General features: G+C 36.6%; 3 protein-coding genes and 1 pseudogene across 3 annotated transcripts; 3 read left to right on the top strand and 1 right to left on the bottom strand.

Annotated features, from left to right (window-relative positions):
* Window positions 1-26,585: 26,585 nt before the first annotated feature.
* LOC133071404 (olfactory receptor 13F1-like) lies at window positions 26,586-30,998 on the top strand. The gene is made up of 2 exons (XM_061163997.1): window positions 26,586-27,496; window positions 30,986-30,998. The coding sequence occupies exons 1-2, from the start codon at window positions 26,586-26,588 to the stop codon at window positions 30,996-30,998; spliced, it is 924 nt and encodes a 307-aa protein (XP_061019980.1).
* Window positions 30,999-31,274: 276 nt separating this feature from the next.
* Window positions 31,275-39,064, top strand: LOC133071334 (bromodomain-containing protein 7-like; annotated as a pseudogene).
* Window positions 39,065-48,870: 9,806 nt separating this feature from the next.
* On the bottom strand, window positions 48,871-49,927 carry LOC133071333 (olfactory receptor 13C4-like). The gene is given in 2 exon segments (XM_061163950.1): window positions 48,871-49,864; window positions 49,866-49,927. Coding segments are annotated over 2 exon segments (1,056 nt in total).
* A 20,949-nt stretch (window positions 49,928-70,876) lies between these two features.
* On the top strand, window positions 70,877-71,830 carry LOC133071332 (olfactory receptor 13C7-like). The gene has a single exon (XM_061163949.1). The coding sequence runs from the start codon at window positions 70,877-70,879 to the stop codon at window positions 71,828-71,830; it is 954 nt and encodes a 317-aa protein (XP_061019932.1).
* The last annotated feature ends 259 nt before the right edge of the window (window positions 71,831-72,089 follow it).

The following is a 72,089-nucleotide window of genomic DNA, read 5'->3' as shown; positions in this document are numbered from 1 at the left end:
GTTGAACTACATAGTCTGGATTCTTTCCCAAAGGAGGCATCCCCTAACCAGCTCCAGCTGTTTATTAATGCATTGTGTGAATGTGATATTTTGTATAAAATATTGCTGTGTCTAAATGAGAAAGTTAATTTAAGCTTTAAGAAATTTACAGTCCAAAACAAACATTTCCAAGAGCAAATTCAGGTTGAATAGCCTTTAACTGTGTAGCCTCTGCTATAATGTAATTAAGAATAATACACACATTGAATTACTCCTAATCCGTGATATACATATTTTTCTAAATCTCGAAGCTAAACTTGTAATTCTGTTATCAATATATTGTCTTGAAGTTTCTTTTCTCTTAAAGTGAAGAAAATATTTGAATTATATGAGAGCAGCAATTAATCAATGTAACTGTATCTTTTCATATTTTATCTATAGAACAAGGGTACCCACATTTACACATGTAACAGAATCAGAATGTTAAAAGTTTAGATTCCTGATATTAACTCAAACCAACAATATCAAAACACCAGGACCCAGGAATCTGCCCTTTCAGCAAACTTTACAGATTTTTGTTAAGATTGTAAGATTTTGTAAAGATTGTAAGATACAATGGTCTCTTAATCACATATTGACAATCTCTTATCTAAAGAATACTCAATGTGTATGAAAAGATCCATCCATTCTTCACTGCCTACACTGAACATGACCTGAAGCAGAGGCTAAGCAAAATCCAGAAAGCTGAGATAATCAGACTTAAAAATTAGAACCTACCTGATGATGGAGGACTGACATCTACCTCATGTGTCTCCTCCTTTAGACCTGTAGTCCCTCACCGAGAGAAAACCTGTAAGCAACAGTCAAATCCTCCCACATACTCTGGCTCTGCCTTACATGCTACCTGTCTTAACCCCTAGCCAATATGCTCATAATTACAAAATCAAACAAAGCTACCACACTGCATTCCTTATCATTCCATGGTCTTATAGAACTTTTTCCCACATTAATGTTTTGCAGAGCCTGGGTTCACTGCCTGCAAAGTAATTTCACCTGTTCAATTCTTCACCTGGCACTCACCTGTCCTTGAAGACTTGAACCAACTGATACTTCCTCACCAAAAAAGCTCTCCTATAAACTTAAGTAATTTACTGGTCTTACCTCTGGTGCCCACCACAATTTAGTTGTAACAACACATTTCACTACAATTATATTTATTTAACTATTTATTTTACTAGAACTTACAGCCTAAAGAGTAAATTTGATAGCCCTTCACAACACCAACTAGTGGACTCAAGTTTAAAGGAATTTGTGAAAAGACTGCCAGTGTGGAGGGCACTTGAGCAATTAAGCCACAGGCAATCAACTCAGTCCAACCATGGCAGAGTATATCAGTAGTTTAAAATCTTTTAGTCAAACAGAGGCCTATTAAAAAATTCTAAATCAGTTCAATTATTAGATATGCCACTGTCTTAATTGGTGAGATCTATTCTACTGTTAAATGTAGATTGTTTGAAATGGAGGAGTTTTCTTCACCAGAAACTTGTTGTACTAGTAAAGGACAGGATCTCTATTAAAATGCACTTAATAAATTAGAGAGACAGCAGGCAATGGCATAAAGATCTTGGAGTCAAATAAGCCTAGGTTCAAGCCATAAATGTACCAATGTGTGACTAACTTATTTTATTACCTTGAGCCTCTATTACTTCACCTGTAAAATGGAAATTGTCTCACAGGGCAAAGAGATAATTAGATAACTAAATATATGATAAAGTACCCAGCATATTGGCTAACTCGTGGTAATCACTCACAAATTTCTTACTGGTGCTGTTGTTGTATCAAACAGTTGTACTAGGGACAAGTCATGATTAGAACATGTTGATGATAACCCTATATGCAAAACAGAAAAAGAGACACAGATGTACAGAACAGACTTTTGGATTCTGTGGGAGAAGGCCAGGGTGGGAGGTTTCGAGAGAACAGCATTGAAACATGTATATTATCTAGGGTGAAACAGATCACCAGCCCAGGCTGGATGCATGAGACAAGTGCTCGGGCCTGATGCACTGGGAAGACCCAGAGGGTTCAGGTGGAGAGGAAGGTGGGAGGGGGGATCGGGATGGGGAATACATGTAAATCCATGGCTGATTCATGTCAATGTATGACAAAACCCACAACAATATGGTAAGGTAATTAGCCTCCAACTAATAAAAATAAATGAAAAAAATAAAAATAAAAAAATGGTAATCACTTGGTAAATTTCCTTCCAAATTGAGGCAAATAAAACAAGGATCATATTAAAAAAAAAAAAAAAGAAAGAAAGAGCACAGATATGAGAGAACAGAATGAGCCTCAGCAACTGCTGAGCTTACAGGGCCCAGAGAATGCAGCTTGATTTTGTTTTGTTTTCTTTTTTTTTTTTTGTTTAAAGCTAAAAATGAACATATTTGTTCATTTTAATATTTATTTGTGTTGGGTCTTAGTTTTGGCATGTGAGATCTTCTAGTTTGGGCATGCAAACTCAGCTGCAGCGTGCAAACTCTTGGTTACAGCATGTGGGATCTTGTTCTCTGACCAAGGATTGACCTGGGCCCCCTGCATTGAGAGCAGAGAGTCTTGGCTACTGGACCACCAGGGAAGACCCACTGAGCATATTTAAAATATACAACTTCATGAGTTCTGACATATATACACATCCATGAAACTATCACCCCTATCCAGGTAATAACTGTACCCATCATCTCCAAAAGCGTCTTCCTTTTTAATCTCCCCAATTTGAATTTGTCAGTGTGCCAAGAGTTAACTGATTTCTTAGGGACTGGTTTACAACAACCACATTCTCAAGAGACAGGTAGTAAAGCAGACACTGGTAGGTTTGTTAATTTAGCATGGAAGAACAAATACCTCCAACAAATTCAGGGCACTCTACCTGGTATTAGATACAAGAGACTTCAATCATTGGAAATGAATATGTCATCAGAAGCTTGCTCAGTAACAAAGAATCAGAGCAAAGGAACTGAATGCTCTTTAGGAAAATTTTAACAAAGCAATCTCTCCTGGTCTCCCAATCCTGATCACTTTTCTCGTGGCTAGACGGTGTCTTTCGGATAGTTGTTCTGTATTGGCCGAAACTGCTTCTTTTCTTCACTTTAGTAGGTAAGACTTCTCTTTTGTTTACAGGAATATGCACACTGCAGATGACTCAGTGATACTTTTCTTTGTTTTAGCCTGGTCACTTTAGTAAGGTGAGGACCCTGCATGCAATACAGTCAGTTATTTTTAAACTGTATGGTTATGTCTGCAGAAAATTAAACTCTTAGATAAAGAGGATGGTTTTATATACCTACAAGCATTGAAGTGACCTTGCCACAGCTCCTTTAGAAATGGCAGCACCAATACTCACTGGTCCCACTTAGACTCATAAAACATTTCCATTTTGCACTGCAGAAAGATTAGTAATTTTGACTCGGTAATGTGTTTTCATAGTGAATGCCGTGGTCATTTCTCAAGGTTACTTGGTGTTAACAGTAGTATTCTCTTCATTTTTAGTAGATGATTTACAGATATATTTTAATGTATTTCAGAAAGTTAAACATGTCAGCACATGTCAAAACACTTAAATTATAATGAAAGTCCATGACCTTAGCACAAACATGATGTCAATATCAAAAGACCTCTTGCTATAATTAATGTCCTCCATGAATTGAATCTCTTTGAAATGACTTTTACCATGCTCTTAAACAAGTTGACTACTTTACATATTCCCTAACTGAAATATTCCTAGCATTAACTTTTATGGAATTAAAGAATTTTAAAGGCTAGAAATTATTTGATCTTTCTCAGAGCGGGAAGACTTTTGTCTCTAATAACAGCTTAATAAAGGAAATTTTGTCTCTATTAATAAAGTATGATATCCAATTTAATTTATATCCACATTAAGAAAAACTATTATTATGAAATAATGAATAAAATCCAGAAAAGGAAGTTGCATAAGTCTGAATATTTGATACATAGTAGGGACTCCAGTAATTTTAAATGGGATCTTTAAGCTTGTCATCATGGTGGAAAGTTTTTATTACAAAAGAATTTACATTGCTTTTGACTTGAGATTACTTTGTATTTTTTAACTTTTTACTTTATATTAGAATACAGCTGATTAACAATGTTGTGATAATTTCAGGTGGACAGTGAGGGAACTCAGCCATATGTATACATTGTATCCATCCTCCTCCAAACTCACTGAAATTAGTTTTTAGACATTTCTCCTTCAATTTTAAATAAATAAATGGTTACTGAGTGCTAGTTAGTCAAGCAAACACCATGCACTAGTCAGGAGCACTAGGTTAGGGGTCATGGTATATTCATAAGAAACCAGGATTGCAAAGAATTTATACTTATTTCATGATATATAATTTTTCTGGTTTATTGATTTATAAATGTGCAAATTTTCTTTACTTTGATTTGATTTTATAGGCCATACTTCAATTATGTTTGTCAATTTCTAAATTATTTATTCTTAAAAATAATAAAATCAATAATAATAACATCTGGGCTTATTGTTTCCTATGACTTGCTTGAAAATCATTTGTCAACTAAATTGTTGGTCCTTTAAGCAATTTTTAATAGAACTTCCAATAAGACTACTGAGTTAACTGTTTCAACCTGTTATACAGTCAGTGAACATGCATTTATGTTGTGCTCAGCGCTGGGAACACAGTGTGAATGAAAACAAATAAGATGCCATCTCTCATCTGTGTGACTCCTTGAAGACTTGAACTTCATCTTATATTAACATGTGGACTTCCATTTTTGGCTAGGTCCTACCACAAGGGCTCCTTTTGCAATTTTTAGGAATATACATTTTGCCTGGCAGTTTTCCACCCCATTCTCTGATTGTATTCTCATGTGACAGAAGGACCCACACTTATTCACTTGGCAGGGCAGCTGAAAAACACAGTGTCTCTGAAAACATATTGCTGATCTGGCATGCAAATGAGGAAGACTTTTTTTCTGCAAAAATAAGGCTCAACTGCATGAATAAATTATATAATTACAATCAGGAATACATTGTTTCACATATTAAAAAGCTGTTGAATAAAACAAAGTTGAAAGCTTTGAAAATAAATTTGAGCCAGTGAAAGAAGAGTTAAGTATTTAAATAACATTATTTGAGAATGTTGATGGATTAAAGAATCAATGAGCACATTAAAGTTAGTAGAGGATATTCAAGAGTCGTCCTTCATTGGGGAAAAGGACACTAATCACGATGACAATCATACTCAGCAAATGTGCTCAGAGTATATCCAGGCGATGTTCTCCAGATGTCTTGCCTACCCTTGCTTGCCTGACCCATAAACGTGGCCAGCAGAACAGTCAAAGAAGTTTGAGCAAAGTCACAATGGCAAGAGCACAAGAATTTCCCACAGGCCGGCAGGGGATCACCATCGACAACATGCACACGCAGTTTCTGACCCTTGTCTGCGATTCTGGCGCTGGGCTCAGCAGATACTCAGGTGTTCTTCATGCTGCCGTTATGCACAAGTGTGTATCTAGGTTGTTGAATGACTCAACTGTGTGGAGTGATTCTCCTGAAAAAGAAGATCATGCCTTATCCAGCTCTGAGATCTCTGTACTGAAGACTGAGCCTTCACACAGAAAGAATTGTTCAGAAGTTTGTTGTATATATAAATGAAGAAAGCAGCATTTTTCTAATCATATATGGGGTGCAGTGCTGCGCTTAGTCGCTGAGTCATGTCTCTTTGCGACCCCATGGACTATAGCCCACCAGGCTTCTCTGTCCACAGGGATTTTCCAGGCAAAAATACTGGAGTGGGTTGCCATGCCCTCCTACAGGGGATCTTTCCAACCCAGGGATCAAACCCAGGTCTCCTGCATTGCAGGCAGATTCTTTACCATCTGAGCCACCAGGGAATGATGTAAATAATGCATCTTGTGAAGACAAATTTAATTCAACACCAAGAGATCAGTTACAGTTCAACAAGGTTGACTCATGCACTCACTAAGTTCACTAACATCCTGCTTTTGAGTGTTCCTCCTTACGGCCAGTTTGGCTGCTAAGGGCCACACCTTTTTCCAGCGTGCTTCATCTTGGATAACAAAGAGGATATAGAAAGATGTTTCAGGCAGCTTGCCTTGCCTATGAGGTAAGCAGCTAGTGTCCTTTGAGACTTAAAGAAAAATGGGATTCACTTGGCTAGGTGGCCTTAGAATACCTGTTGTAGGAAACTTAGTTATTCACAACTTAATAAGCTCTATATTGTTAATTTTTTTTGTTTTGTTTAAAACATGATGTATGACTGCTAATATTTCAATACTTTAAAAACCTCTCCTTTCCTACCTTTGTGCTCTTCCTGTTTTCAACTGCTTCAGCATTTGCTAGTCATGTACCAGATGTAAGTGCAACACCACCGTGTGAGAAAAAAAAAATGAAAAAAAGAGAGGGAGGGAGAGAGGGAGAAAGAAAAAAAAGGAGAAATCACTTATCATTGTTTCTTAGAGTAAGATTCTATGATACATTTTAAACAGGGGCTCTGTCATGAATTTTAAAAGTTACCACCCCTAGAAAAGGAAATCAACCAGAAGATACTTATAATAAATACCCTCCAAGAAAATAGTTTTAAAGACTTGTGTTATGAGTTGAATTGTTATCCTTGAATAACATGGTGAAGTCCTAACTCACCAACTCAGAATGTGACCTTACTTGGAAACAAGGTCACTGCAGATATAATTAGTTAACATGAGGTCACCCTGGGGTAGGATAAGCCCTTTCTTATAAAAAGGGAAATTTGGTGGAATTGGGCTGCAGCAGAACTGGTCTGGGGTATCCAGAGTGGCTTCACCCAAATGCTGGTCTTTCCACATGGTGGCTCCAGCAGAGCAGCGAGACTTGCTTCCATGGTAGCTCAGGGTTCCAAGACTAAGTGTCCCAAGAGCTAAGAAGTGAAAGTTGCCACTTTCTTAAGGCCTGGGCTGAAAAACTGGTAAACATCGTCTGCAATATTTTATTAGAGCAAGCACAGGGTTTGCTCACAGCTCGGGGGAGGGGACACAGACCCATGCCCTGCTCTAGAGTGTGCAGGCCAAGAATGTGCAACCCTGCTTAATTTGCCCATGCCTTTTATCAAAGATCATTTCCATGTGTAATTTGAAAAACCATTACATAAATTACAATTAACAGATCATTTTGATTTTTCCAAATCTTTTTTCAGGCAAGGGTTTATAAATTCAGTGGCTAAACATGTCTTCCAATCAGTCCCTACTTTGTCCCCTTCAGTCAGCATTTATATGTCCCATTGTATCCTATGTGTATTTATTTCTTTATGATTATAAGTGAGTTAATAGCCCTTCCAAAATTATAATATCCTTAAGTACCTTGTCTTCTACATCCTATGTATTTTCTCTCAGAGGATAAAATAGGTGGGAGAAAGGGAAATTTAGATGCAGAAATGATCACAGGACCATGCAAAGATGAAGGCAAAGATTGGGGTGACGCTTCTCTAAGCCAAGTAATGCCAAAGATTTCTAGCAGATCATCAGAAGCTAGGCAAGATACAGAACAGATTCTCACAGTCCTTCAGAAAGAACCAACCCTGCCAAGACTTGACTTTCATCCTGTGGCTTTGAGGACTGCTAGATAATATATTTGTTATTTAAGCTGCCAGATTGTGATCTTCTGTTGTAGCAGCCCTAGCAAATGAATACACTTTCTTTGAGGTCATTGACTAGAGACAATAGTTTCTGTCTTGTCAAGACAGGCTACTATCACACTCCCACTCCCACTAAAACCACACAATGGGACAACTGAATTCTGCCTTGGCTGAAGGGTCAAAAATCACTTAATACTGAAACAAACACTGTCTTATCTGGGGCCTACACTAAGCAGATCAGCATTAGAGCGCTGGTGCTCTTCACAGAGCTTTCCCATTGTTTATCCTGAGCAATGGTGAGGCCAAGGAGCCGCGGACTGATGCATTACATAATGTAAGAGATATGAATAAGTTCAAGGTCAGGGATAAAGCCTTCTCTTTATTGCTATTCCCCGTAGATTTCAGCTCAGTGCTGAGAACAGCACTATTATTTATTATTTAATCTTTGATATAAGACACTATAAGAACTTCCCTGGTGGCTCAGACGGTAAAGCGTCTGCCTACAATCAGGAGACCGGGGTTCAATCCCTGGGTCGGGAAGATCTGGAGAAGGAAATGGTGACCCACTCCAGTATTCTTGCCTGGAAAATCCCATGGACAGAGGAGCCTGGTGGGCTACAGTCCCTGGGGTTGCAACGAGTCGGACACGACTGAGCAACTAACACACACACACACACACACACACACACACAAGACACTACAAGTCTCTTCGATAGTTCATTTTTGTTTTAAAATATTTTTAATAAAAATATAAGTAAAGTAACTTTTTCACTGCTTGTAACTATCAATAACAATAGGTAGAAAACAAACCAGTGAATTTGTTTTCTTTTTTCTGACAAAGCTAGTCAAGAAGGTGGTCTCAAAGAAAGAAAAATTAGTCTCTGCTGCCATCTAATGGACATAGCGGGTTATAACAGTAGAGAGCTAAATTGAAATTCAATCCTTTCAAGAACAGTTAAAACTACTTAGAAAAACGCACGATGTAGAGTTCACATATAGAGCTGCTTCCTATTTCAACACCAGGTAGACCAGGGTAGCCTTTCTTTGCTTTTGGCTTCTGCTGGCTTACAGGAGCATGACCTCTGTGATGAGCCATTTATTCAATTATCTAATTTCTATTCAGCCACTTCTATTTCCCAGGCACTCTAATGATAATCAAAAGTGTTATAAGACACTTTATCCACAAAATAGGCAATCATGTGATATAAGGGAGTCATATCTAAATGATCTTCAATAAATTTATTCTGCATTTCCTACACTACCAGAAATATTAAAAATCTTACCCATTTCAGTTACTCTTTCCACTACAGCCCTCCCTCTGCCCATTTGGATCCGTTCTTGCTTGCTTTCATCTCCCTGTACTTTCTAAGCCCTTGGCTTTGCCCCCAGGGTCCTGGTTTAGCTGAAACCACCTTTTGTTGTGATGATTCTTTTAACCACACTTTTTTGACTTTGCTCCCAGAAATTTTTCTTAAATATGATTTTTAAAAACTCTATACCTGCCTTAGAGAACCCAAAAGGCCAGCAATTATACTGGGAAGCAAAAATGACACTACATTAGATCTTCAGGCCATGATGTCCCTCTCTACTGGGAATGAGACAATGTCTTCTTTACTCTCTGTTCAGGAAATGAAGTACAAACACAATTCTGTGCACCCAGGAGTCAACAATTCCATCATACTTGCCTAAAGCATCTGCTTTGCTGGTATCTGGGTTCAAGAAAGTTGCCAGAATGCTTATCAGGTGGGTGTGCTCCCTGACACCACAAAAGAAAACTCACTACTACTTGGAGAGCCGATCAGTATGGATTTTGGCAGGCAGATTACTTTACAATTTTTTCCCCAGGTCTTAATAATAGGCCCTGAGAATGTTTCTGAGAAAGTATGAAATAGCCAGCTGAGTGACCATACCCACTACTCTGGGTTGGACTATGTCTCCCAGTTCAGTTCATAAGATGAAATCATAAACTCCAGTACCTCAGAATGGGACCACATATGAAGACAGGATTTTATTTCAAATTTTATCAGAGTATAATTGATTTACACTGTTGTGTTTCATGTGTACAATGAAGTGAATCAGTAATACATATACATATACCCACTCTTTTTTTAAGACTCTTTTTACATATTACAGAGTAATTGAGTAGATTCAGAGTATTGAGTAGATCCAGAGTGTCCTCTGAATACAGAGAATTGAGTATTGAGAGTATTGAGTACTCAGTACAGAGTATTGTTGAGTAGATTCCTCTGTGCTATAGCATGTTCTTATTTAATTATCTATTTTATATATAGTCAAGTATATAAGTCAGTCCAAATCTCCCAATTTATCCCTCCCTCCCTCATCTTTCTCCCCTGGTAACTATGTTTGTTTTCTACAACTCTACTTCTGCTTTGTAAATAAATTCATTCATACCAGTTTTTTTTTTTTTTTTTTTAGATACCACATATAAACTATATCATATAATATTTGTCTTTCTGTGTCTGACTTATTTCACTCAGTATGACAATTTCTGAGTCTACCCATGTTGCTGCAAATGGCATTATTTTGTTCTTTTTTTAAAGAGATAATCAAGTTAAAACGAGTTTGTTAGGGCAGGCCCCAATCTAATACTATGCTGTCCTTGTAATAAGAGGATATTTGGATACACAGAGACATACCAGAGTGGTGCATTCAGAGAGACTGCCATGCAAATACACACCTATGTAAACGTCAACCACCTACAAACCAAGGAGAGAGGCCTCAGAGGTCTCCTCAGAAGAGAAACCAACCCTGCCAACCCCTTGATGCCCACTTGTAGAAAATAAACTTCTGTTGTCTTAGCCTTGATAATGGGTTCAGGAGGCCTACCAAACTAACACATCCCCCTGTGCAATAACACTGATTTGGTTCAGCTATCTTTCCTCTCTAGATAAGTTGACTCCATGGAGTCTTCAGCTTAAGTAGCAAACCTACTTCTTAGAAGATAAGGTTGTCTTTTCGATACTCTTGACTCTTCTTTGGGAAAGTTAATGATTTCTCTGCCAGACTTATGTCCACTCAGGATGAATGACTGTTTTCTTTAGGGGAGATCAGTAGAGGATCATAGACATTCTCTTTGCCCCGCATATTCATCAGGTCACTTCCCTCATGATTTATCTATACACATAGAGCCTCCTGAAATGACTTAAAGTGATACTTCTTTCATGTCGCTCCCAGGAACGTCTAGAATGCGTCAAAATAAGACATTAATTAAGCACCTGCAAAGTAACATTCCGATCTCTGCTGAGAGCTCATTTTCCTCTTTTCCCAATTTTCTCAAATTACATTCAACAATTTGGGGCTTCCCTGGTGGCTCAGGTGGTAAAGAACATACCTGCAAGGCAGGAGACCTGGGTTTGATCCCTGGGTCGGGAAGACCCCGTGGAGAAGGAATGGCAACCCACTTCAGAATTTTTGCCTGGAGATTTCCATGGACAGAGGAGCCTGGAGGGCTTCAGTTCTTAGGGTCGCAGAGTCGGACACTTTAAAATGTTAATTCCCAGAATCAAGTTATACAGGACAGTAAACACCAGGTGGCGCTATAACCCAAATTATACACATCAATTTCTCCTAATCCCTCAGCACTCCGACTCTACCCATTCAGTTTTTCTTTTCTTTTTTTTTTAAATTCATTTATTTTAATTGGAGGCTAATTACTCTACAATATTGTAGTGGTTTTGCTATACATTCACATGAATCAGCCATGGGTGTACATGTGTTTCCCCATCCCATTCAGTTTCATCGCCAGAGCTTTAATTTTGAGTCTTATTGTTGATCATTTCTCCCCACTCTCACCAAAGTGATATTTAAAAAATTCAAATCATATTCATATTGCTTTTCTCCTGGTAAAGAAACTCCTTCTTTAGCATCTAAAATGTGAGCTGGTGGTGGTGGTTTAGTCACCAAGCCGTGTCCAACTTTGCGACCCCACGGACTGTAGCCTTTAGGCTCCTCTGTCCATGTGACTTTTTAGGCAAGAATACTGGAGTGGGTTGCCATTTCCTTCTCCAGAGGATCTTCCTGACTCAGGAATCGAACCAGGGTCTCCTGAATTGCTGGCAGGTGATTTACCGACTGAGCTATGAGAAAGTGAAAGAAAGAAACTGAAGCCGCTCAGTCGTGTCCGACTCTTTGCGACCCATGGACTGCAGCCTGCCAGGTTCCTCCCTCTATGGGATTCTCCAGGCAAGAGTACTGGGGTGGGTTGCTATTTCCTTTTCCAGAGCATCTACCCAACTCAGGGATCGAACCCGGGTCTCCCTCATTCCAGGCAGACGCTTTAACCTCTGAACCACCAGGGAAGCCCAATCTTTCTAACAACAGAAAGATCTTACCAGATCCACTCCCTGTCTAACTCTTTTTGACCCCATGGAGTGTGCATGGAATTCTCCAGGCCAGAGTACTGGAGTGGGTAGCCTTTCCCTTCTCCAGGGGATCTTCCCAACCCAGGGATTAAACCCAGGTCTCCTGCATTGCAGGCAGAATCTTTACCAGCTGAGTCACAAGGGAAGCCCCTAAGCTTGGAGGGAAACCCTAAAAAACCTCTTAAATTGGCATAAACAATCTTCTGTGACAATTCAAACCCATGAACTGCAGCACGCCAGGCTTCCCAGTCCATCACCAACTCCCAGAGTTTACTCAAACTCATGTTCATTGAGTTGGTGATGCCATCCAACCATCTCATCCTCTGTCGTCCCCTTCTCCTCCCGCCCCCAATCCCTCCCAGCATCAGGGTCTTTTCAAATGAGTCAGCCCATCGCATCAGGTGGCCAAAGTGCTGGAGTTTCAGCTTCACCATCAGTCCTTCCAATCAACACCCAGGACTGATCTCCTTTAGGATGGACTGGTTGGATCTCCTTGCAGCCCAAGGGATTCTCAAGAGTCTTCTCCAACACCACAGTTCAAAAGCATCAATTCTTCAGTGCTCAACTTTCTTTATAGTTCAACTCACATCCATACATGACCACTGAAAAAACTATAGCCTTGACTAGATGGACCTTTATTGGCAAAGTAATGTTTCTGCTTTTTAATATGCTCTCTAAGATGGTCATAACTTTCCTTCCAAGGAGTAAGTGTCTTTTAATTTCATGGCTGCAGTCACCATCTGCAGTGACTTTGGAGCCCCCCAAAATCAAGTCAGCCACTGTTTCCACTGTGTCCCCATCTATTTGCCATGAAATGATGGGACCAGATGCCATGATCTTAGTTTTCTGAATGTTGAGCTTTAAGCCAACTTTTTCACTCTCCTCTTTCACCTTCATCAAAAGGCTTTTGTTCTTCTTCACTTTATTTCATAAGGGTGGTGTCATCTGCATATCTACAGTTATTGATATTTCTCCCGGCAATCTTATTCCAGCTTGTGCTTCCTCCAGCCCAGCGTTTCTCATGATGTACTCTGCATATAAGTTAAATAAGCAGTGTGACAATACACAGCCTTGATGTACTCCTTTTCCTGTTTGAAACCAGTCTGTTGTTCCATGTCCAGTTCTAACTGTTGCTTCCTGACCTGCATAAAAATTTCTCAAGATGCAGGTCAGATGGTCTGGTATTCCCATCTCTTTCAGAATTTTCCACAGTTTATTGTGATCCACACAGTCAAAGGCTTTCCATAAAAGACTCAGAAATACCAAAGCAAACCTTATGAAAAAGAACAAAGCAGGCACTAGAACCCTCCCAGATATCAGACAATACTACAAAGTTGCAGTAATTTAAGCAGTATGGTATTGGCACAAAAAAAAGACATATAGATCAATAGAGCAGAATAGAGAGCCCAGAAATAAACCCGTACGCCTATGGTCAGTTAATCTTCGACAAGGTAGGCAAGAACATATAATGGAAAAAAGACAATTTCTTCATTAAGCAGTGCTAGGAAAGTTGGATAGCTACATGTAAATCAATAAAGTTAAAACACAGTCTTACACCATACACAAAAATAAGCTAAAAATAGTTTTAAAAACTTAAACATAAGACATGATACCATAATACTCCTAAAAGAAAACACAGGCTAAATAGTCTCTGACATAAATCATACCAATGTTTTCTTAGGTCAATTTCCAAAAGCAACAGAAATAAAAGCAAAAATAGGGAAATGGTACCCAATCAAGCTTACAAACTTTTGTACAGCTAAGGAAACAAAATGAAAAAACAACCTGTGGACTGGGAGAAAATATTTGCAAATGATGTTACCAAGAAGGGCTTAATTACCAAAATATATAACAGCTCACACAATTCAACAACATCAAAACACAAACAACCCAATCGAAAATAGGCAGATGGCCTAAATAGTCATTTCTCCAAATTATACATACAGATGAACAACAGGCATATGAAAAGATGCTCAACACTATTAATTATCAGAGAAATACAAATCAAAACTACAATGAGGTATCACCTCACACCAGTCAGAATAGCCATCATTGAAAAAATCTACAAATGGTGGAGAGGGTGTGGAGAAAAGGAACATTCCTACACTGTTGGTGGGAATGCCAATTGGTACAGCCATTATGGAATGCAGTATGGAAGTTCCTCAAAAAACTACAAATAAAAGTTGCCATATGATCCAGCAATCCCACTTCTGGGCATATATCCAGACAAAACTATAATTAGAAAAGTTACATGTACCCCAGTGCTCACAGCAGTATTATTCACAATAGCCAAGACAAGGAAACAATCTGAATGTCCATCAACAGATAAATGGGTAAAGAAGATGCAGTACATATATACAATGGAATACTAGTCAGCCATTAAAAAGAAGGAAGTAAAAGCCATTTGCAGCAACATGGACAAACCTAGAGATTATCATACTAAGTGAAGTAAATCATGAAGAGAAAGATAAATACCTAATTATATCACTTACATGTTGAACCTAAAATATGACACTAATGAATTTATCTATGAAACAGAAACAGGTTCACTGACACAGAGAACAGACTTGTGGTTTCCAAGGGGGTGGGGGAGTGGGAGAGGAATGGATTGGAAATTTAGGATTAGAAGGTTAAACTGTTATATATTGAATGGATAAATAATAAGATCCTACTGTATAGCACAGAGAACTATATGTAATGTCCTGCTATAAACCATAATGGAAAAGAATATGAAAAAGAAAGTGTTTGTATATATCTGAATCACTATGCTGCACAGAAACATTAACACAACATTGTAAATCAATTATACATAAATAAAATAAACTTTTTTAAATTAAAAAAAAAGAGCAAAGCAAGAATGTTCACTATAATCACTCTGTATGTTATTGTTATGGGTGTCCCAGGCAGTACAATAAGGCAAGAAAAATAAATAAAAGGCATTACAGTTGGAAAGAAGAAAACTGTCTTTTTCATAAACAGATTGTGTATGGTAAATAATGATAAAAATCCTAAGAAATCCAGAAAATAACTAATAAAATTAACAAGAGAACTTACCAAGTTATCACGTTGTGTCAGATCACACAAACCAATTGTGTTTCATTTTTTAAAAAATATTTGTATATTTATTTGGCTGCGCTGGGTCTTAGTTGTAACATGCGGAATTTTAAGTTGTGACATGCAGGTTTTTTAGTTGTGGCATGTGGGGATCTTTAGTTGCAGCACGCAAACTCTTAGTTGTAGCATGTGGGATCTAGTACCCTGACTAAGAATCAAACCCAGGTCTCCTGCATTGGGAGCATGGAACCTTAGTCACTAGACCACCAGGGAAGTCCCACAAACCAATTGCATTTCTATTCACTAACAAAGAAATAATTGGAAAACATACTTTAAAACGTCATTTGTAATATATTAAAAATATAAAATAACTGAAAGAAAATTAACAAGATGTGCAATACTTTCATACTGAAAGCTGCAAAGCACTGCAGAGAGAAATTGAGGAAGACCTACTACAGAGATATCGTGGATTAGAAGACTCAGTGTTATTTAGATATCAATTCTTCCCAGTCAGTTTACAGATTAACGTTATTCCATACAAAATCCAGGCAAAAATTTTGGAGAAGTTGACAAGAGGATTCTAAGCTGATATGGAAATGTAAAGGAACTAGAAGAGCCAAAACAGTCTTGAAAAATATGAATCAAGTTAGAGAATTTACACTAACTCATTATTAAACTTATTATAAACCTATAATATCAAGTCTTTGCAGTACTGATACAAAGAAAGACAAATAAATCAATGAACAGAATGAAGATGTACAGAAAGGAACCCACACATAGCTGATCAGTTTATTTTTAACAAAGATGTCAAGGTAATTCAATGGGGAAAGGATAATTTTTCAACAAATAATGCTGGAACAGTTATATATCCAGATCTCAAACTATATCAAATAATCAACTAGAGGTTTGGGCTTCCCTGGTGGCTCAGAGGTTAAAGCGTCTGCCTCCAATGTGGGAGATCCGGGTTCTATCCCTGGGTTGGGAAGATTCCCTGGAGAAGGAAATGGTAACCCACTCCAGTATTCTTGCCTGGAGAATCCCATGGACGGAGGAGCCTGGTAGGCTACAGTCCACGGGGTCGCAAAGAGTCGGACACGACTGAGCGACTTCACTTCACTTTCACTTTTAACAGACCTAAACATAAACATTCAATCAATAAAATTTCTTGTGGGGCACACAGAATATCATTTTTATCCTAAGGAATACAAAGATTTTTTAGATAGGATCCAAAAACATCAACTTTTGAACTGTGGTGTTGGAGAAGACTCTTGAGAGTCCCTTGGACAGATAGGAGATCCAACCAGTCCATCCTAAAGGAAATCAGTCCTAAATATTCGTTGGAAGGACTGATGTTGAAGCTGAAACTCCGATACTTTGGCCACCTGATGTGAAGAACTGACTCATCTGAAAAGACCCTGATGCTGGGAAAGATTGAAGGCAGGAGAAGGGGATGACAGAGGATGAGATGGTTGGATGGCATCACCAACTCAATGGACATGAGTTTGAGTAAACTCCAGGAACTGGCGATGGACAGGGAGGCCTGGTGTGCTGCAGTCCATGGGTTCGCAAAGGGTCGGACATGACTGAGCAACTGAACTAAACTGAATTGAGCTGAAAAACATCAACAGCAATAAAAGAAAATTTCAAATGTCATGATATTCAAAATTAAAAACTTCAGCTCTTCTTTCTTTATATTTTGTGTTAGCTGAAGTTTCCACAGATGTCCTTTTTATGTTTTGGAAGTATCCTTTGTTGTTGCTGTTGTTATGTACTATTTTTTTTCTCCAGCTTTATATAGGTACAATTGACAGACAAAAAGTATATATATTTATGATGCACAATGTGATGTTTTAAAATGTGTATACATTGTGAAATGATTATCAAAATAAAATTAATTAACATATCCATCACCTTTCGTAGTGATTTTTGAGGGTATATGGAGAGAACATTTAAGATCTACTCTCTAAAAAATTTCAAGTGTAAAATATAGTATTATTAACTATGTTCACCATGCTGTACATTAGATCTCCAGAAGTTATTCATCCTGCATAACTAAAACTTTGTACCATTTTATCAAAATCTCTTTCATATTTCTCTAATCTTGAACTCCTAACATCATTCTATTCTATCATCCTATGAATTCAACTGTTTTAGAATACACATATAAATGAGATCTTGTACCATTTGTCTTTCTGTGCCTGGCTTATTTCACTTAGTATAATATCATTGAGATTCATCCTTACTGTAGCATGTGACAGGATGTTCTTCTGTTTTAAAGCTGAATAGTACTTTATGAATATACCACATTTTCTTTCCATTCGTATATCAATAGACACAGGTTGATGCCATTTTCTTGGCTATTGTCAATAATGCTACAGTGAACATGGGAACAGAGATACCTCTATGAGATACTGATTTCATTTCCTTTAAATATATATCCAGAAGCAAATGGGAGTACTACTTGTAACTCTTTGAGGAACCTCCATACTGCTTTCCATAATAGTAGTATTAATTTATACCCTCACCAATAGTGTACAGGTTTCCCTTTTCTCCACATCCTCACCAATATTTTCTTTTTTCTTTTTTATAATAGCCATTCTAACAGATGTTAGGTGATATCTCAATGTAGTTTTGATATACATGTTCCTGATGATTAGTTATGTTGAGCATTTTCTTTCTCAAGTACCTATTGACTATTTGTACATCTTGTTTTCAAAATGTCTAGTCAGGTCTTTCGCCAATTTTTTTTTTCCATTTATTTTTATTAGTTGGAGATTTATTTTTTTGCCATTGAGTTGTTTGAGTTCCTTTAGACTTTGTATATTAACCCCTTACCATATATATGGTTTACAAATATTTTCCCCCATTCCATAGTCTTACCCTTCACTCTACTATTCTCTTTGCTGGATGAAACTTTTTAGTTTGGCGCAAGCTGAATTGTCCATTTTTGCTTTTGTTGCCTGTGCTTTGGGAGTTATAGCCAAAAGTCATTGTCAAAACCAGTGTCATAAAGCTTTTCTCCTGTTTTCTACTAGGAATTCTACAGTTTCAACTCATATTTAAGTCTTTAATCCATTTTGAGGTGATTTTAATAGATGGTATGAGATAAGGATCTGATTTCATTCTTCTACATGTGGATATCCAGTTTTACAAACACCATTTACTGAAGAGACTATTGCTATAATCTAGGCACTTTTGTCAAAGATTAACTGATTATAAATGTATGGATTTATTTCTGGTCTCTCTATTCTCTTCCATTGGTTGATTTGTCTATTTACTCCCTTGTGGCTCAGCTGGTAAAGAATCTGCCTGCAATGCAGGAGACCGGGGTTCAATCCCTGGGTTGGGAAGATCCCCTGGAGAAGGCCATGGCAACTCACTCCAGTATTCTGGCCTAGAGAATCCCACGGACTGTATAGTCCATGGGGTCTATACGACTCAGACACCACTGAGCAACTTTCACTTTCACCAGTGTCATACTGTTTTAATTGCTACAGCTTTATAGTATATTTTGAATTTAGGAAGTGTGATGCTTCCAGATTTGGTCTTTCTCAATATTTTTTTGGCTATTTGGGGTCTTTTGTGATTCTGTATAAATTTTAGGATTGCTTTTTCTATTTCTGTGGAAAATGTCATCACAATTTTAGTAGAGATGCACTGAATCTGTAGATTGCTTTGGGTGGTATGACATTTTAAAAATATTAATTCTTCTAATCTATGAGCATAATATCTTTCCATTTATTTGTCTTTTTCAATTTCTTTCATCAGTGTCTTGTAATTTTTACTGTATCTTTCACCTTAATTAAATTTATTCATTAATATTTTATTACTTTTGATACTATTATAAATTGTTTTCTTAGTATCTTTTCATGCTAATTCTTAGTGTATAGAAATACAACTGATTTTTGTGTGCTGATTTTTGTATCTTGCAACTTACTGAGATTGTTTATTAGTTCTGCTTTTTCTTTTTTTGCTAGAGATTTTAGGGTTTTATATGTATAAGTGTCAAACACAGGCAATCTTACTCCTTCCTTTTCAATTTGGATACCTTTTATTTCTTCTTCTTTCCTAATTATACTGGCTAAAACTTCTAGCACTATATTGAATTGAAGTAGCAAGAGTGGGAACATTTGTCTTGCTTCTTATCTTGAAGGAAAAGCTTTTAACTTTTCACCTTTGGTTATGAAGTTAGTTGTGGACTTGTCATATATGGCCTTTATAATGCTTAGGTACATTTCTTATAATTTGTCAGAGTGAAGCAATAAGTGAAAGTTGCTCAGTCACGTCCAACTCTTTGCAACCCCATGGACTATACAGTCCATTGAATTTTCCTGGCCAGAATATTGGAGTGGGTAGTCTTTCTCTTCTCCAGGGGATCTTCCCAACCCAGGGATCGAAGCCAGGTCTCCCACATTGCAGGCAGATTCTTTACCAGCTGAACCACAAGGGAAGCCCCACAAGGGAATTTGTCAAAAGTTTTTATCATAAAACTTTTGTGTTGAATTTTGTCAAATACATTTTTCTGCATCTATCAAAATTATCAGCAGTGGCTGGTCCAGATCCTGGGGCTGCAGGTGACAACTGAACCTAGTGTACACCTGGAAGCTGGGTCACCAGGGGCAGGTATTGAGCTTGGGTCCACAGGGGCTGAACTGGACCCTGGAACCTTGGAGCCTGGACTGGCATTGTGATGACCAGGAGCCTAGATCTGGAAGGGGAAGCCTGGAGCCTTGGACAATAGGTGCTAGCCCGGTGCCAGAGTTCACTGGGGGTAAGCCTGGTCTTGGGTTCCATGGCAAAGTCAGGTTCACATTTCACTTCTCTTCAACTAACTGGGAGTCTCTCTACAAACTGCACTGCTAGGTCTTAGAAGAGGATGACATAGATAATGAGAAACAGTTGTTTTACTCTCTTTAATAGATCTTTTCTCATTTCTGTGCTGAGTTTCAATGGAAATCCAGAAGGTTTTCCAATCTTTAATCTCTCACTTGGAATCCTTAACTCTTGTGAAGGTATTTTCATCTGTAGATAGTTACTCAAACTGATGTTTCTGTGAGGGGACAAGCTCTGAAAACTCTTATTTTACTATATTGCTGAGGTCCTTATAAAAGTATTCTTTTACTGTTAGTTTGCAGAGAGATTTTATAAGATTTTACTTTCATAAGTAAAGTTTGAATTTTTGTAAAAATGTTTTATTTGTATTCATAGACATAGTGATAAGAATTTTTTCCTCTATTCTATTAAAATGATAAAATTAGTTGGCTATATTCAGATATTAAACCTTTCCTTTTTTGTATAACACACTCTTGTTCATGATATACTCTTTTGAAACCCTTTTGATATGGTGGGTACTACTTACTAATATTTTATTGATAGTTATTGAGTCTATAGCCACTAGAATTACTTTGATTATAATTTGCTTTGATCATAATATTCTCATCAGGTTTTGCTAGTACCAGAGTTTGATGACCTCATAAAAAAGACTTATAGGTGTTCTCTCCTGATAGTTGGAAGTTTATCTTTTCTGAGTTCATATAAATGGTTCTGAAAGATTAATATTGTTTACTGTTAACATTGACAAAATTCACTACCAAAGCTATCCAGGTTGTGGTACGATCTCCTTTTCATTCCTAAAGTGTTTAATTTGTGCTTTCACATTTTTTTCTTAATGAGTTAGCTAGAGGTTTATCCTCTTCATTAATCTTTTCAACTAGCCGACTTCTGGCTTTGTTCATTTCTCTATTTTGGGGGGTGTTGCTTTCTAATCATTTGTTTCTGCTCTTCATTATTTCCTTCTACTCACTTTGAGTTACTTTGGTCTTATTTTTTCAGCCTTAGTTGAAATTTCAGGTAACTGACCTAAAACATTTATTCTTTCTTAGTATAGTCATTTAACACTATTCCTTTCTGTCTAAACACTGATCTAGCTGCATCCCACAAATTTTGACATATTCTATTTCCATGATCATTTAACTCAAGATATGTTTGAGTTTCCCTTGTGATTTCTTGCTTGAAACATATTTAGAAGTGCACTGCTTAAGGTACAAGTATTTTAGAGTTTTCTAGGTATTATTTTTATATTCGCTTAAAATTTCTTTCTGTAGTGGTCAGAAAACATCTTCTATATATTTTCAGTGTTTTGAAATTTATTGAGTTTTTTTGAACCAGCATATATGTATCTTGGTGAACTTTCCATATTCACTTGAAAAATTTATATATCCTGCAACTGTGGAATAGTGTTTTATAAATTTTAACCAATCAATTTGTTTGACAATATTTTTCAATTTTCTAAAAGTGAAAGTGAAGTCGCTCAGTCGTGTCCGACTCTGTACGACCCCATGGACTGTATGTAGCCTACTAGGCTTCTCCGTCCATGGGATTTTCCAGGCAAGAATACTGGAGTGGGTTGCCATTTCCTTCTCCAGGAGATCTTCACAACCCAGGGATTGAACCCAGATCTCCCACATTGTAGGCAGATGCTTTACCATCTGAGCCACCAGGGAAGATGATTTTCTTCAATTTTCTAAATCCACACTAAATTCTTATTTACATACTCTACCAATTATTGAAGGGAAGTATTAAAATTTTCCTGATATAACCATAGATTTGCCTATTTTCCCTTTAGCTGTGTTGATTCTTGCTTCATAGATTTGAAGCTATGCTATTATCCACATATATATATTTAGCTTTTATTTTGATGTTTTCTTAATGCTTTGACCACTTTATCATTTATTTCTGGCAATACTCTATTTCTTGAAGTGAATTTGCCTGCCATTCCAGTTTTTATTTAGTCTTTGATTGTTATAACTTTATCTTTTTCCTTTCAACCTCTCTGCATCTTTATACAAAGTGTAGTTTTAAAAACAACAAAGTTGTATCTTTCTTTTTTATATCCAGTCACATCTGTCTTTCAACTGGAGTTTTTAGTATTTATAGTCAATGTAATGATTAATATGTTTTAGTTTAAATCCATTGTCTTACTATTTGATTTCCCTTCCATTTTTCTTACCTGTTTTCTCCTATTTCTGCATTTTTGAGTGAAGTTTTAAATTATTATTTTATTCCATTGCATTCCATCTATTAGCTTTTAAGCTAAATTTAATTTTAGAACTTATAGTGGGGTTTTTGGGTTATAGTATGGTTCTTTAATTTCTTTCACTCTATGTTGTTCAGTTCAGTTCAGTCACTCAGTCATGTCTGACTCTTTGCGATCCCATGGACTGCAGCATGCCAGGCCTCCCTGTCCATCACCAACTCCTGGAATTACTCAAACTCATGTCCATTGAGTCGGTGATGCTTTCCAACCATCTCATCCTCTGCCATCCCCTTCTCCTCCTGCCTTCAATCTTTCCCAGCATCAACGTCTTTTCAAATGAGTCAGGTCTTCACATCAGGCCAGAGAACTGGAGTTTCAGCTTCAGCATCAGTCCTTCCAATGAATATTCAGGACTGATTTCCTTTAGGATGGACTGGTTGGATTTCCTTGCAGTCCAAGGGGCTCTCAAGAGTCTTCTACAACACCACAGTTCAAAAGCACCAGTTCTTCAGTGCTCAGCTTTCCTTTTTTTTTTTTTTTTCCATTTATTTTTATTAGTTGGAGGCTAATTACTTTACAATATTGTAGTGGTTTTTGTCATACATTGACATGAATCAGCCATGGATTTACATGTATTCCTCATCCCAATCCCCCCTCCCACCTCCCTCTCCACCCCATTCCTCTGGGTCTTCCCAGTGCACCAGGCCCGAGCACTTGTCTCATGCATCCAGCCTGGGCTGGTGATCTGTTTCACCCTAGATAATATACATGTTTTGATGCTGTTCTCTCAAAACATCCCACCCTTGCCTTCTCCCACAGAGTCCAAAATTCTGTTCTGTACATCTGTGTCTCTTTTTCTGTTTTGCATATAGGGTTATCATTAGTCCAACTCTCATATCCATACATGACTACTGGAAAAACCATAGCTTTGGCTAGATGGATCTTTGTTGGCAAGGTAATGTCTCTGCTTTTTAATATGCTGTCTAGGTTTTAATAACTTTTCTTCCAGGTAGCAAGCCTCAATGTAAATTGTAAAAACTTTATGACAGAAATTTTCAGTTGCTTAAGGATGAAGGAATTAAAGCAACTTGCCAGTGATCTACTCAGTTCCTTTACCAGGGGAATCTCTTTGGAGAGAGGGGAAAAAAAGACAGGCTATCTGGAATAGGCCCCTCATCAACTGGATTTCTGAGCAGAGATTAATGATGTTTGTTGGAATGAACTGAACTTATCTATTCACTGCCCTTTTCAGAGTGTTACTAGATAAAAAATCATTTATTGTAAATAAACCCTTCTGTGGTTATACATTCATCTATAATACATGACTCTCTGAAGAACTTTTCATATGCTACACAATGCACTGGGGTATAATACATGATGCTTCTTAAATGTTCTCTGTGACATAGCTGCAGATATCACGTAGGACCACACCCATTATTTGGGCCAATATGCCTGTTTGATGCATGAAAAGACACCTAGGGTTTCTACGGAAATCTAAAAGTATTTACCAAGTCTTTCTTTTTGATGGGATTTGAATGCCAAACTCTGTCTCCCCAGCTACCAGCTTCTCATTAAATCTCTGTTCAACTCTTTATCCTTCTAATTGTCATTTTCCCTTGGATTCTAATGGGTTTCCCAAGCAGCACCAGTGGTAAAAATTTGCCTGCCAATGCAGGAGACATAAGAGCTGTGGGTTTGTTCCCTGAGTCAGGAAGATCACCTGGAAGAGGGCATGGCAACCCATTCCAGTATTCTTGTCTGGAGAATCTCAGGGACAGAAGAGCCTGGCGGGTTACAGTCCATAGGGTTTCAGAGTCAGACACAACTGAAGCGACTTAGCGTGCACTTGGGTTCTAAGAAGTCTCACTCTCTTCATGCCCAATTCAATTCTCAGTCAGATGAGAGATTTTACACAAAGTTTAGGTTCCCAATTTATGGTTCCCTCTTTCCCAAGATTTATCCCTAAATTTCCAGTTACTCTGGCAGCCCCAAATGTAACAGGAGGGAAAGGGGCAGGGCACAACTTTTGAAAGAATGACGTAGTCCAAGGACACAACATAAAATCAATTAGAATGAAATGGGACCAAGATTGCAGATAAGACTAGACCTCAATCAGCAAGTGAAATGACACATCCAGAGGTGCCATGAGAGTTCCAAGGCACTGTTAAAAGACCAAGGGGGTGGGCGGTGGCCCAAATCTTGGAAATCTCCACCCCTTCCCAAAAACAGTTGGAATAATCCACCCACTCATTAGCATAGGAAATGACACAGCCTGTAAAAACTAACCATGCCAAATTTCAGGGCTGCATTCGCCCTCTGTGATGGCCAACACTGTGTCTGTGGAGTGTGCTTCTCTGTATCTGAATAAATCCACTTCCTACCTATCACTCTGTCTCTCACTGAATTCTTTCTGCAGTGAGACATTAAGAACCTGAGTTTCGTTAGCTCCTGAAACCAGGTACTGTGGGTTTTGACTGGGTTTGAGTCCAAGCCATGTGGGTTCAAGTGCCAAGCAGGGTTTTGGCTGGGTTTGAGTCCCAGCACATGGGTTCGAGTCCCCATCTGTGGTAAATGATTTCACAAATGCTGATCTGATTTCCCAGATAAGGGCTGCTACTTTTTTGCTTGAGTACCATCTTCTACATGGACCGGGGAGAACCCTGTTGATATCACCCAGTCTGATTCATATCTTTTATGAATTGAATTCCCTTCTGTTCTGCCTGATTTTGATCACTTTTAAATGCCATGAAATAGCTGCTATTTTATACTTGATTTGGAGTTTATAATTGTTAGTAGCATGAGGGTTAGTCTCATCTAAGCTACTCTGCCACAAGAACTTCATCATCAGTAGAAGTTGGAAGTCTAAGATGTACTTTTCAGGAAGATCTGACAGACTTCCTTCTGAGCTGAGCATGTAATAAGAGTGGGGGAAAGAACTCAAAGATTATTTCTAGATTTTTGGCTTAAGTATGTGAGCAAATGCTATTGCTATTATTGGAGATAGGGAAAAATACAGACTCGTAAGCATGAGAAAACTTGTCCAAATTTTGGCAATTTCTTTTTCAGACAGAAATTATCATGGAGGTTCTAAATTTCTTTTCATTTCAGTGTATGTTAATGTAATTCCAAAGCAGAAGTGTGGTTTGGTGCTTTATATATAACGGGGAGTCCGTTTGTCAACCTTCCTCAGTCTTGGTCACTGCCTCCATTTAACTTCTCTGAATGTATTCCTAAAGTTCAGTTCTCTCCTGACATTCACTCCTAGACACAGTCAGGTCAACCTAAGTGATTTACCTGAAGCCATACAAGCCTTGGTCTACAGGAACTGAACAAGTGAGTCAGAAATGGGACTCTGTGCCAGATGTCAGTCAATCTGTTTTCTCCCTTTGGGTCAACCGTTTATATTATGGTTGCAGTGAATCTTGCCTAAATGAGAAAGACCATCAACACTGCCATAGTCAAACAAAGACAGAAACAGTGAAAACTGAAAACCTGACTGACTGATTTAATAACACAATTAGGAGCAGAGCAGAGTTCCCCTTCCCAAAGTCAGCATAGATAGGAAAAAGTTTATTTCTTATTTGAATAACACAACAATTAGAGCAGATCCAGCTACTACCTATAATTGGATCTATGGGACATTGTCCCTGGAGTTTCAGAATTTGTCATCCTGTGCAAAGAGATGTATAACTTTAATTTGCTGCATGAATTATAAACTTTTCACAAGCAACAAAAAACTTAAATTGCCTTACAAAGTGAAAGGATGGTCCTTTGGAGGATGTTTCTGGAGCACAAATGTCAAGGCAATTCTGGCTATATGAAGGAAATGTTTGCTATATGTCCCACCATGAGAATATCTATCACCATTTTCCTGGGCTTAAAATGGAAAGCCTGGACTTGTTTAACTTTCAAGCTTTTCAGTTAATTAATCTTTGGTTGCAGTAATCATTTTTACTAAATGAATCTCCCAAAATTATTTTGGCAGAAGATACTGAACTTGGAAAGCAGAAAAACTCCCAAGTAAGAAGACTGTTAGCCAGCTATGAGAATAAAATCATCCCAGTGGTTCAGAGGTAAATTGATGTCTTCACCATCTATCAGTTACAGATGTGGTCTTGGACAAAGAAAGACTCTATAAGATTTTCTTTCCTCAAGATCTCATGATATTTATGTAATAAACCTTGCCCTTCCCCAACTTTACCTTTAAAAAATATTACAGCAAAAAGAAAATCTTCAAGATACTTTATCTGTGGCTCCCTACTTGAAATTTTCCTTACTGATGATAAATTCCTTCGAATACATATTAATAATACTATTACCAAGCAAGAGAAGCAGTTAAGCACATACCACAAGTTGATGTGAAGAAAAAATACCAGAAAATAAAAATGGAGAAGATTTTGTGTTTTATATATGATATGTGATGATAATCTTTCTATGTGTATATACTAATGACCTTGACATAATAAAATGTTCCAGGCAAATCTGACATCTGTAACAATGTTTTTCTTCCTGGGATTTTCCCACTACCCCAAAGTTGAGATCATCATATTTGTACTGTGTTTGCTGATGTACCTGATCACCTTGCTGGGAAATATGATTCTGATCTCCATCACTATCTTCGATTCCCACCTACACACACCTATGTACTTCTTCCTCAGCAATCTCTCCTGTTTAGACATCTGGTACACCTCTTCTGCTTTCCCTCCAATGCTGATAAACTTTGTGTCAGGGGAAAACACCATCTCATTCTTAGGATGTGCTGCTCAGATGTACTTCTCTCTGGCCATGGGCTCCACTGAGTGTGTGCTCCTGTCTATGATGGCATATGACCGATATGTGGCCATCTGCAACCCTCTAAGGTACCCCATTATCATAAACAAGAGGGTTTGTCTGAGGATTGCGGCAGGCTCCTGGGCGACAGGCTGCTTCACTGCCCTGGTGGAAACAGTGTCTGTGTTGCAGTTGTCTCTATGTGGTAATAGTGTCATCAATCATTTTGCTTGTGAGATTCTTGCTGTCTTAAAACTGGTTTGTGTGGACACTTCCAAAGTGCAGTTAATCATACTGGTATTCACCATACTTCTTGTTCCCATGCCAATGCTCCTAATTTGTATCTCTTATGCATTCATCCTCTCCAACATCCTGAGAATCAGCTCAGTGGATGGTCGAAGCAAAGCCTTTTCAACATGTTCAGCCCACCTGTCTGTGGTTGTTTTGTTCTATGGGACAGCTCTTTCCATGTACCTGAAGCCCTCAGCTATAGATTCAAAGGAAATAGATAAATTTATAGCTTTGGTATATGGTGCATTAACCCCAATGTTGAATCCTATCATCTACAGTCTACGAAACAAAGAGGTGAAAGCAGCTGTGAAAAAACTGCTGATAGGAAATTCTTTGGTATTGTCCTAATTTCTGTCTTCAAGTAATATGGGAGCAAGCACATTCATCTGTATAATCTCCAACATTATCCAGAAAACTGCAAAATAGGTGGAATAAACTAAATCCTGGAAAATACCTATTTTTGAAAGGAGTTCAATATTAACTCCAATATCTTGATTTACCTGGTAAATAAAATCTTTGATATTCATAAGTAATTTAGGAAGAATGGATTACATTTCTAGAGATGTATTTAGCATTTGTTGAATATTAATATAATGTTAAAATTAGATGATTGCTTATTTTTTCACATTTGATTCACTATATCATCTAAATGTTCAAATCTAGCATCACTATGACAATAACTAGTATGCCAAAAGTGTAAGATATTAAGCCTAGGATATCTTGAAATAATTTATCATCATATGGTTAGTAATTATGTCTGAAATTATGAAGAAGTAATATTTTACATAAATGTGTATATAGTTCAAAGTATAAATACATCATAATTCATAAAACCAAGATACCATTCATTTTAGAACTTTTCCTACTCTAAATGTTAAAATGTAAAATATGTTAGATTTAATAAACTACCATATGAGTGATTTTGTTTATTTAGGATGTGAATGTAGGAGATAAATAAATATCTGTGTATGTGCGAAGACATCATGACAAGGACTTACACACAGTAATCTTGCCTTTGAAGTGGAGTAAAGGAAAAGCATTCAGGGGATCTATAAATGCTCCTTAAAGCATCTGTGGTCATGAGGTCAAAGTATTCTCATATTGTACTCTGAATGTGGAAGTCAATTCATTAATACACACACACACACACACACACACACACACACACACACACACACCATGTTGCAGATTTTTCTTAGTGCATGCTGAACTGACCTGTTAAGGCTGAGAAAGAACATATTCCTACCCTGTAGAGATTACACTGCAAAAGAAATTACTAATGTACACATATATTGTGGGAAAAGATTCATGGATATATTTGACAAATGTGAGCAAAATTATGTAAATTATATTTTCACCAATATTTCATATTAATCAGTTTTTCTTTGTCTTTGCCATCCTCATTGGTGCTGGGAAATTATGAGACCAATACATGTACATTAATTCCTCTTTATCAGAGAGATGCCCTTAAGTATATGTGGGTGATGGCTTTATTCTATGGAGAAGGTGACTCTTGCTAGCATTGAGAGAATATCTTTGAATTTTAGACTTAGAGATGGTAAGACAGTCATAGATAATTATAACAGAAGGTTCTATCCTGAATAGAGCTTGTGAGAAACAATTCAGTTGAGGGTGAACTGATTCATAAAAGAACCATGTAGGAGAAAAGAATTCAACAAGTAGGAACTGTGCTGGTGTTCTTAATTCAAGGACCATTACTATACATGAGAATTTTTTTTTTCTTTCTCAGATATTAGATGCACAGTTCTATTAATTCAGAAACTTCCAAAGGGGATTTGTACTATTGAATAAAAGCAGAATAATATATTAGGACCTTCATCCTTATTTTCATTTCACTACCAGACAACAATGACCATGGTATCTGATGTTATTTGGTTGAAAAGGAGGAAGAAGTATTAAGCCTATTACCACCCAAACTCTACGATCATTTTATTACAAAGACTGATTCCAGGTAATCACAATCATTGAGCCTATACATATTCATCTTATTTGTTTATGTGGGTGAAAATAAAATCTATAGTTTCATGCCTCATCAGCTACTGTCGGCATGTGCTATCTTTTTCAACAACTTTGTCTGTATTTTAAAGGGATATGGATGAGCTAATTAATGCCTAAGAGATGGGCCAACCAGATGTCCAGAGGCAAAACTCAATAAACCGGCTTGTAACCCATCTGGTTAAATCATCATAGGCCTAGAGAGGGTTCTCAGATTTCAGGCGCTTCAGCAAGAGTTTTTTTATCTACACAAGTAGATCCAGGATGGAGTAAATTTCCGCATGATTCAAACATGTTTTGTTTTCTGTCTTCCAAGGATAGAATTGTATATGTAAACCAGAATTGCATCTCGATTACTTCTTTATCATTCTGTGTTCCATTATGAGCACCCTCCATTGTTTAACATTCTTTATCGAAAGAGGAGACAAATTCATTAGAAAGCAGCTTACCAAACAGTATCACATCCAGTCTTGCCTCTCTGCAATAGCATTCAGTTCATACTTTGCAATATTTATATTTAGCATCCTTGGAGGGGTCACTCATGCAGGCGATTAGTTTCAACAGATGAGTAACTTCAACCCCTTGTGGAAAACTTACTATTTTACCTCTAAGAAAGCAAGTTTGATTCCACAGTCTTAATCTCACTGTGGCCCACTCCCATGTATGGTTTTCAAATATATTTTTGTGAACTCAGAGGAAATAAATGCTTACTTTGCAATCACAAAATAAATGGGAACTTAACCATGCCATTAGATACCTGAAAGTCTAATTAATGTCTTGTTCTAAATATCTCTGCTTTTCTTTTCTTCAGGTGAATAAGATTTTAAATGATTTCTGATATGGTCTTTTATTTTTCATGTCACTAATTTCCCACGGTCTGAGAACATACTAATATCTGTGCTATTTTACTTGTTTTAAGCTATCCTGAACCTTTCCCAAATCATCCTGAATACACGGACACCTGGAATGCTTGCTAAAAATATCATGCAAATGTTCAACTTAGATCCAAACCAGAATTTCCAAAGGAGATATCTGTTGATCCGTATGTTTTATAACACCTGGTAATTCTTATGTGAGAATTATGGGAACTCTGACTTGGAGTGCTAAACGAAAGAGACTGAATCTTATTACTTACCACTTTTAGAATAGGGGGAGGTATGTTAACTGTCAAGGAGATGAGAAATTCAGAAGTGATCAGAATCTAGGGAAAATAAGTGCAGAGCTTTGTTTAAAGTGTTAGGGAAAGGGAGAATCCACTTAAAAATGTGAAAAGTTTGAGCACAAAACACTTGGGACTCTGATCAAAGAACTGGATAAATACAAAGTTTCATTCTGTCTTGTTTATCGCAGTTCCCATTTGTGTACAGAAAAAAAGTAAAAACTAAGCTCAAAATTTAATTTAAAAACTACACTCTATATACACTAGGAGGAAGAAATATTTAAAGGTCATTTAAATATGCTTAGTTTGAGTCCCTTCTGTGTTCACCTGAAACTATCACAACACTGTCTGTTAACAGGCTATATACCACCGTGTGTGTGTGTGTGTGTGTGTGTGTGTGTGTGTGTGTTACTTGCTTAGCTGTGTCTGACTCTACATTCCCATGGACTGTAGCCCATCAGGCTCCTCTGTCCATGGAATTCTCCAGGCAAGAACACTGGAGTAGGTAGCCACTCCCTTCTCCAGGGGATCTTCCTGACCCAGGTATCGAACCTGGGTTTTCCTGCATTGCAGGTAGATTCTTTACCATCTGAGCCACCAGGGCTCCTATATCACCATACAAAATTAAAAGTTTAAGTAAATAAATATACTTAGTTTATTTCTTAATAAATTACTTTAGTAAGACCTCCTTTCAGTAAAAGACAATCACAACAGAGTGATCCTAGAAGCTACAGTGAGAAAAGAAGAGTTTGGGACCTCAACTTGGTATCCATAGCTCTCTTCTTTAAGATATGAATCATGTTCACATATCATAGTATCACTATAAATTCTTAAAAAATCATCACATATTGTGCTAAGATCATTTTGTGGGGAACAACTTTAGAGTCAGGAAGATTTAAGAAACCTACTATAAAAAAAAGATGTCATTCCAGGCCAACGTGATAATTGTGGAGATGATGAGAAATGGTAAAATTCTGGATAAACTGAAAAGGTAGAGCAAATAGGATTTCCAGAAGGATTGGATATAGGTGATAGAGAAAGAAAGGCATCAAGAATGGTTTCAGGGTTTTCAGAAGGAAAAGTGGGAAGGACAGAACTGTGACTCACTGATTCAAGAAAGTCTATAATTGAAGTGGATCTGTGGGAGAATATCAGGCATTCATTTTAGACATGTTAGGTTCAAATTATCGATTAACCATGACAACTACATGGAAGCATATACAAGTCATGTGTTTAGAGAAGTCTAGGCTAGAGATAGAAATCTGGGAGCCATTACTATATGAATGATATTTAAAATCAATAAGATCACTAAGGTAGTAAGTAGAGACAATAAAAAAGAAGAGGTCAATCCCTAGGTCATCATATCAGCAATATTCAGTATTACAGATCTCCATTTGTCATCATGCAGAGTGACAGATGATAGTGTGGCCTTCTCATATTCTGTGTCTGATTACATATCTGGGCACACGCTCTTTGACGCTTTCCATTCAGGTGCCATTCTGCACCTAATTACCATTATATTAGCTATGCATTCATTCATATGGATTTGAAATATATACCCTATCATTCTGCTATTCGAGATTGTTTCTAATCAGTGCCTTTTATCACTAGTGCTTAAATAAAAACCTTTCCATCTTTGATTTTTCACTTTTCTTTTATTATAAGTTAAAAGCAATTCCCAGGAATATGTTTACTTTATCAAAGCAATGAACAACTTTATGGCTCATGACAGAAAAATTTTATAGTATCTTGAGTATGGTATTACTGGGCATTTGGATGTAGTGGGGGAATGAGAGAAGAGAAGAATCAGGCTGAACAATTCTTTGTTGTGGAGGTGTGACCTGTACACTGTAGAAGTGTGTGTGTGTGTGTGTGTGTGTGTGTGTGTGTGTATATGTATATAAAAAACAGAATCACCTTGCTGTACACCGGAAACTAACACATTATAAATCAACTATAATTCAATAAAAAATAAAATTTAAAAAAAGAGGATAAAATGGTATGAAAATATTATTAATGTTATGAATACATTAGCTAATTTGCAAATCTGTTGCAATACATTTCTAATAATAAAAGACTAATTTTGAGCCAACAGTCATATCATACTTCATGTTTAAACATATGAATCATTTCTAGGAAAGTTAGAGCCAAGATAAAGGTAACTTTTACAGCCATTATTAATAAGCATTAATTATTATGAATACTGCAACTTATGCAAATGCGTGTAACACAAGCTTAGGAGTATAAATGAAGAGAAGAAAAAATATCAGTACTAATAGACTTTTAAAAAAAAAATCTACGGCAATCAATCGGTTTGCTGCAGTCCGTGGGTTTGCAAAGTGTGGGACATGACTGAGCGACTGAGCTGAACTGAAGACAATGCCTTTATGCCTTTACGAGCAGTGCTGCGCTTAGCTCAGTCGCGTCCGACCCTTTGCGACCCCACAGACTGTCACTCGCCAGGCTTCTCTGTCCATGGGGATTCTCCAGGCACTGGAGTGGGTTGCTATGCCCTCCTCCAAGGGATCTTCCCAACCTGAGGATGGAACCCAGGTCTTCCACATTGTGGGCAGATTCTTTACCATCAGAACCACCTGGTTACACAACAATATATAAGATTAATAGCTTCTCTATTAAAAATTGCTTAGAAATCATCATGGAAATATAATCAACATAATAAACATAAAGTGTTAAAAGCATAATAAAGATATTGAAATTAGCAAAAACTTGCAATTTGTATGAGATAATGATTATAACCTAATATATAAAAAATTCTTTGGAAAATAAAAGGAATTTCCAGTTCACTTAGTTTTCAACAATTTCTAATTGAAATCCAAGTAGAAAATGGATAATCAAATAATAAAGAAAAATCACAAACTGGGAAGAAGAATAGAAAATCCATACATAAAATATGTTTAATTTCAACCTTAGGCAATTAAACACTAATACATTCAGAAATGAAATTTTTAATCAATTAAAAATGCATGTATACTCATGGGTAACTGATGATAACAGGAGTTGGTTAAATCCACTCTCCCTCCATATCCTCTAAAAACAATACAGGATAACAGATAAAACTATTCAAACACACACAACCAGAATACAGAAAATGCCTAAAGTTTAAGAAGAGATGGCAACCATACACAGAAGAACTATTAAAAAAGGATCTTCATCAGTCAGATCACCATGATGCTCTGATCACTCACCCAGAGCCAGACATCCTGGAATGCGAAGTCAGGTGGGACTTAAGAAGCATCACTACAAGTAGAGCTAGTGGAGGTGATGGAATTCCAGTTGAACTATTTAAAATCCTAAAAGATGATGTTGTTAAAGTGCTGCACTCAATATACCAGCAAATTTGGAAAACTCAGCAATGGCCACAGGACTGGAATAAGTCAGTTTTCATTCTAATGTTAAAGAAGGGCAATGCCAAAGAATGTTCAACTACTGCACGATTACACTCATCTCACACACTAGTAAAGTAATACTCAAAATTCTCCAAGCCAGGCTTCAACAGTACAGGAACCATGAACTTCCAGATGTTCAAGGTGCATTTAGAAAAGCCAGAGGAACCAGAGATCAAATTGCCAACATCTGTTGGATCATCAAAAAAGCAAGAGAGTTCCAAAAAAACATCTACTTCTGTTTTACTGACTATGCCAAAGCCTTTGACTGTGTGGATCACAATAAACTGTGGAAAATTCTGAAAGAGATGGGAATACCAGACCACCTGACCTGCATCTTGAGAAACCTGTAAGCAGGTCAGGAAGCAACAGTTAGAACTCAACATGAAACAACAGACTGGTTCCAAACAGGAAAAGGAGTACGTCTAGGCTATATATTGTTACCCTGCTTATTTAACTTATATGCAGAGTACATCATGAGAAATGCTGGGCTGGATGAAGCACAAGCTGGAATCAAGATTGCCAGGAGAAATATCAGTAACCTCAGATATGCAGATGACACCACCCTTATGGCAGAAAGCGATGAACTAAAGAGCCTCTTGATGAAAGTGAAAGAGGAGAGTGAAAAAGTTGGCTTAAAGCTCAACATTCAGAAAACTAAGATCATGGCATCTGGTCCCATCACTTCATGGCAAATAGATGGGGAAACAATGGAAACAGTGGCTGACTATTTTTCTGGGCTCCAAAATCACTGCAGACGGTGATTGCAGCCATGAAATTAAAAGACACTTACTCCTTGGAAGGAAAGTTATGACCAACACAGATAGCATATCAAAAAACAGAGACATTACTTTGCCAACAAAGGTCCATCTAGTCAAGGCTATGGTTTTTCCAGTGGTCATATATGGATGTGAGAGTTGGACTATAAAGAAAGCTGAGCGCCGAAGAATTGATGCTTTTGAACTGTGGTGTTGGAAAAGACTCTTGAGAGTACCTTGGACTGCAAGGAGATCCAACCAGTCCATCCCAAAGGAGATCAGCCCTGGGTGTTCATTGGAAGGACTGATGGTGAAGCTGAAACTCCAATATTTTGGCCACCTGATGCGAAGAGCTGACTCATTGGAAAAGACCCTGATGCTGGGAAAGATTGAGGGCAGGAGGAGAAGGGGACGACAGAGGATGAGATGGTTGGATGGCATCACCAACTCAATGGACATGGGTTTGGGTGGACTCCGGGAGTTGGTGATGGACAGGGAGGCCTGGCGTGTCGCAGGTCATGCGGTCGCAAAGAGTCGGACATGACTGAGGGACTGAAGTAAACTGAACTGAATCCAAATTATGAAATAAATAGTGAGAGCAGACTGTAGTCAAAGCTATTAGAAAATGAATTAGAATACAAGAAATAAAATATCTCACCTGATGGAAACTTCTGCCCCTTATCCTCAAAGAAAGAAAAAAAAGAGGCAAATTAAATTGTAAAACAATACTACAAGTTGATACCAATATCCTCAAATAAGCATTAGAGAAAAATACTTAAAATCAGAAATTCAAAACTTAAAAAGAAATTTATTAAGGAATGTATCAGGAAGAAATGAAAATTGATTGAACTCAGGAAGTAATAAGTAAAAGACAAAGCCACCTTAGAAATGAAGACTAAAATAAAGGTGGCCAAGGTAAAATAGATTAGAATGAGATTTAAATAGGGCATTGAAGAAAGGGAAGCGATCAACAGAATGAAAATAAGATCAAGAAAATATATCCAATGAACCACAGGCAAAGAAGAAATACTGTGTCTTTTATAAATAAAATTTGAGTCTCTAAAATGGAAATAAAACAAGAAAATAAAATTAATATTTAAAAATTAAGTCTAGAAAAGCTTTTTTTGTAAATAACATACTGAAAGTGTTTACTAGGTATTGAGAAAAATAAGCTCAGCGTAATCTACTCTGACATGTGTCTCAGTAAAGCTACTGTACTGGAGTTTAAAGATAAATACAAAAATCTTCAAATCTTTAAAACACAATAGTTAACATCTTATAGGGGCAAAGAATTAGTCCAACATTAGACTGTCTGAAAAAGATCAGACAGTGGAGATGCATTTTCAAAACGCTTAAGAAAGAAAATGCATACCAAGAAATTTATATCTAGTCATGCTGTCCTTCAAATATCAATACTATTGAAAAATAGTTTTAAACATATAAGACCCAAGGAATGCTATACTCATAATCCCCTTTTGGAATCGATGGTAGGATAATCTTCATTCAAACAAAAGATGAATGGGGAAAGTTGAGCAAAATGATAAGCAATGAGCATTTAAATATTTAGTTATAGATTTAAGAATAAAATACAGTGATAATGCAGAATAATATATGAATATCATTTTTTTATTTATTTTTATTAGTTGGAGGCCAATTACTTTACAATATTGTAGTGGTTTTTGTCATACATTGACATGAATCAGCCATGGAGTTACATGTATTCCCCATCCCGATCCCCCCTCCCACCTCCCTCTCCACCCGATTCCTCTGGCTCTTCCCAGTGCACCAGGCCCGAGCATTCTAATAAGATGGATGAAACTGGAGCCCATTATATAGAGTGAAGTAAGCCAGAAAGATAAAGACCAATACAGTATACTAATGCATATATATGGAATTCAGAAAGATGGTAACAATAACCCTATATGCAAAACAAAAAAAGAGACACAGATGTACAGAACAGAATTTTGGACTCTGTAGGAGAAGGTGAGGGTGGGATGTTTCGAGAGAACAGCATCATATTTTTTTTTAAAGTGAAAAATTATACAATCAGAAAAGCTAAGAGGGAACATCTGCTTTTGACAGTAGATTAACTAGAGCTGTGCATGCAACCCCACCATGAACTTTTACAAAACCAGATAAAGTAGCTAAAAAAATATTGTTTAGATATTGAACAAGCAAGGCAGGACAATGACTCTGGAAGAAGAGACTAGGATTAAAGGCAATTAGTGATTACTTTCCAGACTCCAATTTATGGAGGAGGACCCCAAACAGATCACAGTGGTCTCACTAAATTGAGCAAAATGAGAAAAGAGTTCAAGGGGCTGAAGCAGCTGCTTCGCAGGGCGGAGTTCTGGAGATGTCTCTTTAGCCAAACAAGAAGAAGTAGAGCAGATGCCCCTTCTGAGGCTCTGAATCAACTGATGAGACAACTGCAGAGAAAAGACCCAAGTGCTTTCTTTTCATTTCCTGTGACTGCTTTTATTGCCCCTGGGTACATCATGATCATTAAACATCAAATTATTTTAGTACCATGAAAGAAAGATCAAGAACAGAGATTACCAGTCCATAGAAAAACTAAAGGCTAACTTCAAAACAACGTGTACTAATGCTATGATTTACAACAAACCAGAGACCATTTATTATAAAGCTGCAAAGAAGCCATTGCACTCAGGGATGAAAGTTCTTAGCCAGGAAAGACCTCAGGGCCTGAAGCAGGGCACAGACTTCATTTCAGACTTCCAAAAAAGTCAAAAGCAGAAAGATAGAAACTTGGCAGAGTGTGGAGGACAGCAGCTCCTGGCTGAGAGAGAGGTAAGACTCTGGAGACACTGAGGTACAGGCTTCAAGAGAACTGAAAGAGACACATGTACCCCAGTGCTCACTGCAGCACTGTCTACAACAGCTAGCAATGGAAGCAACCTAGATGTCTACGCAGATGAATGGATAAGGAAGTTGTGATACATATACACAATGGAATATTACTCAGAATGCATAAAAGAAGGCATTTGAGTCAGTTCTAATGAGGTAGATAAAACTGGAACCTATTATACAGAGTGAAGCAGGTCAGAAAGAGAAACCCCAATACAGTATATTAACATATATATTTGGAATTTAGAAAGATGGTAATGACAGCCCTATATGCAAGACAGCAAAAGAGACACAGATGTAAAGAACAGACTTTTGGACTATATGGGAGAAGGCAAGGGTGGGATGATTTGAGAGAAGAGCCTTGAAACATGTATATTACCATATGTAAAACAGATGAACAGTGAAAGTTCAATGCATGAAGCAGGGCACTCAAAGCCCATGCTCTGGGACAACCCTGAGGGATGGGTGGGAGGGAGGTGGGGGAGGGCTCAAGACAGGGGGACACATATATACCTGTGGCTGATTCATGTCAATGGTTGGCAAAAACCACCACAATATTTTAAGGTAATTATCCTCCAATTAAAATAAATTAATTTTTTAAAAAGAGTCCCAGTAAGAAAAATAAAAACAAAGATGTACTTGAAGATAAATTTAAAAGCAATAATATTAGAAAGACAGATTGACCACATTGTTACAGAATTTGGAGGAAAGCTGACTAGGTGGCTTGTTAATAGTCAGTGTGAATTTGAAAGGATGAAATCAGATGGAAGCAACAACACTGGGACTTCTCTATCCTGTGGATCCTGTTGTAGGAGAACCAGGCTATGGCCGTGTCAGACTGGGGATGACAACTGCAAGACTTCAGCCTGGAATGAATACTTTTCAGGGATTCAAAGAAGATAAAATTAACAAAGTAAGTCCAGTGTTATACTTGAATTATGGACCCTACAGCCTTATGTGCCACATTATGACTCTACATTTGCAAATATCAGCAAGGATGATTCTGATTTAATCTATTCAACCTATGGGCAAGACTCTATCTCTAGAGTGATTTCAGCATCCATGAGTTTTTTGGTCACATGACAAGATTATCCATATCTTATGGCAGATAGTTTATTGGCTATTTTAACAACAGGAAGACATTCTAGAAACTTGCAAGAGTTGGACACATCATCTCCTGAGGATGAACACCAGACTAGGACACTTGATATAGTAAAAGAAAAGAAGGTTACAGAAGTTGAACCAACAGGGTGTGTAGACTTCAATAATCAAGACAGGCTTACAGCACTGAAAGCAGGAACAAACTTTAGAGCTCCAGTTGAAGATTTTTTACTCTGAAGAAGGTGAAGTGTTCCAGTGAAAACTTGGTGAGACCACCAAACTGCTCAGAGAGCTCCAGGAAGCCCAGAATCAGAGTCTGAGCCCAGACTCTGTCCCAAAATGGTCTCTCTTGGGTCCCTTGTGCAGAGAAATACATCTCGCTGAACAAGTGACCAATAACTTTAAAGATCTTGCACAGCAAGTAACTCCAGGTGACATGGTAAGCGTATATGGAGTCCAAAAAGCAATGGGGATTTCCGTCCCCTCCTTGGTCATTGAAACAACTTTGTAGATTTAACACAAGATTTTGAAGAACCTAAAAAGACTGATGTTACTGAGTGTGCACCTGATGGGTTTTGAAGCTAATACTGGTATTTAATTATACATTATGTATATATTTTTTCATTTATCACTTTGAAATGCTTTCCAGATGATATTAAATACTTGTAAATTGTTTTTAATTAAACTTTGGAGCAATTAATTTTAATGTTCCACGGACTGGACTTCTACTAGGTAATAAAGTTGAACCTGGGACTATGAGCTGGTATTGTGCATATCATCTAAGTTATTCCTTTACCTTTCCCTGGGCTGAATCTGAGGATGAAGTGATAGAGAAAAGCTTGGAAAATAAAACAGCCATTTTCACGATCTTTCATTAAAAGAAGGCCCTCCCTCCCAGAAAATAACTTCTGGAAAGGTGTACTATAGAAAACACAGCAACAGAACTATTCAAAATGAAGCATAAAGAAAAAGAGACTGAAAAAATAATGAACAGAGTTTCAGTGACACATGGAAAATTTCAAGCAGTTCAACATACATATAACTGACATCTCAGTGGCTGAGAGGAGAGTAGGAGAACTCAAATAGTGCCAAGAAATAATGGCCAAAATTTTTCCAAATTTGAAGAAACCCACAGATGCAAGAAGCTCACCATACCACAAACAGTATAAACACCACACACACACATGCACACACACACAAATACAAACATATAAATAGCTATACCACATCACAGTTAAATTGGTGAAAATTAGCACAAAAAACATCTTTAAAATAGCTAAATAAGAGAAATGTTACAGCTAGAGGATAAAATAAAGATGGCATACATCACAGTAGAAGTAATGCAACCCAGAGAAATGCAGTTGTCCTTAATGTGTTGAAGGAAAACTAAATCTCTTAATCCACTTCTGTGTACAGCAAAATTACTCTTTAAAAAATTAAAGTGAAATAAGGAAGTTTTTGGACAAAAGCTGAAAGGAATTTCCATAAGCAAACTAAACAAAATATTTTTTCCAGTGGATAGAAAATAGCATCATATGACAGCACAAAAGAATGAAGAGTGTTGAAAGTGGTGAATATGTAAGTAAAAAAAATATTTTTTTCTCATGATTTTTTATTTATTTAATGTCAACTTTTTAAAGCCAAAGTGTTGAGGGTTTATCTAAGCCACACTATTGTACTGATGATTTGGGTTCCATTTTGTCAAGTAGCCTGTAGGGACCTTAAGCTGACACTAGCCCACCTTCATGCAAGTACATGCCCTAAATAACAGCACGTGCGTGTGTGCCAGGTCGTTCAGTTGTGTCTGACTCTTTGCAAACCTATGGACCATAGCCCACCAGGCTTCTCTGCCAAAGGGATTCTTCAGGCAAGAATACTAGAGTGGGTTGCCATGCCCTTCTCCAAGGGATCTTCCTGACCTAGGAACTGAACCTAGAGGCAGTGATCAAGACCATCCCCAAGAAAAGAAAATGCAAAAGGCAAAATGGCTGAGGAGGCCTTACAAGTAGCTGTGAAAAGAAGAGAAGTGAAAGGCAAAGGAGAAAAGGAAAGATATACCCATTTGAATGCAGAGTTCCAAAGAATAGCAAGGAGAGATAAGAAAGCCTTCCTAAGTGATCAATGCAATGAAACAGAAGAAAACAATAGAATGGGAAAGACTAGAGATCTCTTCAAGAAAATTAGAGATACCAAGGGAACATTTCATGCAAAGATTGGCCTCAATAAAGGACAGAAATGGTATGGACCTAACAGAAGCAGAAGATATTAAGAAGAGGTGGCAAGAATACACAGAACTATGCAAAAAAAGATCTTCACGACCCAGATAATCACGATGGTGTGATCACTCACCTAGAGCCAGACATCCTGGAATGCGAAGTCAAGTGGGCCTTAGGAAGAATCACTACAAACGGAGTTTGTGGAGGTGCTGGAGTTCCTGTTGAGCTATTTCAAATCCTAAAAGATAATGCTGTGAAAGTGCTGTACTCAATATGCCAGCAAATTTGGAAAACTCATCAAAAGCCACAGGACTGGAAAAGGTCAGTTTTCATTCCAATCCCAAAGAAAGGCAATGCCAAAGAATGCTCAAATTACTGCACAATTGCACTCATCTCACACACTAGCAAAGTAATGCTCAAAATTCTCCAAGCCAGGCTTCAGCAATATGTGAACTGAGAAACTTCCAGATCAAATCCAGTTCAAGCTGGATTTAGAAAATACAGAGGAACCAGAGATCAAATTGCCAACATCCGTTTGATCATTGAAAAAGCAAGAGAGTTCCAGAAAAACATCCATTTCTGTTTTATTGACTATGTGCCAAAGCCTTGACTATGTGGATCACAATAAACTGTGGAAAATTCTTCAAGAGATGGGAATACCAGACCACCTCACCTGTATCCTGAGAAATCTGTATGTGGCTCAAGAAGCAACAGTTAGAACTAGACATGGAACAACAGACTGGTTCCAAATTGGAAAAAGAGTATATCAAGGCTATATATTCTCACCCTGCTTATTTAACTGATATGCACAGTATATCATGAAAAATGCTGGACTGGATGAAGAACAAGCTGGAATCAAGATTGCCAGGAGAAATATCGATAACCTCAGATATGCAGATGACACCATCCTATGGCAGAAAGTGAAGAACTAAAGAACCTCCTGATGAAAGTGTAAGAGGAGAGTGAAAAAGTTAGTTTAAATCTCAAAATTCAGAAAACTAAGATCATGGCATCTGGTTCCAACACTTTATGGCAAATAGATGGGGAAACAGTGGAAATAGTGACAGACTTTATTTTTTTGTGCTCCAAAATCACTGCAGATGGTAACTTCAGCCATTAAATTAAAAGACTCTTACTCCTTAGAAGGAAAGTTATCACCAACCAGAGACATTACTTTGCCAATAAAGGTCCCTCTAGTCAAAGCTTTGTTTTTTCCAGTAGGCATGTATGGATGTGAGAGTTGGACTACAAATAAAACTGAGCACCAAAGAATTTGATGCTTTTGAACTACAGTGCTGGAGAGGACTCTTGAGTGTCCCTTGGACAGCAAGGAGATCCAGCCAGTCCATCTTAAAGGAAATCAGTCATGAATATTCATTGGAAGGACTGATGATGATGCTGAAACTCTAATACTTTGGCTACCTGATGTGAAGAACTGACTCATTTGAAAAGATCCTGATTCTGGGAAAGATTGAGGGCAGGAGGAGAAGGGGAAGACAGAGGATGAGGTGGTTGGATGGCATCACCGACTCAATGGACATGAGTTTCAGTAAACTCTGGGAGTTGGTGATGGACAGGGAGGCCTGGCATGCTGCTGTCCACGGAGTCGCAAAGAGTCAGACCAGACTGAGCGACTGAACTGAACTGAACTCAGGTCTCCTGCATTGACAGGCAGGTTCTTTACTGCTAGTGCCACCTGGGAAGCCCAAATAATTGCATATAACATTACAAACAAATTAAAGTTTCTGGTATGATTTCCCTAACAGCCCTTGTGATTAGTAATTTTCCCTCTCTCCCAGCACTTCCCCTTTGAATGACCCTTGAATAAGACCTTCCTGGGCCTTACCAAAATCCATCTCTTGGTTTAAATTGATCAATCCAGCCTTTGCATGAAAACCTGAAAGGACTACACCCATGGACCCTAAAAACACATGTACCTGGGTCCCACTGAAACAGATCAGGATCCTATGGTCATTGCCCTGCCATGTCCTCAGCCTGTCTAGTCTGTGGAAAAACTTTAGCCAAAGAATAAGCTTAATCATAGAAGTGAGAACATGTAGAAACAAAAGAAAACATTCAAAGGAGATCAAATATTATAATGTAGTCATTAAGCATAGTCAAGGACCTTTATTTCCTTCTCAAGGGCTATAGATAATATTCTTAGCCATGTCCTATGAGCTGTCTTATAGATACTGAAAGCCCCACCAGGTGGAAGAAGTTAACTACATGGTGACCAGACTGTACCCACGACATAAGCTGCCACAATTCCAATAATTGGCCTGAAAGAAATGGAAACAAACTGACTCTGGAACTGAAGATTAACTGAACCTAAAACAATCAAGATGACAATGGTCAGAAAACCAAAAACCAATTTCAATATGACTTTCATGGCTGACTGTATTGTTTCTGCATAAGGTCCCCTCCCTCTGTCTATAAAAGCTCTTGTCCACTGTCTCTAAGTGGGCTTTGGACAGACTTTCGCCTTCCTCTAACCCACCCCTGGCCCTAACCCTCCATTGCTGACGTCCAAAATAAAGCAACCTTTCCTTTCCACCAACCTGGCCTCTTTAGTGGCTTTTGAGCCTTGAGCAGCCTAACCCCATTTTTGATAACACTATTTCTTTGTCTACACTCTGTCTTGACCTCCCTATGTGGCTCCTCAAGGCATCTTGGGCATGACCTCCAGGACCTGTGAGTAGGAAAATTCTCTATTTCCATTTATCTTGTGGTCTTTTGCTGAATCATGGTTCATCATTTGTCACTGTGTTCCATTTAACAAGTGTTAATTTGACAAAGTCAGAACAAAAAGTGATAACAAAAAATTATGGGGCATTTTTATCCTTTTCCTCTATATTATATTTCTGTTTTCATTTCAATCTTTAGTACATTTATTATATTTATGATAGCTCACTTAAATTCCTTGTTCTTTAATTCTACTATCTACAATTTCTCAGTCTCCTTCTAGTGACTGAATTTCTCTAGGCTATATTAGTGAGCTCCTTTGTATAATGTGAATTTTTTACTGGATGCCAGATACTGTGAAATTTACCTTGTTGAGTGCTGGGTTTTGTCATAGTCTTTCAAAGAATGTTAGAATGTTTCACTTTGTTCTGGTAGGCAGTTTAGTCACTTGTAGATTAACTTCATCTTTTCTAGACTTTTAAAAACTACTATAAAGGCAAATATAAAATAATTTTTATTATAAGGATACTTCAATTACAACAGATACATCAGATACAACAAGTTATGACCCTTCTGGCGCTCCGATGAATATGCGGTATTCAAAGACATGGTCTCTCTACTCTGACTGAAAGGAAATAAAATGGCTGTCAACTGACAGGATGAGGTCTACCCCCATTACAAAGATAATCTGTTCTGTGTGTGTGTATGCTCAGTCACTCAGCTATGTCCAACTCTTTTGTGACCCCAAGAACTGTTGCCCATCAGGTTCCTCTGTTCATGGAACTTTACAGGCAAGAATACTGGAATGAGTTGCCATTTCCTACACTAGGGGATTTTCCCAACCCAGGGATTGAAAATGCATCTAAATCTGTTCTACTCAAAGTCTACTGATTTAAATGTCAATCACATCTAAAAACTACCTTCACAGCAACATCTAGACCAATGCTTGACCAAATAAGAGCATACCACAACACCAAACTGACACATAAAATTAACCATCTCTGGGTAGCAACAGGGAGTTTCCTGATAGTTAGAGAACAGGTATATATTTCAATTGTGGTGGTGGTTACAAGAATCTATACATAAGATAAAATTGTATAGAACTACACACACACATATGAATATATGGGAAAATGGTAAAAACTTAATATGTTTTGTAGTGTAGATAAGAGTATTGAAATAATGTCAATTTTGTGATTGTGATATCATAATACTATAATATAAGGTATCACAATTAGGGGAAGTGGAGTGAAGTATACATGATATATACTATTTTTACAATTTTCTATGAGTCTACAATTATCACCAAGTAAAAATTTGAAATTCATATAATTGTCAGGGTCCATGAAGTATTATACTTTTTTAAATTTTTCAACAATTTAAAAATCATTCCTATATCATAGATCACCCAAATATAGGTGGTAAGTCAAGGCCCAGAGTCATTGTTTTGCTGACTGCCAAATTAAACAGTATTTTTTCTTCACGTCAACAATTATATTCTGTTTATGGTAAAAACAGAAAAAAATTATTTAGGGGTTAAGAGACATAATATATGTACCTCACTCTCAAACAGTTCTCTATATATGTATTTATACTCTTACATATATACATATATATATATATAAATATATGAAGAAATAATAAGGCAAATGTGGTAAGAAATAATATCTGTAGATTCTCAGTGAAAGCTTAAAGAAAATTCTCTCTGTGATTTTTGCAACTTTTCTATAAGTCTGAATTATTTCAAAATACAAAATTATTACACTCACATAAGTATCCAATATTAACTTAAAAGCCTAGAGAAAGGAACTGAGTGGGTTTAGACATCAAAGTAACAATGAACTAACAATTTTTTAACTGAGTGATTAGTGCATGAAGTTTCATTATATATAGCTTTATTTTTATTATTTGAAAATTTCCAAAATTCAAAGTTTATGATCTATGTATACACACACATGCACACACAAGCCAGAGCCGCAAACATTTGAGGAAACATTTACAGTGACATTGACAGCAGGTAATATGATTTCTGGGGGAGGGCTATAATTTAAAAAGAGAAACTAAAAAATCATATCACCTGCTATGGTAATTTGTCTAGAATTTATTCTATGAAACCTAATGAGTTGTATACACATTAAAATTTTTTTTCACAATAGCAACTTCAAGTGCATATGGTGCATCAAAATAAATCAACATTAAAATGATTAATTTTATGCCTCCAAGTTAATAACACAAATAATAAAAATGTTAGTGGTGGTCACCTGTAGGAAGTATCAACATTGCTAACAACATTTTCCTTATTCTCTTTCATTTTTAAAAAATTTATAAAATATCTATTATTTTATCACAAGAGGTGTGCGTGCATGTTATGTCACTTCAGTCATGTCCGACTCTTCGCGACCCTATGGACTGTAGCCTGCCGGAATCTTTGCTGGGATTCTCCAGGCAAGAATACAGGAGTGAGTTGCCATGCCTTCCTCCAGGGATATCACAAGATAATACACATACAATTTTTTTGAGACTTTCTTGGGAGGGCAGATTAGTTTTAAAACTGTTAATTTATGAGCAGAACTTGTCAAAATTGAAGCAACATAGCACCAACTTTTGATACAGCAATGGAAAGAATAATTTTAATCAATTTTTATAAATAAAGCATTCAGTTTGACATAAAAATGTGTTTGATATGCTAGCACCCTTTGCTTTGTTGGGGAAAAAAATAAGATGCTAAGGAATCGGCTAGAACAACAGAAGCAGGACCGTGTACATACAGACATGTGTTAAAACCTTGGTAGCATAGGTCAAAGTTTGCAAAGAATCAAACTGCAACAGACTGAAATGTAGGGCTCATCCCAGTGGATTTCACTTCACCTACAAGGCTTGCTACATACCTGTCTAAATAGAACCAAAAGCGGCACCCATTGTGATACAAGCCAGAGGAGAAGAACCCACAGTTAGAGGTTTGCTACAGTGACAACCCTCCAACCCAGAGGGGACAGAAGACAGGCAGCAGGATTTCAGTGACAAGATCACACATGTCAAAAATATGGATTTACCCAAGGACATAGATTGGCCGGGAGTACAGCTCTCAGTTAGGATGTCTGGGGTCATACTATGGTTCTTTTTTTTTTCCATTTACTTTTATTAGTTGGAGGCTAATTACTTTACAATATTGTAGTGGTTTTTGCCTACATTGACATGAATCAGCCATGGATTTACATGTGTTCCCCATCCTGAACCCCCCTCCCACCTCCCTCCTCCTCCCATCCCTCGGGGTCTTCCCAGTGTACCAGCCCCGAGCACTTGTCTCATGCATCCAGTCTGGGCTGGTGATCTGTTTCACCCTTGATAATATACATGTTTCAATGCTGTTCTCTCAGATCATCCCACCCTCACCTTCTCCCATAGAGTCCAAAGTCTGTTCTGTACATCTGTGTCTCTTTTTGCTGTCTCACATACAGGGTTATCGTTACCATCTTTCTAAATTCCATATATATGTGTTAGTATACTGTACTGGTCTTTATCTTTCTGGCTTACTTCACTCTGTATAATGGGCTCCAGTTTCATCCATCTCATTAGAACTGATTCAAATGTATTCTTTTTAATAGCTGAGGAATATTCCATGGTGTATATGTACCACAGCTTTCTTATCCATTTGTCTGCTGATGGGCATCTAGGTTGCTTCCATGTCCTGGCAATTATAAACAGTGCTGTGATGAACATTGGGGTGCAAGTGTCTCTTTCAGATCTGGTTTCCTTGGTGTGTATGCCCAGGAGTGGGATTGCTGGGTCATATGACAGTTCTATTTCCAGTTTTTTAAGGAATCTCCACACTGTTCTCCATAGCGGCTGTACTAGTTTGCATTCCCACCAACAATGTAAGAGGGTTCCCTTTTCTCCACACCCTCTCCAGCATTTATTGCTTGTAGACTTTTGGATAGCAGCCATTCTGACCGGCGTGTAATGGTACCTCATTGAGGTTTTGATTCATACTATGGTTCTAATACCAATAAGAAAGAGAAAATTTAGGTAGTACCATAAGGCTGAAACCAACTGTTACAAAAGGCTGGTGGTGTGGACCAATGACATACTGTGCTCAGCTATTGCAAAAGAATCTACAGAAAGTTAAAAAAAAAAACAACTAACTCAAAAGCCTGTAATAGGTTTATTGAGAAATGTCAATCCATTGGTGTATAAAATGAAATGAATTTCTCTTCTCAGTCACAAATTTCAGTCTTTCACAGCTGAACAAAGTATTTCAGGCAAACAAAAAAGTTTCTGGTTATTTTCAGCCCTAAGATACCCATCCTACAGCCCTCTGCTAGGGTAGCTCCCCTCTTAGTCTATACCCTAGAGAAAAAAGGCTCAGCAATCCTCCAAGATGTCAGTTCTTCTTTGCAGGCACCCAAAACCTCAACAGGTTTAGCAGAATCACCTTACTTGGCTTGGGTAAGAACAGTCTTCCCATTCTTTCATAGGAACAGTAGTAAAACACCTCTCACCATTCATTGAGCACTTCTCATGTTATAAAAGTCTTCTTTGATTCTATCTTCTCTTTTCTTGAAGTTCACATTGTGTAATGTAGATAAGAAGAGTGGTGGTTGATACTAATAAGAAGACAAGGGGAAGATGTCTGCCTCTAATAACTGACAGCTTAAAAAAAAGTGCAAGTTGGTGCCATTCATCTTAAATTTGGAGTCTCTACTTCAATTCTTAAATTCTGAGTCAACAGAAAAAGTCAAGCTCAATGTCCTCTACAAAGGAAATTACTATGCATTGACACTATGCCGGGTGCTTTGTACAACTTACTGAATCTTTATAATAAAACTGAGAGCAATGTTTAATTACTCCCTTTCTTTCAAATAAGGGAGCTGCATTTTAGAAAAATGAGTAACTTTCCCAACATTAAGTGATTTGTGATGGAGAAGAATTTATATTCCAGACTTGCTATTTTCAAAGAGTATGTTTGATATTTTTCACTGTACTTCCAATACTTTGGCAAACTGATGTGAAGAGCTGACTCATTGGAAAATACCCTGATGCTGGGAGAGATTGAGGGCAGGAGGAGAAGGGGGCAACAGAGGATGAGACGGTTGGATGGCATCACCAATTCAATGGACATGAGTTTGAGCAAACTCTGGGAGATAGTGAAGGACAGCAGGAAGCCTGGTGTGCTGCAGTCCATGGGGTTACAAAGAGTCAGACATGACTTAGTGACTGAACAACAACAACTACACAGTACACACACACACACACAAAATTCATTTCAGATATCACCAGGGATAAGTTTCTAAAGTAATTAACTGTCTTTGTGAAATGTGGATCAGAACCTATTGGAATCTGAGTTTATAGAAGACTACTGAACTCAGGGATGGTAGCTAAGCTGACAAAGAAGGAAAATCTCTATGCATAACTTTGGTTTCCCCAAAGAAGGTCATCAATGATTGCCTACTAATGCTATGTCTTGTCTTGATACACTAAAACCACTTTTCACTTTGGTCTTAATTGGTTAACAGATTTCTGATTCAGTAAATATTTCACAGCAGCTTTTACATCCTTGTTTCTCAAGCTATAGATTATAGGATTTAGCATTGGGGTCACCACCCCATAAAACATGGAAACAAGCCCTTCTCTAGCTTGCAAATTATCTTGTCCAAGGAGGTCCTGAGACTTGGGTTTGGCATACATGAAGAAAATGGTACCATAAAATATGATCACCACAGTCAGATGTGCTGAGCAGGTAGAAAAGGCCTTGCGTCTCCCTGTGGCTGAGTTCATTCTCAAGATGGTATAGAGGATAAGCATATAGGAGAAAAAAATGACCAGAAGGGGTAGAACCAAGAAAGCCATATTTGACACTGCTAAAGTAACAATATTGAGGGATATATCAGCACAAGCTAGCTTGAGAACAGCCAGTATTTCACACAAGAAATGATTGATAATATTATTACCACAGAAAGGCAATCGCATGGCAAGATATGTTTGCACAATTGAGTTGATTCCACCAGAGAGCCATGACACAGAAGCCATCAGGACACACACCACCCTGCTCATGATGACAGGGTATCTCAGAGGGTTACAGATGGCCACATAGCGGTCAAAAGCCATCATGCCAAGAAGGAAACACTCTGTTGACCCCATTGCAAATCCTAAGAACATCTGCACTGCACATCCAGAGAAGGAAATGTTCCTTTTTTTTGAAATTAAGCTCACCAAAGTTGAGGGAACAGAGGAGGCCGTATAGCAGATATCCAGAAAAGAGAGGTTTCCCAGGAAGAAGTACATGGGGGTGTGAAGACGAGAATCAAATATGCCTGCTATGATCAGAACACTGTTGCCAATTAGAATCACTAGATACATAACTAGAATTACAGCAAAGAAAATAATCTCAAGTTTTGGGTAACCAGAGAGTCCCAGAAGAATGAATTCATTCACAAATGTCTTATTTATTCTATCCATGTCCTAGCTTTCAAGATGTCAGAAAAGTACCAACATAAAATATTTTCACTGCCAAGTAACAAATATAACAAATTTCTTGAATAGACATTATTCTAGTGTGTTTTCTTCAAAACCCTGTCATTCAGTTATCTTCAAGAATGTCTTTGCCAAGAACACAGTGATACTGAGAAATTGAGAATTTCAGTGCCCTGTGTCTAAAGTTTGAAGTGGCTTCCTTAGTAGCTCAGCTGGTAAAGAATCCACCTGCAATGCAGAAAGCCCGGGTTGGAAACTTGGGTTGTAAAGATCCCCTGGAGGAAGCCATGGCAACCCACTCCAGTATCTACCTAGGATCAGAAGCAAATTCAGAAGCAACCTTCCCCACCGTTGGAGACACTCTAAATTGAGTTTTACAAAAGCCCTAAAATATTTCAGATGATAAATCTGACTTCATTAAATCAGTCTCAGTAAGAGACTGGTGGGGAAGGCAAAAGACCACAAAGACTGGAATTTTGATCCAGTATTTAACAGAAGTGTTGAAAATCTTAAAGCAAGTGTGATTTTATGCATACTTGTTTGTCTGCCTGACACCTTAGTTCTCTATTCAGTCTGCTAAATTATGTCTTTCTATAGGGCAGACATTTGATTGTAGTAAACTGAGTCACACACACAGCAATTTAACATTTGTTCCAACATCACGTTTGTTGTTGATCTCGTAGTCTCAGGCTGCTCTTACTATTTTATTACTTCCCATTACAAGACTAGTGTGTAAACTAGTTATGCAAGAATACAATGGAGATCTCTGAAGAAAAATAGTCTCTTCATTTGCTTCATTCAATGACATCAGAATTATTCTTGATAATTTATGTATTTAAGTGAACCTGAGAAAACAGTAATAATGCCTAAATATGTAACTGTATGTATGTGTGTAGCACTTTATTTAAAAAATCAGTCTTCTCATTATCTCTATTTTCTTTCAAATGTGAAAGACAGAATGTGGCCAAAGTAATCCAGCCTATACGTAAAGAGCGGAGCTTGAAGCACAGATATTTACCTGTGAAGTCTAGAATTCTGTGGGCTACAACACCAAAAGTTATTATATCAAGTTTTCCCACCAAGTACTACCCAGAATTGTTGGCCTTGGTAGATTAATGAGGAATCAATTATTTCAGTCTTTGCTAAATTCTTCATATGTATATAAACTTCCTGGATATTTTGTTAAAATGTAGATTTTCTTTTGCCAAGGCTGATGCATGGCCTGTGACTCTGCATTTCTAATACACTCCCAAAGTGTGCCAAATAATAAATCACAGCTGTATTTGGTCCTAATAATTAATTAAAGGCTGCACTGCTTCATGCTGTTCATATTTTAAGTCCATATTTAATACAAATTTTAATTACAGAATGAAAGGGTATATTTTTATGATATTCAAGACTTACCCGTACACTGATAAATTATTTCCACCTCCTAGAAGAACCTGTTAATTTCTTTTTAGTTTTTATGTCAGCATTCTGAACTAAGGTCAGGTTCAACAAACAATGTCAGGTTCCACAGATCTGAAAGAGTAAACATTTGTCATGCAACAGTTGCTGTAATTATTCCCCATTCCCAAAGCAATTTAAAGTTGGAATGAGAGATCTGTTGAATGGAGAAACTTCTGGTGCGTTAGGGACATTGTCCCACAGACACAATTAAGAATGATGTCAGGAATATAATGTGGCTGAACTAAAGCTCAAAAATGAAATAACATTCTCCCACCTGTGCAACTTTTTGAAATAGGGGCAAATGTTCACCAAACTAACTTAATGAAATGTGGGAGCTTTTTAGTTAAAAATTTATTTACAAAGCAAAGTCAATTTAAATTAAGTTCCTAATTGAAACAGCCAAAATGATAGACTTGAAAATGACCTAGATATTAGGAATGAAATAAAATAGACATTTTCTGTGAATTAATTGCATCGTCACCTTTTTTAACTTACTTTCATTTTTTAGATAAGTTAATTTCATGCAGGATATCAATACCAACCTATTTTGAAATGAAAATAAATATACATAAGGAATAAAATCAGTAAATTTATAGGATAAAAGTGAAGTAATATGTTCAAGGCCAGAAAGAAATTTTAAAAGACCAGAATGGATAGTTTGAGTCATGAATTCAGACAGATAGCACATTGTTGAATTAGAGTGACTCAGAAAGTCTATTAAGCTACATTATATAATAGATCAGAGCTTTTTCATCAACATACACCTTATATTGCTCTCTATGATTTTATATGTGCTTTTATTTATACATTTCTTTTTAAATTTTTGTCTACTTCTTTCAGTATAAGTTAATCATGCTCCTCTGTATTTTAATTTCTACTCCTCAGCACATTAATTTCCTCAATCTTTAAATAAAGTCACCTATCTTCTCCTATAATAATTGATTCTACTAATATTTCCTTCCCAACTCAAAACTATATTTTTGATTTGTCCCCAAAAATGCACATGCTCTTGTAAAATATGTATTTAAATTTGTACATAAACTTCATTGTGCTATAAATCACAACACTGCTTAGTTTTTCAACAATTTCAGGGATCTATTTATATTTCTATATGGACCTCTAGCTTATTTGCCCCTCACTTATGTTATTAATAACTGTTCCATAATGAATACTCACATGTGATATTAACAGAACCGTTCCTCTGATGATGTATGTCAAAGTTGCTGTCAAACTGCTTTTGCCACAATCAACACAAGGGTGAACACCCTCACGCTTATCCCCTTATAGTTCTGGTCAAGAACTTATCTGAGACATCTCCCCAGGACTGGATCATTGGGTCCTGTCCAATTTTAATTTAGCCAGAGAGTTTTCCAGTATATCAATGTACCTGCATGGGTGCTAAGTCACTTCAGTCTTGTCTGACACTGTGTGACCCCAAGGACCACGGCTTGCCAGGCTCCTCTGTTCATGGGATTTTCCAGGCAAGAATATTGGAGTGGCTTGCCATTTCCTTCTCCAGGGGATCTTTCTGACCAGGGATCAAACCCGGGTCTCCTACATTGTGGGCAGATTCTTTACCATCTGAGCCACTAGGGAAGCCCATATAATGTACACTCCCATCAGAATTCTACCTCCCCACATGTTTGCCAACATTTGATATTTCCTTTCCAAAGAAAATAAATATTTTATGACTATTTTAATGATAATTTTTCTGATTTGGAGCATTACTGAGCATTTTTCAGATTTTCTCAATGTTAGAATCTCTCAAAGTCAACCATTTAGGAAAACCCTTCAGTAAGTCTCTGATTCGTATCCTTTGACCAATTTTCTATTAGTTTAAGACTTTATGTATTAAAACTTTTTTCTTCTATTATAAGTTTCCAAGATTTTCTATATTGTTTCATTAAATAATATTTTTTACATGCAAATTGTTAATATATCTGGTCTCCAATTGTATAAATGATAATCCAAGGATCAAATTTTTTTTCATATATGAAAACATTTTCCTAACATGGCCTACTAAGCTATCCCCATTACTTCAGGGTAACAATTTTATTATATGCCAAATATAAACATGTGTCTACATCTGAGATCTCTTTTCTTTTCTACTGGACTATTTAAATGTCCCTGAAACATTATCAGAATATTTTAATTACTGTGGCTTTGTTGTATTCTTCAAATATGGATTTCCCCTTACTTTCCTTTTATGAAACTATGTGAAATTTGTATAAAATTATTCCATACTATAAATTTTAGAAGAGGTAATAATATTCCCCAAAATAATTCATTTAAAATTTTGAATGCATTTAATTGAATGTATAATTTTGGGGAAAATGGCAACCTTATGTTTTTATCCCATCTATCTATTAACATATTTTACTTTTTGAATTACTCATATTTTGTTATGGTGTTTATTTTAAATTTAAATGGTTTCTATAAAGGTCCTGTACATGCTTTGTTAGGATAAAACTCAGATGTTTTATAATTTGTTACTTTTATTATATTTATTTCTATTACATATGCTAATTATTTATTGCTAATGTAAAGAGAACTATTTTTCCATTTATCATATCCAAACTTCTTACTAATTTTTAAAATCAGGTCTTAAAATTTTTTTAATCTCTTTTTTTTTTACTTCTGCCTTTTTTTGGTCTTAAGATTTTGACCAGGACTACCAAGCTGATATCAAATATTAGCTGTGAGAGTAGGCATCCTTATGTTAATACCAATCTTAATGAGAATATAGAAACTGTATGAATTAATTATTAGTGAATAGTACTTTCCTACAGACTGTGGAATACAGTTTCCTTTCAAGATTAGGAAATTATCTCCTCTTTGTGAACTTCAAATATTTTACATAAAAATTATTATTAATGATCTTCACCAAATTTACTCCCTGCATATATTGAAATAGTTGCTTTTGATTTTCTTTACTGATATCATGATTACTGGTGACATTTACCAAATATTTAAGGAAGGATAACACATATGTTATGTGATAATAGTCCTTACTTCCTTGGATTGCTATGAATACAAGTAATTACAAATGTGTCTGGCCTGAAGTAATCAATATATAAATTACTATTTTATAATTGTTGTTATGAAAATTATTTAAACTGCAGATTTATTAACATTAATTGTTATTTACTGCACTGGTAGTTTTCAAACTATGCCCCTTGGAATTCTATAAAAACCAAATTGAAGCAGCAAGAGTGAATAAGATACTAAAGGGACACTGCTTCTTCCTTTCAGACCAGTGTAATTTCAACCACAGAAACTCGTTTTTGTTTGTTCTGTATGTTTTGCTTCTTATAAATTTTATTTCTGAAAAAATGAGTTACATGTCACTAGTTTAGTTAAATGTATGGATTTTGAATAATATATTATTATACATGTATACATAATAATATATTTACCTTTAAATTGTTCATTTATTTACTATTTGTGTCCACTAACCCATAATGCTCTCTTACATGGTAAGAAATTGTTTATTACCCTACAATATCTCAAACACCTAGACTAGAATATGAAATGTCATAGATGCTCAATAAATACTTTTAGTAAATAAATAAACCACATCACATATAAACATAGAAATGTATATCTGTCATATATGAAGTAGCAATAGCTCTTCAAGAAGATATCTGACTCAATATAACATTTTATAAGTGAACTATATTGGCATTTTTTCATTTGAACTCCCTTCATAAATCACTACTTTTTCTTTGATGTAATGTATATCATAATGTAGAAAAGTGATTTTATTATTAGTTACCATAACTTGTTTGGATTTGTTACATAACGGGGTTAGTTGAAAGAGTCCCCTAGTAATGGACCCTAATTTTTAACCCAATTAGATAGAAGTGATATGGTGGCAGAGAATTCCTCTTGGACTTTGAGAAGAGACTAGGTCAAAATGAGGATTTCTTTCTTACCCAGCATTGGACCAACAGCTCTTAAGTGGAAGGAGAACTAAGCAGAACTGGGAACTGACAATAATGTCAATAAGAGGATAAAAAGTGGCAAAAGAGGATCAAACTGTTCAGTGAACTGACCAGCTGCAGGGTTTGGGGCACTGGAGGATAAGACAAGAAGAGCCCCAGATTGAGATAATCTCTACCGTCTGAGGAGTGCAGCCACTGGAGGAGTGCCAGCGGGAGAAATGGAAGCCTCATTGCCCTTGAAGGAACTGAGTCAGATATATCAATAGAGGAAAGCTTTTTTTCTTCTAGCCCTCTGAGAAGTCGATGAGAGTTGAAATATAGAAGACATGTCTAAAGTAAAACACTATTGTCATTTAGTCACTAAGTCATGTCCAACTCTTTTGTGACCCCAGGAGCTGTAGCCTGCAAGGCTCCTCCGTCCATGGGATTTCCCAGGCCAGAATACTGGAGTGGGTTGCCATTTCCTTCTCGACAGGATCTTCCTAACCCAGGAATCAAACTCGCGTCTAGTATCCTGCTTTGGCAGGTGATTCTTTACCACTGAGCCACCAGTGAAGGCCAAAAGACTTTCACATCTAAATTGTAAAAGTAAGCCCTTAATATCTTACTTTCTTCCTAACAAGTAATTATTATTTCTTCATATGATTAAATAAGTTCATTTATTCAGTGTTAAACAGTATTTAGGATGTCCTAAGGAGAAGGAAATGGCAAGCCACTCCAGTATTCTTGCCTGGAGAATCCTGTGGACGGAGGAGTCTGGTGGGCTGCCATCTACGGGGTCGCATAGAGTTGGACACAACTGAAGCGACTTAGCAGCAGCAGCAGGAGGATGTCCTAAATGTCCAATAAATATTGATGATTTTGTATTGTTAATGCTCTATAATGCTCTTTCACTTTTGGTAGATAAGCAGTCCTGCTAAGTATCTTTAAAAACAATAATATATGCAATTCTGTGCTTGAGAAATATAGTAAGTCAGATGGAGCATAAGCAATAGATTTGGTTAGACTGTCACTTCCATACATAACTAAATAACAGGTATGGGGAAAGATATTTGTATTTCCTCTATAGTTCGTTCCTTGTGTCTAAAATGTAGATTATAAAAAACCTCTTCAGTATGCTCTAAAATGACATATAGTAATTATCATATGTCCATATGAGAGGAAAACATCGAGTAGTTCACCAAATACTAAAACATATGTGAGAAGGGATAAACTTAGGACTTTGAGAGAAAGAAACAAAATTAATGATAAGGGATCAATACAAGAGGAAGACATAACAATTGTAAATATCTAAGCACCCAACATAGAAGCACCTCAATACACAAGACAAACACTAAAAGACATAAAAGGAGAAATTGGAAGTAACACAATAATAATAGGAGACTTTAACACCCCACTCAAACCAATGGACAGATCATCAAAACAGAAAATTAATAAGGAAACACAAGTCTTAAATGATACATTAGATGATATGGATCTCATTGATATCTTCAGGACATTCCATCCAAATGCAGAAGAATAAACCTTTTTCTCAAGTGCACATGGAACATTCTCCAGGATAGAGCACATCTTGGGTCACAAATCAAATCTCAATAAATTTAAGAAAACTGAAATCATATCAAGCATCTTCTCTGACCACAGTACTATGAGACTAGATATCAATAACAAGAAAAAAAAAAAGAAACACAAACACATGGAGATTAAGTAATATGTTTCCAAGTAAACAACAGGTTACTGAAGAAATCGAAAGGGAAATCAAAAAATTTCTAGAAGCAAATGACAATGAAAACACAACAACTCAAAACCTATGGGATGCAGCAAAAGCAGTCCCAAGAGGGAAGTTCATAGCAATATAATCCTACTTCAAGAAACAAGAAAAACATCGAATAGACAGCCTAACTTTACACCTAAAACAACTGGAAAAAGAATAAAAAACCCTGAAATTACTGCAAAGAAAGAAATCATAAAGATCCAAGTGGAAATAAATGAAAAACAAATGAAAGAAACAATAGTCAAGATTAATAAAACTAAAACCTGTTCCTTTGAGAAGATAAACAGAATTGACAAAGATTTAGCCAGACTTATCAAGAAATAAAAAGAGAGAAGAATCAAATCAACAAAATTAGAAATGAAAAAGGAGAGGCTGCAACAGACAATGCAGAAATACAAAGGATTATAAAAGACTATTATGAGCAACTATATGGCAATAAGATGGATAACCTGGAAGAAATGGACAGATACTTAGAAAAGTTCAATCTTCCAGACTGAACCAGGAAGAAATAGAAATTATGAACAACTCAATTACAAGCACTGAAATTGAAGCTGTGATCAAAAATCTCCCAGAAAACAAAATCCCAGAACCAGACAGCTTCACAGGAGAATTCTAACCAACATTTAGAGAAGAGCTAATGGCTATCCTTCTAAAACTTTCAAAAAATTGCAGAGGCAGGAACACTTCCAAACTCATTCTAGAAGGCCACCATCACCCTTATACCAAAACCCGACAAAGACAACACAAAAAGAGAAAACTACAGGCCAATAGCTAGAAGTGATGGAATTCCAGCTGAGCTATTTCAAATCCTGAAAGATGATGCTGTTAAAGTGCTGCACTCAATATGCCAGCAAATTTGGAAAACAGCAGTGGCCACAGCAATGGAAAAGGTCAGTTTTCATTTCAATCTCAAAGAAAGGCAATGCCAAAAAATGTTCAAACTATCACACAAATGAGTTCATCTCACACAATAGCAAAGTAATGCTAAAATTCTCTAAGCTAAGCTTCAACAGTACATGAACCGAGAACTTCCAGATGTTCAAGTTGGATTCAGAAGAGACAGAGGAGCCAGAGATCAAATTGACAACATCCTTTGGATCATTGAAAAAGCAAGAGAATTCCAGAAAAACACCTACTTCTGCTTTTTTGACTACACCAAAGCCTTTGACTGTGGTATCACAACAAACTGTGAAAATTCTTCAAGAGATGGGAATACCAGACCACCTCATCTGCCTCCGGAGAAATCTGTATGCCCGTCAAGAAGCAACAGTTAGAACCAGACATGGAATAACAGACTGGTTCCAAATTGGGAAAGCAGTATGTCAAGGCTGTATATTCTCACCTTGCTTATTTAATTTATATGTAGAGTATATCATGTTAAATGCTGGGTTTAATAAAGCACAAGCTGGAATCAAGTTTGCTGGGAGAAATATCAATAACCTCAGATATGCAGATGACACCACCTTTATGGCAGAAAGCAAAGAAGAACTAAACAGCCTCTTGATGAAAGTGAAAGAGGAGAGTGAAAAAGTTAGCTTAATACTCAACAGTCACAATACTAAGATTATGGTATCCGGTCCCATATCTTCATGGCAAATAGATGGGGAAACAATGGAAACACTGACAGACTTTATTTTGGGGGGGCTCCAAAATCAATGAAGCTGATGGCTGCAGCCATGAAATTAAAAGATGCTTGCTCCTTGGAAGAAAAGCTATGACCAATCTAGGCAGCATATTAAAAAGTAGAGACATTACTTTACCAACAAAGGTCCGCATAGTCAAAGCAATGGCTTTTCCAGTAGTCATGTATGGATGTGAGATTTGGACTATAAAGCAAGCTGAGTGCCAAAGAATTAATGCTTTTGAACTGTGGTATTGGAGAAGACTCTTGAGAGTCCCTTGGACTGCAAGGAGATCCAACAAGTAAATCCTAAAGGGACTCAGTTATTGCAAGGATTGATGCTGAACCTGAAACTCTAACACTTTGGAAACTTGATGCAAAGAACTGACTCATTGGAAAAGACCCTGATGCTAGGAAAGACAGAGGATGAGATAGTTGAATGGCGTCACCAACTTGATGGATACATGTTTGAGCAAGCTTTAGGAGCTGGTGATGGACAGGGATGCCTGGCATGCTACAGTCCATGGGGCTGTAAAGAGTCGGACATGACTGAGAGACTGAACTGTAATGAATTGATCTTGTAAATACATTTAATCTTCATCAAAACCTGATTTTATACATGATTTTATACAACAGAAAACATAGAATCCAAAAAAGTTATATAAATTGCCCTCAGTCACACAGCCAGGAAGTGTCACTGGGTGGGTACTAGAGCACAATTAAACAGACTCCAAAATCCATACACTTCTCATCACCCTATCATATAGACCAAGTTTTTGACTGTTGAAAGAACTTCCTACCCATCTCTGTAGAAAATGGACAAAGAACAGTTTCCAACTCTATATGACCTCTAAGTCTGTATTACACAGTAATTCCAAAGGACAATAGACCTGGGAAGACATCACTTTTTTTCTACTTGTATTTTCATAGCCTGGTGATCTCCCTCTGGAATAGAAAACACAGTTTGATATTTACACCTGAGCAGGAACTACATCTCAGAGGACATCATTAAAAGTTGGCTGACCTTCTTTCTGATAGCAAGGTACAAATAGGTTACACAGGGATGGGATCCCATGTGCTTGCAACAATCCACATTCAAGCTTGTTAAAGTAAACTTGTAACTTTTTAACAACAATACTTTTCCCCTCCTCATGTTTTCTGGAGGGAATCTGGGACTATTTCTAAGAGATTCATTTCTTCTCCTTGGTCACAACTAAACAGTAAAGAAAATAATATATGAGATCATCATGTGGACAACTTTATTTTTTTTTTTCTATTTATTTTTATTAGTTGGAGGCCAATTACCTTACAACATTGTAGTGGTTTTTGTCATACATTGACATGAATCAGCCATGGAGTTACATGTATTCCCCATCCCGATCCCCGCTCCCACCTCCCTCTCTACCCGATCCCTCTGGGTCTTCCCAGTGCACCAGGCCCGAGCACTTGTCTCATGCATCCAACCTGGGCTGGTGATCTGTTTCACCCTTGATAGTATACTTGTTTCAATGCTATTCTCTCAGAACATCCCACCCTCGCCGTCTCCCACAGAGTCCAAAAGTCTGTTCTGTACATCTGTGTCTCTTTTTCTGTTTTGCATATAGGGTTATCGTTACCATCTTTCTAAATTCCATATATATGCGTTAGTATACTGTATTGGTCTTTATCTTTCTGGCTTACTTCACTCTGTATAATGGGCTCCAGTTTCATCCATCTCATTAGAACTGATTCAAATGAATTCTTTTTAATGGCTGAGTAATATTCCATGGTGTATATGTACCACAACTTCCTTATCCATTCATCTGCTGATGGGCATCTAGGTTGCTTCCATGTCCTGGCTATTACAAACAGTGCTGTGATGAACATTGGGGTGCACGTGTCTCTTTCAGATCTGGTTTCCTCGGTGTGTATGCCCAGAAGTGGTATTGCTGGGTCATATGGCAATTCTATTTCCAGTTTTTTAAGAAAACTCCACACTGTTCTCCATAGCGGCTGTACTAGTTTGCATTCCCACCAACAGTGTAAGAGGGTTCCCTTTTCTCCACACCCTCTAACTTTAAAAGTGAAACCAATTTATTCTGTGAGGGGAAAGCAGTCCTATATATACTGCCGTCACCAAGTTATACGTAAAACTTAATTTGGCAGGGTAAAGAAGACATTCTAATAAAAAACACTGAGTAGAGAGAGAGTCAGAGATGATAAACTGGTAGGAAAGGGAATATTATATCACATGCATTTTTTTAGTCACATAGAATTAAAGAAATTTGCTACAGTCCTCACTCATCCATACTGCTTTACACTCAGCTTGTTTTACTCAAGTATGTTCCTTACATAGCCATGAAGATGTTTGAGTTTGCGACTCCCAGAAGACATAAAATCATGCAGATAGTTCATTTTCACCCTGGGAACTTAAGAATCCATATAAATAAAGTGATTTTTTTTAAATCATTAGATTTCTTGAAAATAGAACAATTTACCTTTTGAAGTGGAGAGTTCTTTCATCTATAGCGTTCAATAAGTCCAGGATAATGATGGACTGACTGAGTCACAATAAAGGAGAATCCTGAAACACCTACAGTAGGATACAACAAATATTGGGATTTTTTTTTCCTCTTTCTGAATTTACAAAATATACAATTATATTTTTAAAAGGCACAAATTAAGTTCTTAGATCAGGAGCAGTAAGAGAGAAAATGGCAAATAAACAAAGAATGGTAAGTAAATAATAAAACAATAAATAACAATTTAAATAATAAAGGTGTACATGCTAATCAGCATTCTCTTTCTGGGAATACAGATGAGCAAACTACCTAGATGTGTGAGCCTCTATTACAGAAATTGGAATATGTAGATGTCCAAGGTTTCTAATAGTAGCTACATGGTAGATAGCTTCTAACAGTAGATAACATGAGCTGATCTGTTGAGAAAAATTTTATATTGAAAATAACACAGATGTGAACAAGGGCTCTAGGGTTGAACAAAACCTGTTTATCTTTGATTAGAAATTGTTCATGGTTGTGCTAATTTGCAAGTGATTTTTCAAATTTCAAAGTCTCAAATAAATACATCACATCATTTTAAACATTACCTAGAACTCATCACAACTAACAGTTTATCAATACTGTCCCTTTAGTATCTGGTAGCATTCAACATATGCATCTGCAGTGAGAAGAGAACGAGGCCATGCTGACCTAGTACATTGCGTATTCCTTCCATACCTTGCACTTTACCCACCAACCCCCACCCCCGCCCCACGCAAACTTCAGGAGAAGCAGAAAGTGCTATCTCAGCCCTGGTTAAAATGAAAAATCCAAATATAAGGATGGGAGTGACAGCTCTGACCCTTGAAAATATGAGCACTGCTTCTTCCAAATAGCTTTCATAGGAACCTGTGCTGAATGTGAAAGCAGAGAACATGCAGTCAGACTGCAGCAGTGTCTTCTCTCATCTGGACATAAATTTCACTCTCTACAACACAGTCCTCATAAAATATCAAGTAGTGGTTATTTCACAGTTTAGTTTGAATGTGAAACTGGACCCTGACAAATGATGATATTCAAGAAAATATCTGACAAGTAAGCGGTAGATGACAATGAACCAGAATAGAAACACAGCTGGAATAACACATTATATTAGGCGGTTTGCAGAGCAGTGATTTTATTTATATCACATTTTAAGAAGATCCACAGTGTCACTGTCTGCAGAATATTCTGATGGAAGGCAAGAGTGAAAGCTGAGAGACCAGTAGGGAAGTTCCTGCAGAAATGTCACTTCACTCAGGAGCTCATGACTTATCAGAGCCATGCATTACCCCCACATTACCCCATGCATTTTTGTTTCCCCCACAACTTATCAGCCTGGCAGTGTAACTGCTGAAGTATATTGACTTAAACACGCTTATCAAGAAAAATGAGCCTCCTCTGATTTTTATGGAATTATCTTAAATGAGTTGTCAAGGCTTTGTGTAATCAAATTCTGTAAGTTATACAATTTTGCCTCATACAAGGAACTCGTATTTTCCCCAATTCATCAAGGAATAGATTCTATTTTTTGGCAGCAGTGATTTATTTTGATACTTTTTTCTACTGATTTTTATAGCATCTTATTGAAGCAGGATTATTATATGTCTTTTATTTATCCAAATGAACCAAAAATGATCATTTATAGCACTAACAGTAGGCAAACTATACTCAAACTAACTGACCAGTAATCAAATATAATAAGGTTAACTGTCTTTTATGGAGTGCCTATTAAATACCAAGAAACATAAGTACTATATCATATACCGACACTATAATGTACATATAATACTCATTTGCAACTTAAATTTCTTCCCCAAGATCACCAACCGACAAGTCAGGAAATTGGAACTCAGAGTATTCAATTCTAAAGCCATCTCTTTTTATAACTGCAAGGTAAGGTGTGTATCTTAAATCATCAATGTAATTAGATTAGCAAGCACCAATATTGATAACTATTCATAACTACATTAAATTCTTCATATGTATTGCCTCATTAATTCTCAGAACAATATCAGGCATTTTTAAGTTCCTCATTTTACAGACATGGAAACCAAGGCTTAGAGAGTTTCAGCGACCTCACTGAGGTCATGGAGGTAGTGCTTGACAAAACTGGGCTGTCTAATTTCAGAATCTAATGTTCTCAACCATCTCACTCTTCTGCCTCCAAAATGACAGAAAACACTTTGTTCCTGTAGAATTAGCAAAGTCAATACCAGAAATATATTGTGGAGCCAAGGTCCTTCTGTATCACAGAGAATCTCACAATCCTACAATATTCTCTTTGACAATATATATATTCTTAAATATCTTAACAAAACACATGGAGAACGGCTGAAGGAACAACAAAAGTGTAGCTTGGTCCAAGAAAGACTCAGAAACAGCAATCTGGAAGTACCTGAAAAGCTGTCATGAAAAAAGGAGCATATATACTTATTCTTGTTGAACAAGGAAAAATGAGGGTTGCATACATATAAAGTTAAGTGTAAAGAGCTTTCTAATAATAAGAATTCTCCCAAAATAACCTGAGTGGCCTCATACAGTGCTAACCATCACTGGGTTGGGAACAAAAGTAAAATGAACATCGACCCAACTTTAGAGAAAACAACATAGTTCTCATATGGATGAAACAAAACTAAATAAAACCATAGGCGAAATTTCATTCATATTTTTCAGGGATAAAATGAAAATCTTAATGAAAATTTAAACTGCATGTCAAAAATAAGAAGGAAAACTACAAATTGGAAAGGTATTTACAGAGACAAAAGTGTTAATTAAGAGTTCATACAATTTAAGAGGAAAACTATCAAAATACCAAGAGACAAGAATAATAAAAAGGTAAATATAAGTAATAAATAAACATAGAGGTAATATTCAAATTAATGAGCAATCACAGGAATAAAAAGTAAAACAAAGTAATGTTTTATATAAATAGAAAAGAATAGATACCACTTCTGGTTCTAGAAAATATACAAAAAATAGTCTGTGCAAATACTGCAGTAGCAGGCTAAAATGTTAAGCTTTGGAAAAATAATTTTGCAAATGTATCAAGAAATCTCTCAATTCATATCTTTCCATTCTATAATCACATCACTAGAAGTTAACCTTATGTTATTTCTAGTAGAATGAAAGCAGATTACAAAGATATCAGTGATCATTATATCAAAATCTCAAAATATTAAAATAAAATTAAACTATCCAACAGTATTAAAATTAAGTCTAGGTTATTCTTCAAATATTAGACAGAAAGGTTATAAAGACTGCAAAGTCACAGAAAATTATTGATTTAAAATGCAATATGCTAATTAAATTTTATCCAAACTGGTATAAAGAAAAAGTATTTCTATGTAGTTTTGAGTTAACAAGGATATGGATGATAAAAAATAATTTAAAGAAGTAGAATGACTTCCTCTTTTACTAGGATTTTATTAGCATTGATCTAGCATTATTTGTGGAAGCAAAAGAAAAGCAATTTCTTAGGGAAAGTTTAAGTGTTTTGAGAACTTTGCTGAGGTCATCAAATGTATGTGTTCAGGAATATTCTAAGAAATGTATGGCTAGGGAAGGTTTTTGTTAAGTCAGATTATTTGGGTTTTTGGAATGAACAGAAGAGGGGACTTCTCTAGAGAATTCTAAGTTTCTGACTCACAACCTTAGGGACTAAAGAAGTTTATAAAAATGAGTGCTAAATTAGCTTCCAAAAGAAGCTGAGTCTCTTGAGTAAGTGTCAACTTTAAGACAACTCATGGGAAACTAGAGTTGCATCACTGATCTTTTTTTTAACGTTTTATTTCCTTCATGCCTCTTAAGAATATTCATGCACAGACAGATTGCCTAATCATGGCTGCTCTTTCTCCTGTTTCTTTTTAGGAATGACCAACTGAAGTTTAGCATCTTCTGGCCTTATCAGTAAAATGCAAATGAAATTCAAAAATGAGAATTCTTTCAGTTAATAGAATGGAATGGTATGAATGTTTAAAACTCAGTCAGAAGGTAAGATAAAGAGAGAAATTTTATTTAAATTTTTCAAAAGAAAAACATCCCATCAACAAATATAGAAATATTGAGCTGAGGTGACCATTGCTGGGAGGTTTTGAAAATACATATATACTTATTTGTGTGAAAGGAAAAAAAATATTAAAACCCAGGCATCATCTCCAAGACCAGGATACAGCTAAATTTTTTTTATCTCAAATTTTTCCATGGGAGAGACTGTGAGGAAAAGAAAGTAGTTTGCAATGCAAAAGACCCTCATAAATAATAGGCTTAGGCTTCCCTGATGGTTCAGGTGGTAAAGAATCTGCCTGCAATTCAGGAGACCCAGGTTCGACCCCTAGGTTGGGAAGCTCTCTTAGAGAAGGAAATGGTCACTGCAGTATTTTTGCTTAGAGAACCCCGTGGACAGAGCAGCTTGGTGGGCTATAGTTCATGGGGCTGCAAAGTCAGATAGGACTGAGCAACTAACACTTTCGCTTTCAGTGGCTATGCATTTGAGTATTGAGAACTATTGAGTTCACTAAAATTTTAAGTAAAAAGTATCTGGAGAAAGAACGCCTGGTGACTTATATATTATTCACACATAGACTATGTTCAATAAGAGCTTGAGGATACATGTAATTAAAGATGTTTGTAATAAAAATAGGATTAGAAACCAAAAAAAAAAGTAACAAAGGGAAGAAATAATCATGAGGTTTAGTCTGATCCCCAGAAGGCCAAAGCAAAAAAAAAAAAAAAGTATTAAAAGTTTTTGAATTTTCATTTATATAATCAAATTGCACTACTGAGACCTTAATTCCCTACACTAAACCTGAGAGAAATTTTCAGCATCTTTTCATATGAATTCATTATTAGAATAATGTCTTCCTAAGTGGAAGATGATGAATATCTTCAATGTTTTCAGAGGCAAATTATGTGTGTATTTATCATACGGGTCCTAGAAAAAACTTGAGTGCATCATTTTAGATTGTGCTTTTATTTAAAAATTCATACTTATGTAAGCATTTTGACATAGCAATAAAAATAGGGGTTTGGGGACCATAAAGATACAGGTTTAAAATTAATTCAAACTGAATTTTGATGTTGGGTTCCTAGTTCATTTTGTATGGAAAAAACTGCATAACTGGAACACTTTTTTTTTTTTTTCTTCTTTTCTTTTCTTTTTCTTTGGAACACTTTCTACATTGAAAAACAGCACAAAAATAGTAGTCTGAAAATTTTTTCATATAAAGTAAATTAAATACCTATTTAAAAAATAAAGATAAGGGTTAAAATCATAATTCTGGTATTTATCAACTATAAGACATTGAAATTGTACTTGAATTTTGAAATATCAAATTAATTTCTTCACTGTTAAAATATGGATAATAATTTTGAATTATTCTGAAAGATAAATGGTAAAAATTATTTGAAATGCCAAATACAGATTAGGACCTCACATGTTGTCAATTACTCTTCTCTTTGTGAGCTAAAATAATACACCTTTCCATGTGGTATGTTAATTGAAGATCAGAGTTTATAAAACCTACAAAATAAAAGTTGGTAACTCTACTTATTTTTTCACAATTTCAATTGTCTTAATTGATCTATTTAGGAGAACTGGAAAGGATAACAGAATTATATTCTCTAGTGAGAATTTAGAGTATAGATGGTATCTGCTTTTCAATGAAAATCTTAGAACTTTAAATATTAGATCTTCAAGTAAGCAAGTCAATAAAAGTGGAAAAAATTCTAGAAAGTTAGGGATCTTTCTAGAAAATTAGAGAGCTTAACTTCTGTCTTTAATAAAAAAGTCACAGAATTTTCTTTAGGTCTGTTACAACAGTAAAAGAGTGCCTGAATGAAACCTCCCAGCATGGAACCACAGACTGATTACTCTGAAAGACCAGGAGCTCCAGGTCTACCAGAAATAAATAGTAGCTTCCTATGGATAACTGGACAAGACGCACCAATACAACTCAGTCTTAATGTTTAGTATCTAGACACACGAGACAATCACTGTAATGTTTAAATTGTTTTAGCATATTTCACTCTGAGTTAATCTTCCTAATATAATTTGACACCTACCTTCAGTGTCTTTCTCTTTTTCATTATACTTTTCCTTTTGCATATTTATTTTAGAATTTCAGTAATTCAGAAAAGTAGGCAAAAAGTATCTAAGATATCCATTAATGTTTTGATATTTCTTTTTAGTCTTTCAATTCTGTCTGGGTTATCTTGGTTTAGATTTTGATCTTTCAAATAATGCTATAACTGTTTTGTTATCACTTAGTCATTCTAAAATAAATGTAATTTGGGGGTTAGTGGAAATTTATCACAAATGTCATATTAAAAGATGAGTGCACAATGATTATTTAACAATTCTCCTAGCATTAGACAAAATGAGTGCACAATGATTATTTAACAATTCTCCTAGCATTAGACAAGAATGAAAAACTGTTTTGAAAGATCACTTCCAATATACAGATACCAAGGAAAGTGATTGTATTATAAATTACCAAGAATTTTTTAAAATCTTCATTTCCTTGTTCCCAGATTCTATAAATTCATTTTAGAGAAGTAAAGTTAAATGGGGAAAGCATTTCAGGCACAATGCAATTCAATGGAGTATTTGTTAACTGTTTCTTAAAAGGTACACTAGTATTGCAAGAGTAATGAAAATCATCTCCTCCATATTATCTGTTACCCTTCCTCACCACCTCCATTTGAAAACCTTAAAGCAGATTGGTGGTATCTCTTTAAAAAATCTTCAAGTAAAATTTTTTTTGCAGAAATTATCAAAGGGCTGTTAGGATACCTCATGTACACTACATTTATTTACTATAAGTAATTTCCAAATAGGAATCAGTTTTTATAAGATGTTCCTAAAAAGAGAAGGTTTTTGACCTGATTCACATCTGTCCTCCTGAAACTGCAGTACATTGAGATCTCAGATGACTGAAGTTCTGCTATCAGAATTTTATTCTCAAAGAAAGTCATTTGGTATGTGTACCTACAGTCAATCAAGCTCCAATCTTAATACCAAGTAAAGGTATATCCTGGCCTACCCAACACTTGCTACCCTTTTTGAAATGTATGCCTCCAAAGTAGGGTTCAGCCTGAATTAAATGAGTGTACTCCTTTCTATGGACAGAGGAGCTGACTGGGCCATAGTCCATGAGGTAACAGAAGAGTCAGACTTGGAGACTAAACAACAACACTCTCCTTTCTATAGTCAATAGATACATAAATATTCTATTATTTTGAATGAATTGTCTCACCACGGTAAACTGGAGTTTTCATAGAAAGTGGTATAACTCATTGGCAAATGACTATCTCAGAAATAGCTAGTCCTATACCGGAAACATAACTACTTTTTGAAAACCCTAAGTAAAAACCCATCTATTCAATCAACTTTTCTTCTCTGGGAATATTTTTTAATCTAGGTAGAATATCTTGAGAATGAAGAAGTGTTTTCAAAATTATACTCTTATACTTAGTTGTTATAGGGAAGAATATCATATACTAATATCTGCTCTTTAGATTTCTTCAAGTTAAAATCATTTCCTCTATACTCTATAGCACACAACTCTGATCTTGTTCAGTTCAGTCTCTCAGTCATGTCCAACTCTTTGGAGCACCATGGACGGTAACACTCCAGGCTTCCCTGTCCTTCACCATCTCCCAGAGTTTGCTCAAACTCATGCCTATTAAGTTCATGATGCCATCCAACTATCTCATCCTCTAATGTCCCATTCTCCTCCTGCCTTCAATCTTTCCCAGAATCAGGGTCTTTTCAAATGAGTCAGTTCTTCCCATCAGGTGACCAAACTATTGGAGTTTCAGCTTCAGCATCAGTCCTTCCAATGAATATTCAGAACTGATTTCCTTTAGGATGGACTGGTAGGATCTCCTTGCTGTCCAAGGGACTCTGAAGAGTCTTCTCCAACACCACAGTTCAAAAGCATCAATTCTTCAGTGCTCAGCTTTCTTTATAGTCCAACTTTCACATCTATACATGACTACTGGAAAAACCATAGCTTTGACTAGACAGACCTTTGTTGGCAAAGTACTATCTCTGCTCTTTAATATACTGTCTAGGTTGGTAATAGCTTTTCTTCCAAGAAGCAAGCATCTTTTAATTTCATGGCTACAGTCACCATCTGCAGTGATTTTGGAGCCCAAGAAAATAAAGTCTGTCACTGTTTCCATTGTTTCCCCACCTATTTGCCATGAGGTGATGGGTCCGGATGCTACGATCTTACTTTTCTGAATGTTGAGTTTTAAAACAACTTTTTCACTCTCCTCTTTCAATTTCATCAAGAGGCTCTTTAGTTCTTCTTCTCATTCTGCCATAAGGGTGGTGTCATCTGTGTATCTGAGGTTATTGATATTTCTCCCGGCAATCTTGGTTCCAGCTTGTGCTTCATCCAGTCTGGCATTTCGCATCATGTACTCTGCATATAAGTTAAATAAGCAGGGTGACAATATACAGCCTTCACGTACTCCTTTCCCAATTTGAAACCAGTCTGTTGTTCCATGTCTGGTTCTAACTGTTGCTTCTTGACCTGCATACAGATTTCTCAGGAAGCAGGTAAGGTGGTCTGGTATAATCTCAACTTCCTTTCTTGGAAAATATTGAGCTTAATTGCAAATTCAGCAAATGGAAAAGTAACAACTTTCATATGGACAGAAATAAAGGGCAAACTCTTCTGTGTGTGATTTTGTTGTTTGTATTTCTAAAAACTAAGGAGTCCAAAATAAATTGCAATATACTTATACAGAAGTCTCACTAAAATGCTTAGTTTTGTATTGTCTGCTGTTCAATTTCAATCCTACATAGAACTGAAACTCCAATGGCAAATTCCAAAGGTATCAAAGAGAGATCATTTAAAAGGCCTTGCTAGTCATGTGTTTATACACAAGCAACATCAACAATATCTGAAAGCATGTTAATGAATACAGATCTTAAAACCCACATCAGATTCACTGATTTAGAGTCCTTTACAAAAATTTCCCATGTGATTCATCTGTATACTAAAATTTGGATGGGTGTTTTCTTCCTCAGCTACACAATAGAATCATCTGGAGAGCATTATTCTAAAAGATGCCTTAGACACTGCCACTCAGACGACTTGTATAATTTTGAGGGCAATAACCAAGTAATTTAAAAAGGGGGATGTAAAGTCAGAACATGTAGAATTGAATAGTAGTTTGTTTACCTACTGTGTCTTAAAATACTTCTTACCATTATGAACTTTATCTTCCTCAGATAATTATAGTGATGATAAAATAAGTATGATGAACATTTTCATAAATTGTAAAACCCTAAACCAATGTTATTGTTAATGACTGGCATGATATAAAATCATAAATCAATATTTTTAAGAAGTTAAGCATGTTATCTCCAAAATGATGATATTCAAAGTAAGTCTAAATCAGGAATAACAACAATTTATTAAATAGTTCTTCCTTGACTCAGAATTTGTGCATCAGAATGTCAGAAATGGAATATTAAGTTTGTAGTTTTAATAAAGTACCAACATAATTATTGTCTCTCTTCTATTCCCTGACACATGAGTTAAAAGAAAAATTTGAAAATCTAAACTCACAACTGTAAACCCAGCCAGCTAATACTGACTTGTTGCCCTTCCTCCAATGTTCTCTTACTTCATATTGCAATAGTGTATAGACTCCTTAAACCCACATCTCTTCTGGATTACTCCAGGTATGAAAATGTGAAATGGAAAGGACCAACTGGACAGACATTGAGTTCATTCTACAGGGACTTTCTGAGTATCCAAGAGCAGAAAAACTCCTTTTTGTGATGTGTTTGTTGATGTACCTGGTGATTCTCCTGGGGAACAGCACTCTGATCATCCTCACTCTCCTGGATTCCCACCTTCACACCCCTATGTACTTCTTCCTCGGCAATCTTTCCTTCCTTGACATTTGGTACACATCCTCCTTTATCCCCTCAATGCTGATACACTTTCTATCAGAGAAAAAAACTATCTCCTTCACTAGATGTGTTGCTCAGATGTCTGTCTCTTACACTATGGGGTCGACAGAGTGTGTACTTCTAGCAGTGATGGCATATGACCGTTACGTAGCCATCTGCATCCCTCTGAGATACCCTATCATCATGAACAAGGCACTTTGTATTCAGACAGCAGCTCTCTCCTGGGGACTGGGCTTTCTCAACTCATTGACAGAAACAATTCTTGCAGTACGGTTGCCGTTCTGTAGGAAAAATGTCATCAATCATTTTGTTTGTGAAATATTGGCCTTTGTCAAGCTAGCTTGCACAGATATATCCTTGAATGAGATTACTATCATGTTGGGCAATGTAATATTTTTGTTCGTTCCATTACTGTTGATTTGTATCTCATACATTTTCATCCTTTCTACTGTACTAAGAATCAATTCAGCTGAAGGAAGAAAAAAGGCTTTTTCCACCTGCTCAGCCCACATAATGGTGGTGACTGTGTTTTATGGGACAATCCTCTTCATGTATATGAAGCCAAAGTCCAAAGACGCTGCTTTTGACAAATTGATTGCCCTGTTCTATGGAGTAGTCACACCGATGCTCAATCCTATCATCTATGGCCTGAGGAATACAGAAGTGCATGGTGCTATGAGAAAATTCACAGCTAGACTGGTTCTGGAGGAAAGAATGAGAAATTTGCATTTTTGAGTTTATGCACAAAATAAGCTCATATATTGGATGCAAGGTTTTCAGCAGAAGCAGAACAAAGGAAATAAAGACTATATGTAAAATCATAGAATTTAAGAGTTGGGAAGAAATTTCAGGGTAATAATCTAACTTCATCATTTATGAAAATTGCAAAAGATGTAGGGACAACTAACTAGCCCACGAAGTGAGAGCAAAGTTTTAGAAACAAGAAAAAAATTGAAATTAAACTTTTCCAGAAATATCCAGGGTGCGGGTCTAC

The sequence above is a fragment of the Dama dama genome, chromosome 16 (assembly GCF_033118175.1).
Source record: "Dama dama isolate Ldn47 chromosome 16, ASM3311817v1, whole genome shotgun sequence".
In the NCBI taxonomy this organism is placed as follows: Eukaryota; Metazoa; Chordata; class Mammalia; order Artiodactyla; family Cervidae; genus Dama; species Dama dama.
Note: the sequence above shows the minus strand (reverse complement) of the source record. Positions and strands in the feature narration are given on the sequence as shown.

Coding starts and splice junctions, on each gene's coding strand:
- LOC133071332 (XM_061163949.1), top strand. CDS start 70,877: ATGGAAAGGACCAACTGGACAGACATTGAGTTCATTCTACAGGGACTT.
- LOC133071404 (XM_061163997.1), top strand. CDS start 26,586: ATGTTCCAGGCAAATCTGACATCTGTAACAATGTTTTTCTTCCTGGGA.